Consider the following 72,089-nt stretch of genomic DNA (forward strand, 5'->3'; position numbering starts at 1 on the left):
TTAATGGAAATGGCCAGATCTTAGCTGCCAAATCGATGCATAAATATATATTTCGTTGGGATGGCATGGGCTAACTTTGGTCTGTCCAGGTGTTTTGGACTTCAACTCCCACCATTCCTAACAGCCTCAGGCCCTTTCCTTTTCCCCCTCAGCCGCTTAAGCGGCTGAGGGGGAAAAGGAAAGGGCCTGAGGCTGTTAGGAATGGTGGGAGTTGAAGTCCAAAACATCTAAAAGGAGGGCCAACGTTTGCCTATGCCTGGTGTAGACCCACTGAACTGCATTATATGGGTTTACATACACTGACCATATAATGCACTAGCTGTGCCCGGCCACGCGTTGCTGTGGCAAAGTGGTGGTGGTATTGGTTAAAAATTGTTGTGTAATTTTTATTTGACGTTATTTGTATTTTTTAATTAATTTTATTGTAAGTTATCTTTTTATTTATTATATTTTTTTATTTTCTTGTATTATTTTTGGTTATTTTCTGTTATTATAGTATTTTATTGTATTAATCTTTTAGTGTTTTTAATTATTTTTTAGTGTTTTTTATTTTTTTTATTGGGTTGCTAGGAGACCAAGTTGGAGGAGCTTAGCCTTCTAACTGGCAGCAATTGGATAAAAGCAATTATTCCTCTCCCTCTAATTAGGACTTTATTTTTCTTTTCTTTTTGTTGTATCAACCTAGAGGCGTGGATGATGGGTTGTGTTGTCAAATTTCGAGGTTGGGGGGCCTGTAGTTTTGTTGTCTTGTCGGTCGCCGTGATGCCATCACTCTTTTATATATATAGATTGCTCCAAAACAACAGGGCAGAAGACATGAGATGTTGGGGCGTTTGGTGTCCAGCAGTAAAAAAAAAAGAATACAATGGCTTCTTCAGCAAAAATTTCTTCCAGCAGATGCAGTACCATTTCCATTGCATGAGAAATCTTTTTGGAAAACACAAAACGGCTCGAGCAGAGACTGGCTTGCAGATGGGCCATTCCCACCAAGGAATCAAAGAAAATAAATTGCCCCATTTACAAATTGCAGATGTAAGCAGTGCTGTTATATAAGCAGACAACATTTGCAGCTTGCAATGGGAAAGAACAGGAGGAAGCCCCATCCAAGGCCAAGCTGCCAATCAAACCAGTGAAGAAGAAAGGAAGAAACAAAGGAAGAAAAGGAAAAGAAAGAAAGTAAAGAAAGAGTAAAAAAGACTGAGAGAGGAGGGAGGGAAGGGTCCCATTGATGGACTGGATGAGGACTAAGAAGCTGAAGCTTAATCCAGACAAGACAGAAGTCCTCCTGGTCAGTCATGGGGCAAATTGGAGTATTAAGTGGCAACCTGTACCTCGAAAAGCCTTACTTGGCCACAGTGGTCCATGCCTTAGTTACATCTAGTTTGGATCGCTGCAATGCACTCTATCTGGGGCTGCCTTTGAAGACAGCTCGGAAACTGCAACTAGTGCAAAAATCGGCAGCCAAGGTACTAAGTGGAGCTAAAATGTCCCGAATAAAGCAGCTCCATTATTATTATTATTTGCACAACAAGATTAGAACACAGCAAACCAGATCACTATGCTGGCTGTTGTATTGGAGCACACGTCGGACACTTCCCATGTGACTAGGACAATGATGGGCAACCTTTTGCATTTGGTGTGTCAAAATTCACCAAAAATCCTAGCATGATTTGGGTGGTGTGTCACTTCGTGAAAAAAACCATAATTTCACAATATATATATTTGAATAACAAAAATATACAATTGTAATATACAACTGTATTTAATAAATCAAAAACTATTTACTACAATTATTTCCATGTACAACAATCTATGGTACCTCTTGCAGTTTCCACGCTGATTTCTCTCTATTGTAGTTTCAATGTAGTCATGAATAATGAATAATATAATAATAATATAATAGTAATAATATAATAATATACTACAATAATAATAGAATAATAGAATGATATTATATATATATATATATATATATATATATATATATATATATATATATTATATGTGTGTGTGTGTGTGTGTGTGTGTTTGTAATGTGCATAATTCCCATGGAGTAAACAACAAAATCACTGGACCAAATCACACCAAATTTGGCCACAAAAGACATTAGTCATCCAATCAATCTGCATGTGGCAGCGTGGCAGCAAAAATGGCTAGGCGTGTCAGTGCTGACACGCGTGTCATAGGTTGGCCATCACTGGTCTAGGACTATGTGATTTATTGGCGAATAATGCGTGCAGATCTGAATAAGGTCGCCTTTTGCAGCTGAGATGGTATTTTTTGTCAGCTCTGATTGTTTTCAAGTGCTGGTCAGGGTTTTTAGGCACTGCACCCAGTGTGCCGATCACCACTGGGACCACCTTGATTGGCTTGTGCCAGACTCTTTGCAGTTCGATATTTAAATCCCCATATCATGTAAGCTTTTCCAGTTGCTTCTTGTTGATTCTGCTGTCACTGGAATTTGAACATCGATGAAACACACTTTCTTTTTTAACACAATCGTGAAGTCAGGAGTCTTGTTCTCCAAAACTTTGTCAGTCTGAATTTGGAAGTCCCAGAGTGTCCTGATGTGCTAGTTTTCTGCAACTTTTTCAGGCTTGTGATCACCACTGTTATTAATTACTATTTATAATAATACATTTATTTATTTATTTATTTATTTATTTATTTATTATAATAATACATCACACAGTCCTAGACACTTGGGAAGTGTTCAACGTGATTTTGTGATACGAAATCCAGCATATCTATCTTGTTTGCTGTGTCATAAAATAATAATAATAATAATAATAATACAACGTCGTTGTGTCAATAATAATAATAAAGTTTGACACAGCAAACAAGACAGATATGCTGGATTTCATATCACAAAATCACAAGTCGAACACTTCCCAAGTGTCTAGGACTGTGTGATGTATTTTCGGATGATGCATGCAGATCCCAGTAGGGTGGCCTTTTGCAGTTGGCAGATCGTGATTTTGTCAATGTCTATTGTTTCCAAATGCCGGCTGAGATCTTTTGGCACGGCACCCAATTCGCCGATCACCACCAGGACCACCTGCACTGGTTTCTGCCAGAGTCTTTGAAGTTCAATCTTGAGGTCCTGATAGCGGCTGAGTTTTTCCTGTTGTTTTTTGTCAATGCGACTGTCACCTGGGATGGCAACATCAATGATCCAAACCTTTTTCTTTTCCACAACTGTGATGTCTGGTGTGTTGTGTTCCAGAACTTTTTCAGTCTGGATTCAGAAGTCCCACAGTATCTTTGCGTGCTCATTTTCCAATACTTTTGCAGGTTTGTGATCCCACCAGTTCTTTACTGCTGGGAGGTGGGACTTGAGGCATAAGTTCCAATGAATCATTTGGGCCACAGAGTTGTGCCTCTGTTTGTAGTCTGTCTGTGCGATTTTCTTACAGTAGCTGAGGATATGATCAATGGTTTCATCAGCTTCCTTGCACAGTCTGCATTTTGGGTCATCAGCTGATTTTTCGATCTTGGCCTTAATTGCCTTTGTCCTGATGGCTTGCTCCTGGGCTGCAAGGATCAGCCTTCTGTCTCCTTCTTCAGGGTCCTATTCGTGAGCCAGAGCCAGGTCTTATTATTATTAGGGAAGGAAGGAAGGACAAAAGAGAGCCAAAGAAAAGAAGAAAGGGAAGTAAGGAAGATAGAGGGAGGGAAGGAGGAATGGAGGAAAAGAATGAAAGAGGCAAGGAAACAAAGAAGGGAGGAAGGAAACAAAATGAAACTCTGGGCAAATATCCTTCTTTGCTTGTGTGAATATGGAGCTGGTTTTGACTATGGGATGTCACTGTAGAAACAGAGAAAGAAAGAGTGATATTCATTCCTCTTGTCTATCAGGATTCACAGACACATTCAAAACAGCTGGAAATATTTTTCTAATTATGTAAAAACAAACCCCTTTCAACAGAACCTATATTAATATCCCCCATACATGTGCGGACTGGAAGAGGTGGGGGAAAACCATTCTTCCAGAGGTTATGATGCGCTGCGGGGTTTGCCTGCATCCAGCTCTGAGGAGAAGATCTGGACCAGCAAGTGATTAAAGTTAAGGCGGAAAGTGCAAAGGCTGAGTATCAAGAGGACAAACAAGAATGGCAACAGATGACGTATATAGCTTCAAGGTGGAGAACAAAGACATTGGGATAGTTAGATGTCGTCTACATTGGCTCAGTTATTAACCAAAATGGGATCTGGAGACACTAAATTCAACAAACACCAGGACACATCTACACTGCACAGTTGATGCAGTTTGACGTCACTTTAACTGCTGTGGCTCAACACTATGGAATCGTAAGTAAAGGTAAATGTTTTCCCCTGATATTAAGTCTAGTTGTGTCGCATTCCATGGGTTGGTGCTCATCTCCATTTCTAAGCCGAAGAGCCAGCATTGTCCATAGACACTTCCAAGGTCGTGTGTCTGGCATGACTACATGGAGCGCCATTACCTTCCCGCCAGAGCAGTACCTATTAACCTACTCACATTTGGATGTTTTCGAACTACTAGATTGCCAGAAGCTGGGGCTAACAGCAAGAGCTCACCCCGCTGCCTGGATTCGAACCGCCGACCTTTCAGACAGCAAGTTCAGCAGCTCAGCAGTTTAATCCGCTGCACCACCGGGGAGATCCCGAATCTTAGGAGAAGACAAAAGACCTTGTGAAAATTATAACTGCCAGGATTGGCGACCTTGATTAGCATTGAATGGTCTTGCTTCTTCAAAACCTGGCTTCTTCCTGCCTGGAGGGAATCCTATGTTGGGAGGTATTAGCTGTCCCTGATTGTTTCCTGTCTGGAATTCCTGAGTGTAATCAAGGTGGCCAATTGCAACAGCCACACTTGCCTCCAACAGACAAGAGTTCTTTCTATTCCACACATATATATACCCCACTTGCCTAGTTTCCAACAGACCTCACAACCTCTGAGGATGCCTGCCATAGATGTGGGTGAAACGCCAGGAGAGAATGCTTCTGGAATATTGCCATACAGCCGAGAAAACTCACAGCAACCCAGTGATTCCAGGGTCTGCTCATCCTTAGGACATCCTTTCACATATTGGATGGTGTTGACCTCCACAAGTACTGGAAGACCCCACCTGAGTTGACTTCACATTTTTTTTTCCGTGTCAGGAGCAACCGGAGTTGCTTCTGGAGTGAGAGAATTGGCCGTCTGCAAGGACGTTGCCCAGGGGACGCCTGGATGTTTTGATGTTTTTACCATCCTTGTGGGAGGCTTCTCTCATGTCCCCGCATGGAGCTGGAGCTGATAGAGGGAGCTCATCCACGCTCTCCCCGGGTGGGATTCGAACCTGGAAGCCTTCAGGTCAGCAACCAACCTTCAAGTCACAAGGCTTTTATCCCCTAGGCCACCGGAGGCTCCTTGACTTCACATTATTACAAAATCAAAGAACCTTATACAGTTAGGAAAGGAACACAAAGGTCATGTAGTCCAACCCCTGGCTTTAAGTCGAGGCAAGACTGCCTCTTGCCAGATGTAACTAAAAGCAAACAGCCCTGCTTTAGATATGAGATTATTTGGTTGCTTAGTGATAAGGAGGCAACGACCACAGCGTTGAGTTCTCCCTAGGTAGCGCCAGCTGTTTGTGCTATTTCACAGCTGCTAAATATGATATAAATCCAAAGAATTTCTCTTTTGGGGGGGAGGAAAGTTTATTTTAAAGCAAGCAAGCAAGGGAAAAAAAGCACCCAGACAGCAAATTTTTTTGACCGCTCTGATACTCTTACCAAAGGACATCTGGTTTCGTACTGCTTATTTAAGCAATCCTCTAACAACGTTTGCCAAGGGGCGTAACTCAAAACGCGCGGTCCTTCCCCCTCTGTAACTATACAGTTTAGATTACAATGCAGTACACCAAATTTATTATAAGCAGAGCGGCCCTCCTCGCTTGCATATTTTTTAGGGGGGAAATATGCTTTAAAGAGTATGGGATAAATATTATGGAATTAGCATAGAGGGAGAGGGTCGGGGGAAGAGCCCGGTTTCCGAGGCAAAGCATGACAATAGGCAAGAATTGATTCCATATGGTAGGAAGGAGTGCTTGGCCATTGTGTGAGCCATAGGCAGGGATACGCAGCAGGGCCATATCTATTCGGGGTTCATTGACACATCGGCGCATGGTTTGGGGCTGCTATGAGCCCAGACTTGGTTCACAAATGGACACGCATCACGTGAAAAGGAGGAAATCACATCCTAGCATATTGGAATCATAGAGCAATGTGTTGCCGAAGGCTTTCATGGCCGGAATCATTGGGTTGTGCATTTTCCGGGCTGTATGGCCATGTTCCAGAAGCATTCTCTCCTGATGTTTCTCCCATATCTATGGCAGGCATCCTCAGAGGTTGTGAGGTGTGTTGGAAAACTAAGCAAGGGAGGTTTATATCATCATTATCATCATCATTTAATTACTTATTAATCGCCCTCCATCCACGATGCTCTAGGCGATTTACAAGATAAAATTGTAAAAGATAAAAATACATACATACAAATATTGATAAAATTAACATAGATTAAAAGCTCTAGTAAAGAGCCATGTCTTGAGTGCTAGGGTAAAAGGCCCGAACTCATGCATGGCTCTCATATAGGGCGGCAAGGCATTCCATAAGGCAGAGACAGAAATAGAAAAAGCTCTGCGCCTGGTCCTTTCCAAGTGCACTTCTCTAGGACCTGGTACATAAAGTAAGTCTCGTTGGGATGGTCGTTGCAACCTCTGATGATGGGAGAAGGAGAGACGGTCCCTAAGGTACGATGGGCCCTGGCCGTAAAGAGTTTTAAAGGTCAGAACTAGCATCTCATATAGACCACGGTAATCAGTTGGAAGCCAATGCAGATGCTGCAGCACTGGTGTTATGTGGCATTTCATGGGTGTTCTTGTGAGTAGCCTGGCTGCTGCATTCTGAACAATACGGAGCTTTCGGGTCGTGGACATCAGAAGGCCAACATACAGGGCGTTGCAATAGTCCAGCCTAGATGTGACCGTGGCATGGATGACTGTTGCCAGCGCCTCATCAGATAGATAGGGTGCCATTTGCCTCGCTTGTCGTAGGTGGAAAAAGGCCTGTTTGCTGGCAGCAGCAACCTGAGCTTCCATTGTCAGCTGCAAATCTAAAACGACACCCAGGCTCTTAACGGTAGGCGAAGGAGATAGGGCAGCACCATCGAAGGTGGGTAGCAAGTGGGTCAGACCAGTCGAGCGGCCATGCCAGAGAATCTCGGTCTTCGCCGGGTTCACCTTCAGTCTACTAGCACGTAGCCAGTTCGACAGAGCCTCCAGACATAAGGTGAAATTGTCTGGTATTGACGTTGCTTATATATCAGTGGAAGGTCCAGGGTGGGAGTAGGAAAAAAGGAATGAAGCTTGCAAGAACATTAATGCTAATCAAGGTGATTAATTACAACATCCACACCTGCCTCCAGCCAGAGTCGGCCCTAGGTATTTTTCAAGTGTAGGCGAACAGAATTTTGCTCCCCCCCCCCAAACCAATCACTGAAAAATAAAAGCATTGGATAAGCGAAAATGTTGGATAATAAGGAGGGATTAAGGAAAAGCCTATTAAACATCAAATTACATTAAGATTTTACAAATTAAGCACCAAAACATCATGTTTTACAAGAAATCAACAGAAAAAACAGTCTCGACTGCGCCCCCGTATGTTTTGCGCCCAAAGCGACCGCTTAATTCGCCTCATTGTTGGACCGGCCCCGCCTCCAGCAGACAAGAGTCCTTTCTCCCAGCTTCTTATTTGTTTCTGGAGGTCTTGGGTTATTGAGTTAATTCTTCAGACGAGCACTGGCGGATGTAGCATATGTCACACCAGTCCTTTGATTCTGTAGCTGTTTTGTCGCCAACTGTTTAGTAACTCGTTGGTTCAACCATGGTGTCCATTTGACAATTGGCTTTTCCATCAGGTTCAGTGATAGGTTGGTGACAGTCCACTATTTCTTGAATAGGAACGGATAATTCGAGAAGAATTGGGAAGTGGTCACTATTGAATTTTGACATGACTTCCAGCTGCTTGGCATGTGGAAATACGAGGCTTGAATGAAAATTAATGCCTCCACCTTCATAACTCATCAACAGATGGCAGTCCTGGTATGCGGCAGGGCCTAGCTTGTTCAGCAGACTCTCCTCTACAGTTCCATTTGGCGGGAAGCCTTAGCATTGAACGGTTGTGTTGTTAAAGTGCAAAGTATGGAACCCTGCACAGATGGTCGGTCAATGCAACTTAAGCAACGTGCAGTCATTGAATTCTTGAGAGCAGAAGGTGTCACCCCAAAGGAGATTCACCAGAGAACGCAAGCTGTTTGTGGTGATTGTGTTGGCGTGAGTCCTGTGCATCATTGGGCGAGGAAGTTTAAAGATGTTGAGGTGGGAACATCTGACTTGCGTGACAAACAAAGAGTTGGACGTCCTGTGATAGCAACCACCAAGTTTCACAAGCAAAAGATTGACAGATTGATTCAGGACGATTGTCATATCACTCAGAGTGAAATTTCAAGCATAATCGGCATTTCACAAGAACGTGTGGGTCACATTATTGCTTTGTATTGTCGAAGGCTTTCATGGCCAGGATCACAGGGTTGTTGTATGTTTTCCAGGTTGTATGTCCATGTTCCAGAAGTATTCCCTCCTGACGTTTCCCCCACAACTATGGCAGGCATCCCCATAGATGTGGGCAAAACATCAGGAGAGAATACTTCTGGAACATGGGCATACAACCCGGAAAACATACAACAACCATTATTGCTTTGCTTGGCTATGGGAAGATCTGTGCACGATGGGTCCTGTGAGACGCTGGTTGCGGAAACCGAGTGTCGACTTCTCCCGTGACGGCTTCAGAAAACTTTTTCATCATTGGCAGAAATGTATCCAAGTGTCTGGTGATTATGTGGAAAAGTGAATAGTGGTAGTTAAAGAGCACATTCTAAGGATTATTTCTGCATTTAATGTATTAAAATATTCCCATCCAAACCCAAGTAAAGAAGGTGGAGGCATTACTTTTCATTCAACCCTCGTACATACATCTCTGCATACTTTGACTTTCTATATATAGAGAAGATGGCTCTATACTGTCCCCTTCCAAACATTTGAAAGGCCCCAAAGATGTAGGTTGCACACTCTCTCAAACTTGTACAACAGACACTTGCACACACACACAGACACTCTCACACACCTGAGCAGCAAAGTTTCTCAGTGACCTCAGTCAGCTGCCTTCACCAGTCTGTATGGCGATCATGCAGAGAGAAAGGAAGGAGTGTGTGCAAGTGTCTAAAGTAAGGATGCTCAATCTTTATGATTTCGGATGTGTGTCCGACCTAATCTTTACCTCCTGGACTCAAGTGTGGAGCTCAGCGTGCCTTCCTTAATCTTTCAATTTTCCACTTCTCTGAGTATTTCAGTGCTCATCTCAGATGGGAAAAATATTTCCACAGAAATCCAGAGTACAAACCTGGACTATAGGACAAAATATGCCGAGGAAAATGGGCATTTGATATTTTATCAGGAAATTATCCAAAGAAGACCTACACTACAACCCACATATCTATGGTGCCCGTACCTGTGGTTTCACCTTCTTACATCTTATAAGGAATTTAAGGAATTTTTGAAGTCCTCAAGGCAATACTCTAGTAAGCTTCCACCAAAAGTTATCATCAAGTCAGTTGGGAGGAAGTAACCAATTTCTATATAGGATAACATCAGAATTCTAGAGCTGAAAGAAACCACCAAGGTAATTAAGTCTTCTAGAGTGGCTTTGAAAACTATTGGAGCAATCCTCAGATTTTACAACACTGCAGGGGGGGTCATCTTGTTGTCCCAGCACTCAAAATATTCCAGAGTAAAGTCATAGCCCAGATTTTGTATGGTGCTGCTGTTTGGGGATGGGATGAGACTCAGACAGTGAAACTAGAGACCCTTCAAAATACATTTCTTAAGAAACTTCTGAGGCTCCCACCAGGCGCCCCAGCAGCCTTAATCCGGGCAGAGGTTGCTCTCCCTTCCATTAGATCACGTACTCACTTCACCCTATTTAATTATTGGAGAAGTGTAAAAGATTCATCAGTTAGGGTCCTCCCCAGGGGATGTTTTGAATAGATAGCAAAATGCAAAGTCTGGAATACAAGATACCAGAAGCTGCTTGAATTTCACCCCACTCTGACCAATACACCCTCCGTCTTGAACTCAAGGGAGAAGCTCAAGGAATATATTTTCAATCACAGTGTTCACCTGGATAGGCAGGCTATTAATAACTCAAAATTTTCTCACTGGTACAGACTGTACAAACTTGACCGTGAGAGGGCTATCTACCTGACTAGGCTCACATTTCCAAAACTTAGGCAAGCCTTCACAGCCCTTCGTTTCCAAAGTATGCCCACAGCTGTGGTTGGTGGTAGATATACAGGCATCCCTCTGGCTCTTCGTTTATGTGTGTGTGGGGCCCCAGAAATTGAGGATTTGCCTCACTATTTGTTCTCCTGCCCTCTGTATTCTGAGCCAAGAACCAAAATTCTGGGACCTATTCTTTATCCCCTCCTAATGAATACGGTGTCAGAAAGGATTTTCTACCTTTTCTACCATTAACCCTGCAGTTACTCATAAGGTGGCCCTTTTTGCCCTGGCAGCTCAGAAAATCCGGGCAAAACGGATCTCCGATGTCGTGGTCAACTGTGCTGGGGATGCTTTTAACTAATAGTGTTTTTTTTTTTAATATCCAAGGTGTTCACTGCTTGGGTTTTAATAATGCTGTACTTACTTGGTTTTATCTTGTTTTTAATTATGTTGGTGCTAATCCATGACATATGTAGTATTTGAAGGGCATATCCTGACATTGATATTTGCAGCATTTTAATGTTTTAATGATTTATATAGGGTTTTAATGGCATGTTTTATATTGTATTTGATGGTCTGGCTTTTGTGTATTTGTTTGTTTGTCTAGCATGCGAAAGACCTATGGTCTAAGCATTAAATAAATTTGGATTTTGGATTTGGACTGCATAGTAACTTCTGGCAGATGCATACCATAGAAATGCTTGAAGAATCTAGAGAATTCACAGACAGACATATTTTGTGGATTTTCTTTTCCCAAGGTAAGTGCAGTGGTGTATCTTCTGTGTGTGCAGGGGTCACACTGCATTTAGACATACATTTATGTAAACATTTATGTGAGCATTGGTACACAAACAAGTTTGGGATGTATCATTACAGAAGTTTTCTCCACATTGTGAAAGGGAAAACTAAATAGTCCTCCATAAGACTTCGATTATACACAGATAAATTAGTCTACGGAGAAAAGCACAATAGATTATTTGCACACTTTATTTATTTATTTATTTACAGTATTTATACCCTGCTTTTCTCCTCCCGAAGGGGACTCGGAGCGGCTTACAGAACACATATATGGCAAATATTTGTATGTATGTATTTTTATCTTTTACATTTTTATCTTGTAAATCGCCTAGATCATCGTGGATGGAGGGCGATTAATAAGTAATTAAATGATGATGATGATGATAATGATGATGATGATCATTATCTACTATTCTATGATTCTATGATTCTATGTGTTCCGTCCCCCAGGACGATGGTTTGCCTTACCTATTGGTCGTTTGTTTGTTTTCCCTCCTTTGCATTTTGTTTCAGCCTCTGGCTGCAAAGCCCAGGAAAAGTGGCTTGGAGTCTGCAAGAGCTGGCTGCAGTTTTCTTTGCAATGATTGGTCAAAGAGTGCAACATCTTAGGACCGCCCTTTTTACCAGGGTCTAGTCTCCATTTTAGAGTTTCATTCTGGCTATAGTCTTCCAACGTGCTGGAGCTGTGCAAGGCTAACTGGGACAAATCATCCTCAAAACCAGGCCAATCTAAGCCTATCCAAATTAGATAAGTATTGAATTATACTGATCTGGAATAGGAAATCTAGTTAGAGGAGCAGGGTTATTCCATCGCTTCTAGAACTAATCTTTGCTGTAAAGATAGGGAAGGAAAGAGTTTCTCCTTCTAATATAGACAGCGTGATTAGGGTATAGTGGTTTTATAATCACCTTTGCCTTCTGGAACCAGGGATAATTCTGCAACTAAAACCTATGGAAATTTGTTTCATTTTCTGCAACTTTAAGATCTGTGCCAGGTTTACAACCTTGTATGAATAAACATCCTTTTTTGAAGTTCTCCAGACTCAGTCGTTCAATATTTTAGGACAGCTTATAGGGATTTGCAGTTCGCCCGGATAAAGGACGGCACGTTTCAGCTTTATAGTTTTTTTTTATTGTCTGGCGGACGGCACACTATGATTCTATGACGATGATGAAATATTCAATGCCAATTACACAATTAACAAGGACAGACAACACAGAGGTAAAGGCAGTTTTTCCCATCTTATTTCTGGCATCTTGAAGGCTGTGCTTGATTTCTGGCATGAGGAGGTGCTGTCATTCCATCTTCCATGTTGAGGAGCTTTCCTCCTAATTGATGCCTTGATTACCTCCCCGCTAAAAGCGGTACCTATTTATCTACTTGCATTTCTGCTTTCAACCTGCTAGGTGGGCAGGTGAGCTGGGGCTGATAGTGCATGATCACCCAAACCCGGGCTTGAATTGCTGACCTTTCAGTTGGCAGGATTTTTCTGCAGCATAGCCGTTTAGCCTGCTGGAGAATAATTCTTCCACAACATTTGGAACCATTTGTACACTAGGAATACATTGCACAGATTTTTTTTCTGCTTGGTTATTCTTCCCAAAAGATTTTTGCAAGTATGAGAAAAGTCATCTTTCATTTTGGGAAATCTTTCAATTCTCATCAATATGAGTATTTTTCCTCCTGAATAACCAAGCATTATTTTTCACGATATGACCCAAATGCAACAACCTCAGCTTAGCCATCTTGGATTCTAATTCTACAGTGTAGTAGATTCACACCACTTAGGAGAGGGGTCCTCAAACTTTTAAAGCAGAGGGCCGGTCCACAATCTTTCAAACTGTTGAGGGGCCGAATTATCATTTGAAAAAGAAAAAAAAACAAGTTCCTATGCACACTGCACATGTCTTATTTGTAGTGCAAAACAACAACAACAATGAAAGAACAATACAATATTTAAAAATGAAAACAATTGTAACCAACATAAACCTTTCAGGATTTCAATGGGAAGTGTGGACCTGCTTCTGGCCAATGAGATAGTTAAGTTAATTAGGATTGTTGTTGTGTCATTTCAGACTTTGGGTGAGCCTAAAATTGGAGCCTCCAGTGGCTCAGTGTGTTAAAGCACTGAGCTGCTGAACTTGCGGGCCGAAAAGTCCCAGGTTCAAACCCGGGGAGCAGAGTGAGCGCCCGCTGTTAGCTCCAGCTTCTGCCAACCTAGCAGTTCAGAAACATGCAAATGTGAGTAGATCAATAGGTACTGCTCTGGCAGGAAAATAACTGCATTCCATGCAGTCATGGCAGCCACATGACCTTGGAGGTGTCTATGGACAACTCCGGCTCTTCGGCTTAGAAATGGAGATGAGCACCAACCCCAGAGTTGGACACAACTGGACTTAACATCAGGGGAAACCTTTACCTTTATCTTTTAAGTCTAAAATTATTTATTTATTCATTTACTACATTTATTTATTACATTTATATCCCGCCCTTCTCACCCCGAAGGGGACTCAGAGCAGCTGTATGTACATACAATATATTATATTGTTAGCATATCACATTAGCATTATATATTACTATATTGAACTATATCACTATACTGTAATATTATATGTAATATATAACATATATTTAATATTATTATATGGCATTATTATTAGTATTATATTGTAGAACATTATAACATTATTATCAATATTATATGCATATACAATATATTATATTATTTAAAATGATATAAAAAATATTATATTATAAAACTCAGGGCGGGGGCCTTGGAGGGCCGCATCCGGCCCCCGGGCCTTAGTTTGGGGACCCCTGACTTAGGACATGGAAGGTAGCTATGAAGGAACTCAACAAGATCCCGAGTTGTAAACATTAGGGGTGTGCAACCATGAAGTTGCCCATCATGAAACTGAGCCACGGAAACGCGCATGTCCCTTGCTCACAGTTTTTGCCATAACAGTGAGATGTGCAGTATTTCTTCAATGGAGACTTATTTTTGATTTTTTCTCTAAGTCTGTGTAAATTAGTAGGATGTAAATATTTTCCTTGTGGGTTTCTTGTAGGCAGCGGGTTGGCCGTTGTATAAACAGAAATCTGAAATAGAGAGGCGTTTGGTCTGATCCAGCTGCGGGGCTCTTCTTAAATTTTATGCAGACCTATTTCCTTTTTATATATCTGTGGATTATATGGTTAGTGTAGACCAGGCATGGGCAAACTTGGGCCCTCCAGGTGTTTTGGACTTCAACTCACACAATTCCTAGCAGCCTTCCGGCTGCTAGGAATTGTGTGAGTTGAAGTCCAAAACACCTGGAGGGCCCAAGTTTGCCCATGCCTGGTGTAGACTCATTGGGTCTATGGGACTTCTCTAACTGGTCCCAGCAATGGCATTGAGGCCCGTGTTTCAGACCGCAGCCGAAATCCCTGTTGCTTTGCATTCTGTCCCAGGCCCTGCGAGGCCCAAGCGGAGGCTGTCAGACCCAGTCAGATGGTTTCTATTTCCTTAGCTAAGAGCTGGAATTGGACCAAAACTCCAAGGTGAAAGGGTGATCTGTAACATACTGTGACATCTGAAATAAAATAATGTAATGTTTTTAATATTTTAAGGAGAGCAAGTTGGCAGTAAAACATTTGTGCGGAGGGAGGCAAACACGGACCCCTATATATTTTAATTTTAAATGTGCGCAGATGTTGGGTTTTTAATCACGGCATGTCAGGATCTGACTTTAACGATGGCAAAAATGTGAGATCTGCTTTTCGGAATTGCTTCCACGTTTCGTACGGCGGATTTTTATTGCGCCGAGCAGCAGACCGTCATATATTTATGTAAAGTGCCATCACCTATTGACTTAAGTGCATGTATGGGGCTTAGCGTATAACACACTTTTACGGAGGAGAGCACATTCTTCCCATCTGCTCACGCAGCGAGTTATTATGCGTGGAGGCACGTGGTTCTGTGCAGCATGTCCAGGCATTGATCTGAAGCTCTGGAGAGAGCTGTTGGGCTTGCATACAGATGAACACATAGTTATGGAAGGTTTTCAGGTGGCCAACTTTATAAAGAACAGTCCTCTTGCAAATAAGCTAGTAAAACGTGGGCTAGATAATGTTACCATCAGATGGATTTGCAAATGGTTGAATGGCCAAACACAGTGAGTACTCAACAATGACTTCTCATCTTCATCCTGTACAGAAGTGACCAGTGGGGTATTTAATGGAGTTCTGTCCTAGGCCCAGTGCTATTCAACACCTTTATCAATGACTTGGATGATGGAACAGAAGGCATACAGTAGAGTCTCACTTATCCAAGCCTTGCTTATCCAAGCTTCTGGAATATCCAACACATTTTTGTAGTCAATGTTTTCAATACATCATGATATTTTGGTGCTAAAGTCGTAAATACAGTAGAGTCTCACTTATCCAAGCCTCGCTTATCCAAGTTTCTGGATTATCCAAGGCATTTTTGTAGTCAATGTTTTCAATATATCATGATATTTTGGTGCTAAATTCGTAAATACAGTAATTACAACATAACATTACTGCGTATTGAACTACTTTTTCTGTCAAATTTGTGGTATAACATGATGTTTTGGTGCTTAATTTGTAAAATCATAACCTAATTTGATGTTTAATAGGCTTTTCCTTAATCCCTCCTTATTATCCAAGATATTCGCTTATCCAAGCTTCTGCCGACCCGTTTAGCTTGGATAAGTGATATTCTACTGTACTTCTTCCTGATTGTGCACGTTCTCTATTCTGATATCGAAAGAGGCAACTCCATGGACTCCATAGTTCTTGTGATCTCTTCCAATCCTACGATTCTATAATTCAGTGGTTCCCAACCTGTGGGTTCCCAGATGTTTTGGCCTTCAACTTCCAGAAATCCTAACAGCTGGGAAACTGGCTGGGGTTTCTGGAAATTGTGGGCCAAAAATACCTGGGGACCCAAGTTTGAGAACCACTGCTATAATAGCATGATTCTATGCTGGTCTTCGAGCCCCCGGTGGCACAGTGTGTTAAAGCGCTGAGCTGCTGAACTTGCAGATCGAAAGGTCGCAGGTTCGAATCCGGGGAGCCAAGTGAGCACTTGCTGTTAGCCCCAGCTTCTGCCAACCTAGCAGTTCGAAAACATGCAAATGTGAGTAGATCAATAGGTACCGCTCCAGCGGGAAGGTAACAGTGCTCCATGCAGTCATGCCGGCCACATGACCTTGGAGGTATCTACGGACAATGCTGGCTCTTCTGCTTAGAAATGGAGATGAGCACCAACCCCCAGAGTCAGACACAAGTAGACTTAACGTCAGGGGAAACCTTTACCTTTACCTTTACCTATGCTGGTCTGATAGAATCATAGAGCTAGAAGAGACCCCAGGGGCCATCCAGTCTGAACATCTGCCATGCAGGAACACACGACACAAGCACTCCCAATAGAATGACATCCAGACTTTGCTGAAAAGCCTCCAGAGAGAGTGATTCCACTGGGCTCCCAGGCAGTAGCATACTCCACTGTCAAATAGACCTTGCCATCAGGATGTTCTTCCTAATTTTTAGGTGGAATCTCTTTTCCTGCAATTTGAATTGTGTCCCAATCTCTTGAGAAGCGTTGTGTCTCAATCTCTTAAGAAGCAGAAAACAAGCTTGTCCCTCCTCAGTGTGTTGTTGTTGTTTATTCTTCCAGTCGCTTCCAGTGTGATGTCTCTACTCTTCACAATTTTATTGAGATTGGTCATTGCTCTCCTCCCAAGAAGGAAACGTCTTCTGATTTCCTGGCTGCAGTCTGCATCTGCAGTAATCTTTGCACCCAGAAATGCAAAGTCTGTCACTCCCTCCATGTTTTCTCCCTCTATTTGCCAGTTATCAATCAGTCTGGTTACCATAATCTCATTTTTTGATGTTGAGCTGCAACCCAGCTTTTGCACTTTCTTCCTTCACCTTGGTTATAAAACTCCTCAGCTCCTCCTCAATTTCATCCATCATAGTATCATCCACATATCTAAGGTTGTTAATGTTTCTTCCAGCAATTTTAACTCCGGCCTTGGGTTCCTCCAGCCCTGCATGTTGCATGACGTGTTCTGCATAGAAGTTGAATAGGTAGGATGAGAGTATGCAGCCCTGCCACACTCCTTTCCCAATCTTGAACCAGTCTGTTGTTCCATGCGTGAAATCCTTTCGAATATAGAAACACAGCTGTCATGTCACCTCTTCATTTTCTCTTCTCCAAGCTAAACATTCCCAGCCCCTTAAGCTATTCCTTATAGGGATTCATGGTCTCCAAACCTTTGACCACTTTGGTTGTCTTCCTCTGGATATCTTCTAGCTTGTTCACATCCTTCTTGAATGGTGGTGTCCTGAACTGGAGACAGAATTCTGATGTCCATAGAGATGGCCTTGGTGGTCAGGAACTCATGTGGAGCTCTGTGGCCAGCTTGGAATGGCAGTGGTGATGGTGACATGGAGGAGAAATGTGCATCTCCATAGGAGAGCAGATGTGCTTCCCACTGTCTGAACAATGGCACAAGATTGTTGTATGTCTTTCAGGTTGTGTGGCCATGTTCCAGAAGTATTCTCTTCTGACGTTTCGCCCACACCTATGGCAGGCATCCTCAGAGGTTGTGAGGTATGGCACAAGATTTGGTACCAATGTGTGGGATCCAAGGCATATTTACACTGAGTTAAGGGCACTAAATGTGCCCTTAACTTTATTAGCTTCCCACCTGAGTTATCCTTCTTTCCCACCATTCTGCATTTCTGAATTGCCTCAGATCTTTCATGAATGATCTTTGATGTCCCTTCAGGCCTTCTCATGGTTGTGTTTGCCTTGGTGTCCAAAACCTTACAAATTTATGAATGAGCCTCTAACAATTAGGCCTGGTTCTATTTACAGGCAGCTCATTTGATCAGCTTTCCCAATGGTTCTTCCCTTTGTCTGCCCAGTCTTCCCCTCTTTAGCATCTGCTGAAGCCCCCATCAATGGAGAGAAGGACATGAAAGTGGTGGCTGAAATCCTGACAGCTATTCCCATTGGGCAGCTCATCTGGCTGAATTTGGAGGAGTTGCTCTCCCCTAGACAATGGCTTGATTGTAGCCTGTCCCGTGCACCCCAAACCCTTTCTTGTTTTTCAGAACGAAGACACGCAATACCATCTCAGGAAGTTCTCCTTTTAAGTGGTGAATGGCTTGAACCTCCCATTGTTCCACCAGGAATGAGCATCACAGGCCGGGAGCCTTTTATCCTTCCCTTTTGTCTTGTTTGAACTTCCCGAGCTGGGCTTTGGAGGGGTCGTGTTTCAGCCTTGTAGGGTCTTCTCAATGTGACATTATTGTCAGAGGCTCCCCTGAAACCGATCGGAGCAAGAAGCAATATGGCCAGCGGGGAAAGGAAAGCCAGGCAACGCCGGCTTCCAGCTATTTATTAGGCGGAACAAAACAATCCCAAAAGTGAGGGCTGGATTCTCTCATGCATGCATGAGATCCGCTATGGTCATGGTTGGACCTTTTGTTGAATGCACGAGTCTGTGTCAAGCTCAAGGACATAGAAGGGGACAATTGTGCCACAGGACACATGGATGCACATGTGGTTGAGCTTTCGCCATGCATTCTGTCGTGCGTTCTGTTTTGCATCTGGTGGCACATCAGGTTGTCAAAGCAAGTCTATGGACTCATATATACTATGGACTCATACATACTATTGCATGTGCGAACTTAACACAGGTATGGGCAAACTTTGTCCCTCCGGGTGTTTTGGACTTCAACTCCTACAATTCCTAACAGCCGGTAGGCTGTTAGGAATTGTAGGAGTTGAAGTCCAAAACACCCGGAGGGACAAAGTTTGCCCATGCCTGACCTACAGAGGTATTTTATCTAGTTCCCCAATGCAAATGTACAGTAACTTCTAGGGCAGGGGTCCCCAAACTAAGGCCCGGGGGCCGGATGCGGCCCTCCAAGGCCATTTACATGCCCCCCCCCCCCCGCCCTCAGTTTTAGACTTAGGCTTGCCCAAAGTCTGAAATGACTTGAAGGCACAACAACAGCAACAATCCTACTTGATTATCTCATTGGCCAGAAGCAGGCCCACACTTCCCACTGAAATCCTGATCAGTTTACAGTATGTTGGTTAAAATTATTTTTATTTTAAAATATTGTGTTGTTCTTTCATTTACCAATACAGTAGAGTCTCGCTTATCCAACGTAAACGGGCCGGCAGAACGTTGGATAAGTGAATATGTTGGATAATAAGGAGAGATTAAGGAAAAGCCTATTAAACATCAAATCAGGTTATGATTTTACAAATTAAGCACCAAAACATCATGTTATACAACAAATTTTACAGAAAAAGTAGTTCAATACACAGTAATGCTATGTAGAAATTATTGTATTTATGAATTTAGCACCGAAATATCATGATATATTGAAAACATTGACTACAAAAATGCGTTGGATAATCCAGAACGTTGGATAAGCGAGTGTTGGATAAGTGAGACTCTACTGTATTGTAAATGAATGATATGGTAATAATATAATATATTGTGTATAAATATAATATTGATAATAATATTATAATGTAATCTATATATATAAATGAGTGATGGCATCACGGCGACCCACAAAACAACAAAACTACAGGCCCCCCAACCTCGAAATTTGACAACACAATCCATCATCCACGCCTCTAGGTTGATACAACAAAAAGAAAAGAAAAATAAAGTCCTAATTAGAGGGAGAGCAATAATTGTTTTTATCCAATTGCTGCCAGTTTAGAGGGCTAAGCTCCACCCACTTGGTCTCCTAGCAACCTACTCAGCCCAGGGGACAGGCAGAGTCAGGCCTCACTTAGGCCTCTTTCACACTGCCTATAAAATACAGATTATCTGATTTCAACTGGATTATATGGCAGTGTAGACTCAAGGTGCTTCCACACAGCTATATAACCCATTTATAATGGACTTAATGTCTGGGGAAAACCTTTACCCTTTACCTTAACTACCACCAGTTCCTCAATACTTTATTTCCCATACCACCATACTTCGCCACAGCAACGCGTGGCCGGGCACAGCTAGTACAATATAATATTTATTTATTTATAACAGTATTTCTACCCTGCCCTTCTCACCCAATAGGGGACTCAGGGTGGCTAATAATAATAATACAATATAATAATATTGTATAATATAATAATATTATTTATATATTATATATTAAATGTAATATTACTAATAATATTACGGTATAATAGTATAGTACAATATAGTAATATATAATGCTAATATTGTGCTATGCTGATAATATAATATATTGTATGTACGTACAACTTGTAAGCCGCTCTGAGTCCCCTTCGGGGTGAGAGATGGTGGGGTATAAATGTAGCAGATAAATAAATAATTGTTGCTGGGTTTTTTTTTGGTTTTTTTGGCACTACAAATAAGACATGCGCAGTGAGCATAGGAATTTGTTCGTTTTTTTCCCCTTCAAATTATAATTCGACCCCTCAACAATCTGAGGGACCATGAATTGGCCCTCCACTTAAAAAGTTTGAGGACCCCTGTTCTAGGGGAAGCACACCATAGTAACACCTGCATGACCTAGCAAAGTTTTATTCAGGCAGGCTTTTAAACAAGGTCGCACCAAGGGATGCGATGAAATATTTTAGCTAGGTGAAGAGGTTTTTTATTGGTTTTAATCGTTTTAGTTGTTGATTTTTAATAGTCTCAATGGTTAATTTGCTTTTAATGGTTGTTGTTGATTCATTCAATCATCTCCTAATCTTCGTGATGCCAGAGCTCCCTGTCAGCCATCACTGCCCCCAGTTCCTTCAAGGTCGAGCCAGTCACTTCAAGGATACCATCCATCCATCTTGCCCTTGGTTGGCCTCTCTTCCTTTTTCCTTCCATTTTCCTCAGCATCGTGATCTTCTCCAAGCTTTCCTGTCTCCTCATGATGTGGCCAAAATACTTCATCTTTGCCTCTAATATCCTTCCTTCCAGTGAGCAGTTGGGCATTATTTCCTGGAGGATGGACTGGTTGGAGCTTCTTGCCAAGGTCCAAGGCTCTCTCAGGATTTTCCTCCAGCACCAGAGTTCAAAAGCCTCTCTTCCTTTGCTCAGACTTCCTTATGGTCCAGCTCTCACATCCATAGGTCACTATGGGGAATACCATTGCTTTGACTTTGTGGGCCTTGGTTGCCAGTGTGATGTCTCTGCTTTTCAGTATTTTATCGAGGTTGGCCATTGCTCTCCTCCCAAGAAGGAAACGTCTTCTGATTTCCTGGCTGTAGTCTGCATCTGCAGTCATCTTCACGCATAGAAATATAAAGTTTGTCACTGCCTCCACGTTTTCTCCCTCTATTTGCCAGTTATCAATAGGTGTAGTTGCCATGATCGTGGTTTTCTTGATGTTTAACTGCAGCCCAGCTTTTGCACTTTCTTCTTCCACCTTGATGATAAGGCTCCTCAGCTCCTCCTCGCTTTCGGCCATCAAAGTGGTATCATCTGCATACCTAAGGTTGTTAATGTTTCTTCCAGAAATTTTAACTCCGGCCTTGGATTCATCAAGCCCCGCATGTCGCATGATGTGTTCTGCGTACAAGTTGAATAGGGAGGGTGAAAGTATGCAGCCCTGCCGCACTCCTTTCCCAATCCCTTGGGACACACCTGCTGCCTTCTTTATCACCTCTGTTTCTTAGGTTGGATTTACACTATCATATAATCTAGATAAAAATAAAATATTCCATATTATTTGCTTTGGACTGGATTATATGAGTCTACACGGCCATATAATCCCATTCAAAGCAGATAATCTGGATTTTATATGACAGTGTAGAAGGGGCCTTAATGGACCGGGCTGTGGCGCAGCTGGTTAGTAGCCAGCTGCAATAAATCACTACTGACCGAAAGATCAGCCCAGGTTGGAGTAAGCTCCCGATCATTAATAGTCTAGCTTGCTGTTAGGTCAACAGCAAGCTAGACTATTAATGATTGGGAGCTGACTGCTGTTGACCTATGCAGCCTGAAAGACAGTTGCATCTGTCGAGTAGGAAATGTAGGTACTGCTTTAGGGGGAAGACTAATTTAACTAATTTACAACACCATAAAAAAACCTTCCAGCAGTGTGTGGAGGAATGAGGAAGTACTCCATCAAGGACTTGGTGTCACAAATGGACGGTGAAGCGGCAGCTCCCCCTGTGGCCAGAATTGAGCATATCCTCATGAAACCGGAAGCTGGAAAATGTTAAATTGCCTCTACTGCCTGTCTGTATATGTCTTATGTCATTGAATGTTTGCCATGTATACATATATTGTGTTCCACCCTGAATCCCCTTTGGGGTGAGAAGGGTGGAATATAAATACTGTAAATAAATTAATTAGATTTATTTGACTTTACAAAAACTGTCCAGACCCTCCTAGAAAACTTCAGCTTCTATGTGGAGTTTCAGGGCCGGAAAAGCAGATGGAGGAGGCAAAAGAATGGTTTACCCCAAGGCAGCGTTCTTGCACCGACCTTATTTAACATCTTCACGAATGATCAGCCACAACCACCACTCACAAAGAGCTTTTTATATGCTGCTGAACTTGGCCTTACAACACAAGCGAAAGATTTTGAAACAGTTGAAAAGCAACTCACCAATGCCTTGAAAGATCTCTCCAGCTACTACAAAGAGAACCACCTGAAGCCTAACCCTGCCAAGACACAAGTGTGTGCTTTCCACCTACGTAACCGCGAAGCCAACAGGAAACTGAAAGTAACTTGGGAAGGCCAAGAGCTCGAACACTGTTTCCATCCTAAATACCTTGGTGTCACCTTAGACCGAACACTAACATATAGAAACACTGCATGAACACCAAGCACAAAGTAGCTGCACGCAATAACATCCTGCAGAAACTGACTGGCAGCGCATGGGATGCAGACCTACAAGTAATAAGAACCTCAGCCCTGGCCTTGTCTTTCTCAACTGCTGAGTATGCCTGTCCTGTTTGGCACAAGTCTGCCCATGCAAAGCAGGTGGACATAGCACTGAATGAAACATGCAGAATCATCACGGGATGCCTTAAACCTACACCTGTTGATAAACTCTACAAGTTAGCTGGCATTGCCCCTCCTGACGTGCGACGGGAAGTTGCTGCTAATGGTGAGAGAAAAAAGGTCGAACATTGCGAAAGCCACCCACTGCATGGCTATCACCCTCCTCCCACCAGACTCAAATCAAGGAAGGGCTTCATGAGAACCACCACTCCTCTTGATGTTCCTCCAGCAACAGCAAGGGTGTCCCTCTGGGCAGCTAAACCTGGCCATTCTAACTGGATGGCCCCCCATGAGGGTCTTCCTCCCGGGGCAAACCAGGAATGGGCAACTTGGAAGTCCCTAAACAGACTCAGAAGTGGAGTGGGCAGATCAAAAGACAACTTGGCAAGGTGGCACAACCTGGAGGAATCCTCCACCTTGTGTGACTGTGGAGCAGAACAAACAACTCAGCATATGTATGCTTGCCCACAATGTCCTGCCTCATGCACAGAGGAGGAGATGCTTAAAGCTACGGACAATGTGGTTGCTGTTGCCTGCTTTTGGTCTAAAACTATTTAGTTGTTTGTGATTTCCTCTATTTTTCTCATCATTTTTAAAATGTATTTGTTATGCAATGCTTTTGACACAAAATAAATAAATTAGATGTATGTAACTTTCGGTGTTTTGCTTCCTACCTGTATGGAGAGGCCGCTTTCCTCTTCTTCCCATATCTCTTTAGTGCTTTATTATCTTTGTTTGAGAAGGAAGCACCATGAGGTTTTTCTCAGCCTCAAGAGGCCTCACACGCACACACATGAGAGTCAGCATTAGGGAATCATCTTGCAAAGTTAGGCAACTTTCTTTAGTTTATATAGTCTTTTATACATGATCTATTACCTGCAAGAACAGAAGTATGTTTTCTAAAACCTTACTAGAGCATCCTAGATATTTTCTCTCCTGTTTCCTTATATTATGCTGGTTCTGCTGCCCTCTGCTCCAGATACCAAATACGCCTACACCCTGCGCTGGGCACTCGGTGGTTTTGAACATCTGCCTCTCGGCCAAGCATCAATCCCTCGCAGGGCCATTGTTTGCATGTGTCCCGAAGATGGAAGCGATTACCATAAAACATGTAAATGGATTATGTCAGAATTCCTCCTCCCCTGCTCGGCGCAGTTAAAGAGGCCTTTCTGGTTCGCATTACGGAATTACAGTATGTTCTCTAATGGCTTGGCACCGGAGCCAGGATTTGAGGTCGCCTTCCTTGGCGTTGGAGATCAAGGCGATGCGGCAGTTCGGGGCTTAAATACGTCCAGCTGCTGGGCTGTCTCCCTTTTCGGGGACGGACTCCCCAACCCAGGTTGCTGGACGGCATTTATTTGTTCCGATAGACCCTTCTTTATTCTCATAGAGGACCCAAAGCGGCTTACATCATACAACATAGCTAAAAAACCCTGACCCTCCATTTTTTTTTTTTTTGCAAATCATTACAAACAATCCACTGAAAAACATTAATTTAAAACAGTTAAACACATGTCAAAATCTCTTTCGCCGTAATAACCACCAGTACGTCAGCTCACCACCCCAAGAAGTTAATAGCTGGAGGCCTGTATGAATAAAATGGTTTGCCTGTTGCCAACAAGAGAACAGAGAAGAGACAGAGAATCACAGAACTGAATCCAACTCTGTTTTGCCATGCAAGAAGACATGATCCAACACCAGACCTGGATTCAAGCTAGATTTACACTGGAGTAGCTTGCCCAGTGAAGATACAGTGCCAATTATACTCCAGGAGCCTCCGGTGGCCTAGGGGATTAAAGCCTTGTGACTTGAAGGTTGGGTTGCTGACCTGAAAGCTGTCAGGTTCGAATCCCACCCGGGGAGAGCGTGGATGAGCTCCCTCTGCCAGCTCCAGCTCCATGTGGGGATATGAGAGAAGCCTCCCACAAGGATGGTAAAACATCAAAATATCCGGGCGTCCCCTGGGCAACGTCCTTGCAGACGGCCAATTCTCTCACTCCAGAAGCAACTGAGGTTGCTCCTGACACACACAAAAAAAATTATACTCCAATGGCCAAAGGAATCTATACTCATAGAGATTGAAGAGACCCTCAGGGTTATCCATTCCAACCCCCCTTCTGTTATGCGGGAACACACAATCCAAGCACTCCTGACAGACGGCCATCCAGCCTCTGCTTAAAGGTAAAGGTAAAGGTTTTCCCCTGATGTTAAGTCCAGTCGTGTCTGACTCTGGGAGTTGGTGCTCATCTCCATGTCTAAGCCGAAGAGCCGGCATTGTCCGTAGACACCTCCTAAGTCATGTGGCCGGCATGACTGCATGGCGCACTTTTACCTTCCCGCCGGAGCGGTACCTATTGATCTACTCACATTGGCATGTTTTCGAACTGCTAGGTTGGCAGAAGCTGGAGCTAACAGTGGGTGCTCACTCCGCTCCCGGGATTTGAACCTGCGACCTTTCAGTCTGCAAGTTCAGCAGCTCAGCGCTTTAACACACTTCACCACTGGGGCTCCTTTTAGCCTCTACTTAGAAACCTCCAAATATGGAGTCTCCTCCAGGTTCCCAGGAAGAAGCCAATTCCACTGTCCAACAATCCTTACCCTGAGAAAGTCCATCTCAATGTATACAGGATTCTGTTCCTGTAGTTTGAATCTATTGCTCCATGTCTTAGGACCCTTCCAGACAGGCCCTTTATCCCAGGATCTAATCTCAGGTTTTGACTGACGTGATTTGAAGGCACACAACAACAGCAACAATCCTAATTAACTTGACTATCTCATTGGCCAGTAGCAGGCCCAGACTTTCCATTGAAATCCTAATAGGTTTATGTTGGTTAACATTGTTTTCATTTTTAAATATTGTATTGTTCTTTCGTTGTTTTTGTTGTTGCACTACAAATAAGACATGTGCAGTATGCATAGGAATTTGTTTGTATTTTTTTTCCAAATGATAATTCGTCCCCTCAACAGTCTGAAGGATTGTGGACCGGCCCTCTGCTTAAAAAGTTTGGGGACCCCTGATCTAAACACTAGACTCCTCTTGATGCAGCCTAGAATCACATTGGATTTTTAAGCTCCTGCATCACACTGTTGATTCACATTCTGGTCTACTTAGACCCCTAGATCCCTCTCATATGGATGGCTTCCAAGTCTGGTGTCACCCATCCGATATCTCAGTATTTCATTTCCCTGCTTAAGTGCAGCACAATACATTTCTCCCTGTTGAAATTCCTTTTCTTAGTTTTGGCCCAGCTCCCTAACCTGTTCAGATCATCCTGGATCCTGATCCTATTAGCTATCCCTCCCAATTCCATGCCATCTGTAAATTTGATCCGCATGTCTTTTATTCTGTCATCCCGTTCTCCCCTTTCTGAACTCAGCTTCAGTCAAAAAGGAGCAGGGGAGCAGAAGGGAAATGTCTGAACACTGAAATAATATCCATGAAAACAGCTTTGAATGGATTGCCGATTGGTCCGTGTTTGGTTTGGGTCTTGTTTTTAAAAATACCAAATATATTTATAATATCTGCATTAAAAAAGAAAGAAGGAAAGACTGTCATGGAAGTGGAAGCTGTCGGGGCTAATGAGACAGATAAGGATCACTTTGGCAGAGAAAGTAGCTGCAAAAGGAAATGTATATTGTTCCAAGCCTCAATTAATTTAATCCAGTCTATTGCCGAACACAAATGATGGTGTCAGGCTCAACAAAAGCCTATGAAGGGAGAAAAAAAGGAGGAGGAGAAAGAAAACAGGGGAGGAGGGAAAGAGTGTGGCGAGAACAAAGCAAATGACTTCCAATCTGGTGTTCAAAGCCAGGCGGTTTATTTAGACGGTTCACAGACGTCCATTTCTTCCTAAACTGTGTATGAATAATTTGATGGCTGTTTCCCCTCGTGCGTTTGATATTGCTCATTGTTGCCAGCTCTTGGTATGGATGGGACAACAATGGGAAGATATCACTCCTGGCTCTTGGCATCTGCAAATAAACCACAAAGAACAAATGATTTTTTAATATCCCTGACTGCTGTTCACAATGGCAAAGAAATTGGAAGCGAGGCAAGGATAATCAGTCCAGGTGAATCTGGCCAGTAGATGACAAGAGTTTCTGGCTCCTAATTGAGGCCAAGGAAAAAGCACTGGATTATCAGGAAAGGCTGCAGACTTAGATGCAAAAAAATGTATCGCCTTCTTCCAAGGATGCCAAAAAAACAAAAACAAAAACAAACCCAATATGAGAGTCACCGTAAGTCAGAATGGAATGGAATAGAAAAAAGTTGTTTGTGTCTCGTGGCAGGGTACAAATGTGGCAAATAAATAAATAAATAAATAAATTTCTCAGAGTCTCAACCTGTCACACCTCAGGCTAGCTTCACCTTGCAAAGACACCAGGCTGAACACAGAACGTAGTCTTTTATAGTTTACTAGCTTGGGGTCCCGGCGGTGCCCGGGTTATTAGTAGATGGCATTGAGTTGTTTGGGGATGTGAGGAAATATCACTTAAGTTTGGTCCAGATCCGTCATCAGCTGGGTTCAGTGCTGTCTGTATAAGGGTGAACTACAACTCCCAGAGTCAAAGATCGATCACCCCAAAACCATGCCTGTATGCACAGTTCGGCATGATAGGGCTGTGTGCCAAGTTTGGTCCAGATCCGAAGTCGGCTGGGTTTAGTGCTAACTATATAAGGGTGAACTACAACTCCCAGAGCCAAAGGAGAATCACCCTGAAACCCTGCCTGTATGCTCAGTTGGACATGAGGCAGTGTGCCAAGTTTGGTCCAGATCCGAAGTTGGCTGGGTTCAGTGCTGTCTATATAAGGGTGAACTACAACTCCCAGAGCCAAAGGACTTAGCAACCCAAAAGATAGTTGCATCTATCAAGTAGGAAATAAGGTACCACTTATAAAATGGGGAGGCAAATTTAACTAATTTACGACATTGGAATGAGGAAGTGCCGTCACAGTGGATGATCTCTCGGTTCTATGTGTATATGTATATAATGTGATCTGCCCTGAGTCCTCTTCGGGGTGAGAAGGGCAGAATATAAATACTGTAAATAAATAAATAATGTTGCCTAAGTACCTGATGTTGCCTGGGTTCATTTGGTAAGGATATATATTAGAAATATGCATTTTTGGATTTTGGATTTTAAGAATAAAGCTATTAGAAAATGCATAACCATATAAACAGAACCATTTATATACAGTAGAGTCTCACTTATCCAACATGAACGGGCCGGCAGAATGTTGGATAAGCAAATATGTTGGATAATAAGGAGGCATTAAGGAAAAGCCTATTAAACATCAAATTAGGTTATGATTTTACAAATGAAGCACCAAAACATCATGTTAGACAACAAATTTGGCAGAAAAAGTAGTTCAATACGCAGTAATGCTATGTAGTTATTACTGTATTTATGAATTTAGCACCAAAATATCACGATATATTGAAAACATTGACTACAAAAATGGCTTGGATAATCCAGAACGTTGGATAAGCGAGTGTTGGATAAGTGAGATTCTACTGTATATATAAAAAGATCACATTATATACATATAGGGCAAACATTCAATGCCCATATACACACAGAACCGAGATAGACACAGACGCAGAGGCAATTTAACCTTCTCCTGAGGGGATGTTCGATTCTGGCCACAGGGGAGAACAGCTGCTTCATCATCCACTGTGACGGCACTTCCTCATTCCAACGTTGTAAATTAGTTAAATTTGCCTCCCCACTTTATAAGTGGTACCTTATTTCCTACTTGATGTGGTGCTACTTCCATCAGCCCAAGATCAACCTATTTACGTACTGCCGCCTGACCTTGTTGAAGGAGAGTGCTGTATCCAAAAGACACAGGCAAAAGCTGCTCTGTTTGGAACAGGGAAGATGGCCGCCTCTTTTGCGGCCTAGCACAATGGAGCCAGGCTGCAAGGCCTGAAACGTGTTAGCAAAATGATCAAAGGAGGCTTGGATTGGGGCTTTGGGGGCTAGAAGTGTTCATAAGCATATCGTTAAAAAGATAATAACAATGTTCTCTGCTGTCTTTTGAGGAAAGTAGGGCCTTACAAAGAAGTTGAAAGCTGAGGTAAGATGGCGCCTTCCTTTTCGGCCTAGCAGCGAGGGGCCAGCCTGGAAGGCCTTAAACATGTCAGCAGAGGGGCCAAAGGGGGCCATCTGTTGTCAGTGGGTTCATGGATCGTAGGGGTCATGTGTGTCAAGTTTGGTCCAGGTCCGGCCTTTCTGGTGGTCCCAGTAGTGTTTTGGATTACCAAAGTGTAGGCCGAAAGCTGTTACCTGTCCCAAAGCTAGCATCGTTCTGAGGAGATAAGTAGGCCGAACGAAGCCAGTTGGTAGTAGTTTTTCCCTCAGCAATCCCAGTGGCCTGTGAAAGTGGCGGCCAATCAGAGCTGGGCCATATTCCGGCCGGCCAATCAGAAAGCTGACCTATATTCCGCCAGGCCAATCAAAACGCGAGCACATACACCGCCCGACCAATCAAAACGCTGACACAAACATACAAACATTCACTTTTATTATATATATAGATATAGATATAGATTAGAGCAGGGGTCCCCAAACTTTTTAAACAGGGGGCCAGTTCACGATCCTTCGGACCGTAGGAGGGCCAAACTATAGTTGGCCACCGAGCAATAATTAATAATAGTATTAATAATAACAACAACAATAATAATAAAAAGAGGGTTGGAAGAGACCCTTTGGGTCATTGAGTCCAACCCCCTTCTGCCTTTGTGCACCGAAAGCACAAGCAAAGCACCCCTGACAGATGGCCACCCAGCCTCAATGTTAATAATAATAAATAATAATTATTATAATAAAGAGGGTTGGAAGAGACCCCTTGGGCCATTTAGTCCAATCACCTTCTGCCCTTGTGCACCGAAAGCACAAGCAAAGCACCCCTGACAGATGGCCACCCAGCCTCAATGTGAATAATAATAATAATAATAATAATAATAATAATAATAATAATAATAATAATAATAATAGGGTTGGAAGAGACCCCTTGGGCCATTGAGTCCAACCCTCTTCTGCCTTTGTGCACTGAAAGCACAAGCAAAACACCCCTGACAGATGGCCACCCAGCCTCAATGTTAATCATAATAATTAATAATAATAATAATAATAATAATAATAGTGGTTGTAAGAGAAGAAGAGACCCCCTTGGGTCATTTAGCCCAACCCCCTTCTGCCCTTGTGCTGTGGGGGCCGGATAAATGGCTTCGATGGGCCGCATCCGGCCCCCGGGCCTTAGTTTGGGGACCCCTGGATTAGAGAATAGAGAAAAAGATAGTTCATAAAAGGTAAAAGTTAAGTTCCAAAAACTAGTTTCAAAAACAAGGCTGTAAGAAACAAATTCATAGAAACATTAGGCATGAAGCAAGGTCCTTTCCAAAGAAGCCAAAGTCCCAGCAACGAAAATACATCCAGGCTATACGTTAATACAGGAAAGCAGACTTGGTTCTTGATTCAAGCGAGGAAATTGCTTTGACAAAGATTTTCCTCTCAGCAGACTATTTTAATAGCATGACATGAAGGCATTTCTTTGCCCTTTGACTTCCCTCTTATTTCCTATTCAGAGGCTTCTGCGCAACCCCTGAAGTTCCAACCAACTAGCCCATCATCAAGGCCACTGAGCTCTTTAGTGTTATCAGGCTGATGCTGGGAACTGCTCTCCCTTTCTGCCTCTTGCACCTGAAAACCATCATCAGAAACAACCTCATTTCTTCCCATGGGAAAAACTCGCTGCTCTTCATCTCCCACAGCAGGAACACTCTGCACCTGAATCCTATAATTCCCATCAGAGTCATCTTGAAACTCATCCTGAATCTGAATCCCATCATTATGCACTTCCATCCCAGAATCCTCATCAGAGTCACACAAAGGCAAAGGCTGAGTCACAACACAATCAATTCAACATAAAATGAAATTTCTGGAGTCAAACAACTACTTTCAAATTAAGGACCACACAATTAAACAGAAAATAACACTTTCAAACCAGGAATATACAATTTTTCAAATTTTTGTTACTTCCAGCAAAAGGAAGTCACATCATAGAGATGTTCAATGTGTTGTCGAAGGCTTTCAGGGCTGGATCCATTGGGTTGCTGTGAGTTTCTGGGCTGTATGGCCATGTTCCAGAAGCATTTTCTTCTGGCATCCTCAGAGGTTTGGGACAATGAGGCAAGTGGAGTGTATATATATTTGTGGAATGTCCAGGGTGGGAGAAAGAACCTTTGTCTGTTGAGTATTCATTCTACATTGTAGATTATTTATTTTTGTTATTATATCCCACTTTTTCTCTCTTAAAAGAGACTCGCCTCCTTGTCACTCATCTGATAATATTATGAAATGTACTCAAGGAACCACATTTTAGATCATGGCTTCCCAAAACAATGAGTTACTTGCTAAAAATTTAGGGGGAATTATCTGATGTGTTCCTATTTCGCCTCCACCCCTGAACATTTCTGAGGAAAGTTCATGAGAACGGTCAAAAGAGTATTTAGAAATGGTTTCCATAATGTCATCAGGATGGTGTTCATTTTCTCTCATCTCTCTGGAATTCCTTCTCTTATAGTTCAAGCATCTCGTGGCATGTAGTCCTTGTTTTCCCTTTTGTTATTAATCTGGGAAGGAATGCTCTCTAATATTGGCGAAGATGTAAACGGAAACGGTCAGCTCGTCCAGCATCAGATACATGAATTCTGCTGCTCGTCTTGGTCAGATTTCAAACAGGAAACAACAGCTTTAGAGATGAAGGGTTCTGAAAAGGCCCCAAACACAACAAGATGAAAAACTTGCAGTTTGATGGATTTTTGTGCCGATGATTAGCAGGAGAGCATTTGAGAGGGTTTTGCTGGGGCAAATGTATGAGTCAGATTTACAAATGCCTAAATGCTCAGAATTCGTGTTTATAAATAGTGCCATCATAATAAAAATAATAGTGGATCATAATAAACTGATCTTGGTGTTCTTGGTGGCCTGGGGATACCAAGTCACCTTGTCTGTCTCCTGAGAAATCTGTATAAAGACCAAGTAGACACAGTCAGAACAGACCACGGAACAGGAGACTGGTTCCAGATTAGGAAAGGAGTGCGGCAGGGCTGTATACTTTCACATTCCCTATTCAACTTGTATGCAGAACACATCATGTGACGTGCGGGGCTTGAGGAATCCAAGGCCGGAGTTAAAATTGCTGGAAGAAACATTAACAACCTTAGGTATGCAGATGATACCACGTTGATGGCTGAAAGTGAGGAAGAGCTGAGGAGCCTTATCACCAAGGTGGAAGAAGAAAGTGCAAAAGCCGGGCTGCAGTTAAACATCAAGAAAACCACGATCATGGCAACCAGACTGATTGATAACTGGCAAATAGAGGGAGAAAACGTGGAGGCAGCGACAGACTTTGTATTTCTAGTCACAAAGATGCAGATGCAGACTGCAGCCAGAAGATCAGAAGATGTTTCCTTCTTGGGAAGAGAGCAATGGCCAACCTCGATAAAATAGTGAAGAGCAGAGACATCACACTTGCAACGAAGTTAAAGCAATGGTATTCCCCGTAGTAACCTATGGATGCGAGAGCTGGACCATAAGGAAGGCTGAGCGAAGGAAGAGAGACGCTTTGGAATTGTAGTGTTGGAGGAAAATCCTGAGAGTGCCTTGGACCACAAGAAGCTCCAACCAGTCCATCCTCCAGAAATAATGCCCAATGGCTGCTCACTGGAGGAAAGGATATTAGAGGCAAAGATGAAGTATTTTGGCCACATCATGTGAAGGCAGGAAAGCTTGGAGAAGAGAATGATGCTGGGGAAAATGGAAGGAAAAAGGAAGAGGGGCCGACCAAGGGCAAAATGGATGGATGGTATCCTTGAAGAGACTGGCTTGAACCTGAAGGAACTGGGGGGCGGTGACGGCCGACTGGGAGCTCTGGCCTGGGCTGGTCCATGAGGTCACAAAGAGTTGGAAATGGCTGAGTGAATGAAGAAAATAGTGCCATTGTTGGAGACTGGCCCGGAGGGGAAGTAAAGGAGAGAATTCCAAGAGAGCAATAAAACAAGCCTTTTATTGTTATCACAGCTAATGATAAGGCAAACAGCCGTAGGCACCCATTCTAATGGATCCGTACCATGCAAATGGCCGTCGCAAAATGTGCGCAGTTAACAAAGAATATATATCTGGCTTATCTAAATTTGACCAATGGCTGAGGGTCTTCCTCACCTTCCACACCCACTTTGGCACAAGTCATACCAATGACCTAACTTGTTTACTCTGAGCTTTCTTCTCTCCTTGGAACTTCCTGGAGAAAGGCACCAGCTCACAGGAAGGGAGGGGCATATGCAGAGGCAAAGCTACATAGGCAAAAGTTTACTGTTTTCTGGCTTATGGTCCCTTCACCATGATGGCAAAACCTTTAGACCCTGCAGCAACCTGGAACAAAGGAGGTTTGCCTCTTCCATCAGCAAACTGTACTCCAAACAGAAGCAGGACCCCAGTTTCAAATGCCTCCTCCAACCAACTCTACACTCTATCAATTAGAGGCAGGACCTTAATTGGAGGTTTTTAAACAGAGCTTGGATGGCCATCTGTCAGGAGTGCTTTGATGGTGCCTTCCTGTGTGGTAGAAAGGGGTTGGATTGGATGGACCTTTTGGTCCCTTCCAACTCTAGGATGCTATATATATATATATGGGCACTGCGGTGGAGAAGCAAAAAGGTGGGTCCAAATCTTCAGTGGAAGCATTCCTGCCCTGAAAATGCTCTCATTTAACGCCCCTGTTTTGTTTTCCTTCAGCCCTGGGATCTTCCACCCCTAATCCATTTGGTCTCCAAAGCCCCAAGTGCATTTGGAGAGCTGCCACTTGGTTCTCAAACCTGCAATTAGTTACTCCGTGTGTCGACCAAGAGATTGGTATGTTTCACCTGAATGTGTTTATGCAGGGCGGCACGGAGGTTTTTACGCACTGCATGGGAGGTTGTCTAAAAATATAGCAGGCTCAGACACATTCATGTGAGGCTTGACAGGGAAGGGAAGGAAGGAAGGAAGGAAATGAATTGTGTCTCAAGGTTGAATGCTGTCTTAAAGAACAATAAAATGTGTTTTAATTAATTTTATTATGTATTTCATTTTACATATTGCGATACTGTATATATCACTGTTCATATTCCCTAAAATTCCCTTCCTCTTCTCCAGACCTACAGTAATATTAAAATATATATTTAATGCTTAAAAATAAAAAAATAAAAAAGAGGAATCTGAGAAATTAAACTTACGATTGCAGCAAGCCTTGTAAAATCCAAACAAATGCCTTTCTCTGAATACACAAATATGACACTAATTTTGGATGTATTTATTAATATTTGGATTTTAACCTGGCATCACTTGTTAGATGATCTTTTATATTTTAATTCATTTTTTGTAAATAGCATATGTATATATATTTAATAATCAGCACAGTATTTGACATAGCAAATATTTTTTCAGACACAAAACTGAACAAATATATATGAAATCATACCATAAAAGGATGATGTACAGTATGTTTATATTTAGTTCAAAAATGTATTTACATACCCTACAGAAATCTTTATATTTTGGAATAAATTCATGAGAATATGCTCCCATAATAAATAAATAAATAAATAAATAAATAAAAGAATATTTAAAACTGAGTTGCTGTGAGTTTTCCAGGCTGTATGGCCATGTTCCAGAAGCATTCTCTCCTGATGTTTCACCCACATCTATACACAGTAACCCAGAGATTCCGGCCATGAAAGCCTTCGACAACACATTTAAAACTAAGTTTCTGCCTTACCCCTCAAAGACATGCTAGGAGAATCATTATATGTTGTCACACTTATCATACTACATATATTCTCTCATTCTATCTTTTGTTTTCTTTCATTTGTTATAAATCTTCAAACTCACAAAGTAACTTCACATTGTCTTTCTTTTTCATATAAGTTATAAAAGTTGTAAAAAGGAGGTGCACGGTCAGATATTTTGTTAACTGGTGGACTCTCCGTCTTTGGAGGTCTAGAAACCGAGGTTGGATGGACATCTTTCAGGGGTGCTTTAGTTGTGCATTCTTGCATAGCAACATGGGGTTGAATAGGTATTGTCTATGATTTTCTGAGGAAAGGTTGTATTTAGTTTACAGTTACATGAGCCAAGTTTCACAAATATGCACCCCAGGAAGTAGGCAAAGAGCGCGTCTACACTGTTGAATGAATGCATTTTGACTCCACTTTAAAATCCAGGATTCAATGACATGGAATAATGGGAGTTGTAGTTTTGAAAGGTCTTTAGCCTTCTCTGCTAAAGAGTGCTGCTACCTCACCAAGCTACCCTGTTTCCCCGAAAATAAGACACCCCCAAAAAATAAGACCTAGCAGAGGTTTTGCTGAATTGCTAAATATAAGGCCTCCCCTGAAAGTAAGACCTAGCAAAGTTTTTGTTTGGAAGCATGCCCAGTGCCCGCCAAACAAAACACCAGAGCATGCAGGATTGGTAAATGTACATACCAGTTGTACATGGAAATAATGGTAATACAGTAGAGTCTCACTTATCCAAGCTAAACGGGCTGGCAGAATGTTGGATAAGCGAATATGTTGGATAATAGGGAGGGATTAAGGAAAAGCCTATTAAACATCAAATTAGGTTATGATTTTACAAATTAAGCACCAAAACATCATGTTATACAACAAATTTGACAGAAAAAGTAGTTCAATAGGCAGTAATGTTATGTTGTACTTACTGTATTTATGAATTTAGCACCAAAATATCATGATATATTGAAAACATTGACTACAAAAATGGCTTGGATAATCCAGAAGCTTGGATAAGCGAAGCTTGGATAAGTGAGACTCTACTATAATAAGAAATTCTTGACAGGAGTCATAGTTTGTCTGGTTTGGTTATGTTGGTTTGTGATGAAAACCACTGTACAGTATATAATAAATGTTCATTTTTTTGTCCAACGATAAATGTGAATTCTTCTTCATGGAAAAATAAGACATCCCCTGAAAATAAGACCTAGCACATCTTTGGGAGCAAAAAATAATATAAGACACTGCCTTATTTTCGGGGACACACGGTAGCATTGAGCCTGGGCAAAGAGGGGTTAAGCTGCATTAATTCTACAAAGTAGATGCACCCAAAGACTGTGTTACAGGTGGATCAGGGAAACCATGGCCCTGTGTCTGCAAGGTCTGGGCAAGATGTTGATAACCTTGGAAGTCTCTCATTGATTATTGGCTAACATGATGACAAATTTATAACAGCAACAACTGATTGGTTGGTTCATTGACTGATTCCTCACATAGGATCCAGAGTAGCTCTGCTGTAGTTATTAGACTTGTGCATAGATTCGGAGTAGTTGGTTCCCTTCGGCCAATCTGGTAAGGGCACAGATGTCAGGTTTTTTCACGGCTCCTCCCCTACTATTTGGCACCATGCGGCACGCAAAGAAGCTGCCACGTGCTGCTCACATGAGGGGAGCCTTGTATGTTCCCCATTGCTGTCAGTTGGCTGGATCTTCCCGGAAACAGATATGGAAAACAAATATTTCCATTAGCCGATTTTCGTGAAGCTCCCAAAAATTGGATCTGGGTACAGAATGAAATTCAGATGCCAAAACCGGATAACCCTCCAGCCGAATTGCACAAGCCTAGTAATTATTGCTAACCATCATTAAGTCAACTTGGCAACCCCAAGAATAGGAGATCTCCAAGTCATCCTATTTTCCAGTCTTGCAGAGTCAGGGCAAGTGTAGTTTCCTTGAAGTCCATCCACTTGGAAGGGAGTCTTCCTCTTTTCTTGTTATCTTCTACCTTTCCATTATTGTACTTTTTAGTTAGCCATGTCATTTCAATATGTGGCTGATGTATGACAGTCACAGTTCTGTGCATTGGTCATTTACTGATGTGATCAAAGCTGGTCTCCAAGCATGAAACCAAGAAAGCGACATAGAGGACATCCGCTATTCAAAATGCTCATCTGGCTAGAAAAAAAGGCCATGTTTATTATTATAATTAATAATAATAATAACCCCAGTTTATCGCCAAACCCTTTGCTGACATCATGTTAGGAGAGGCTACATTTTTTCCATGCGCTCAGACCTCAAAGGGCCTTCTGTTTTCCTTCTCAAAGTTTCCGCTCACCTTGAGTCACATTTCCGCATAGTAAACAAACATCCAATGGGTTCAAAAAATATTCAAAGGCAAACAGGCTTTTAACACCCCCCTCCCCAAATAAATATAGAAAGGAGGCGTGTGGTTCCTGGCTGTTAAAGGAAACCACATGGGCAAAGGTAATGCTCAACATCAGACTCTTATGACTTCAGTTCGTGGCGATGACATCAGAGTAGTTTTCCAACAGCGCAAGGAAGTGTGCTCAGAGCACTTTGCACGGCTCTTTTGCACATTTGGCTTTTTTCCTAGGGAGGGAAAGATTTTCATAAAATGGATAAATTTATTTACTTAACCCTTGTGCATTTAAATATGAATATCCCACCCTATATTTGAGGATCTCAGGTTGGCATACAATAAACTTGTAAATTATTATTATTATTATTATTATTATTATTATTATTATTATTATTATTTTATGACACAGCAAACAAGATAGACATGCTGGATTTCGTTTCACAAAACCACAAGTCGAACACTTCCCAAGTGTCTAGGACTGTGTGATGTATTTTCAGATGATGCGTGCAGATCCCAGTAGGGTGGCCTTTTGCAGTTGGCTGATCGTGATTTTGTCAATGTCTATTGTTTCCAAATGCCGGCTGAGATCTTTTGGAACGGCACCCAATGTGTCAATCACCACCGGGACCACCTGCACTGGTTTCTGCCAGAGTCTTTGAAGTTCAGTCTTGAGGTCCTGATAGCGGCTGAGTTTTTCCTGTGGTTTTTCGTCAATGCGACTGTCACCTGGGTAGGCGACATCAATGATCCAAACCTTTTTCTTTTCCACAACTGTGATGTCTGGTGTGTTGTGTTCTAGAACTTTGTCAGTTTGGATTCGGAAGTCCCACAGTATCTTTGTGTGCTCATTTTCCAATACTTTTGCAGGTTTGTGATCCCACCAGTTCTTTGCTGCTGGAAGGTGGTACTTGAGGCATAAGTTCCAATGAATCATTTGGGCCACATAGTTGTGCCTCTGTTTGTAGTCTGTCTGTGCAATTTTCTTACAGCAGCTGAGGAGATGATCAATGGTTTCGTTGGTTTCCTTGCACAGTCTGCATTATTATTATTATTATTATTATTATTATTATTATTATTATTATCAATAATAATGTTGTACCCTGCTTCAAGGCTTGGGGATAGTTAAATAGGAATAGGAGGAGGAGGACGATGAGGACGAGGAGGAGAGGAAGAGAAGGAAAAGACGAAGAAGACAAAGAAGGAGATGATGGAGAAGGAGATGAAAAACAAGAAGGAGAGGGAGGAGGAGGAGGTGAAGAAGGAGGAAAGAGATGAAGGAGAAGAAGGCGGAGGAGGAGAAGGCAAAGAAAGAGATGAGGGAAAAGAAAGTGAAGGAAGAGACAAAGGAGAAGAAGGTGAAGAAAAAAGAGAAGGCAAAGGAGAATAAGGAGGAGAAGGAGAAGAGAAGAAGGCAAAGAAAAAGATGGAGAGGAAGGAGAAGAAAGAGACAAAGGAGAAGAAGTTGAAAAAGGAGAAGGAGAAGGAGTTGAAGGAGGAGAAGAAGGAGTTGAAGGAGAAGGCAAAGAAGGGAGGAGGAGGAGGTGAAGAAGGAGGAAAGATGAAGGAGAAGAAGGTGGTGGAGGAGGAGGCAAAGAAAGAGATGAGGGAAAGGAAAGTGAAGGAAGAGACAAAGGAGAAGAAGGAGAAGGAGAAGAAGAAGGTGAGGAAGGAGAAGGAGAAGGAGGAGAAAGCAAAGAAAGAGACAAAGGAGAAGAAGAAGGAGACAAAGGAGAAGAAGTTGAAAAGGAGGAGAAGAAGGAGTTGAAGGAGGAGGAGAAGGAGTTGAAGGAGAAGGGGAAGAAGGAGGAGCAGGAGGGGGAGAATAAGGAGAAAAAAGAGGAGGAAGAGAAGGAGAAGGTGAGGAAGGAGAAGGAGAAGGCAGAGAAAGCAAAGAAAGAGACAAAGGAGAAGAAGGAGAAGAAAGAGACAAAGGAGAAGAAGTTGAAAAAGGAGGGGAAGAAGGAGTTGAAGGAGGAGAAGAAGGAGTTGAAGGAGAAGGCAAAGAACGAGGAGCGGGAGGAGGAAAATAAAGAGAAAAAAGAGGAGGAGGAGGAGAAGGAGAAGAAGGAGAAGGAGAAGACAAAGGTGAGGAAGGAGAAGGAGAAGGCGGAAAAAGCAAAGAAAGAGACAAAGGAGAAGAAGGCGGAGAAGTAGAATCATAGAATCATAGAATCACATTCAAAGCACCCACAACAGAAGGAGAAGAAGGCGAAGAAGAAGAAGAAGTAGGAGGAGAAGGAGACAAAAGAGAAGAAAGCAAAGAGCAAAGAGAAACAGAAGAAGAAAAAGAATAATGAGAAGGAGGAGAGGGCAAAGGCTCGAGATGCAGTACAACAGAAGAGATAAAACCCTGTAGGTTAAAACATTAAATAATGATGATGATGATGATGGTGATTATTATTATTATTCAGCCTCACTCATTCAACAGACCATGTGCAAAAAGTCTGCTGATGCACGGATAGGAAGGAGGCCTTTATTACACCAGAGCACAAGGAACAAGCCGTGGTCCTTCCCTTCCTCTTGGTGGCAAGTCTTCCTTTCTGCCAAGGGCTGCACCGTGGCTCTGCTCCAAGAACATTTAGACTTGACCATGCAAAGACGTCTTAATCGGCCTGTTAGGGAGAAAGTATTTCAAGCATTCTTGAGTCTCGCATTCTTCCAAGCGTGCCACCTGCATGAAGCCCGTTCTCCAAATAGCCCCTGAATGAACAATCTTGAATCCCTTTGGAAAAAAATGCACCGTTTCTGCCCTTCTTTTTCCCCCCATGGGAGCTAATGTGGATTTATGGGTTTTAAGGAGGGAGCAAAGTATTTAATGTAGCATACTTCCCATTGTTGACCCAAATTCCCCCGATGCCCCTGGGATAGACATAAGCACATACTTAACACTCTCCCTTTGATATCAGTGGGAATGTAATGTGCTTAACTTGAGCCGCATGGGGAGAATCCGGTGGGTTTAAATGTGTGCCTCAAAATTCATAATTGGGATTTGCAAGAATCGTGGAATCATAGAGTTGGAAGGGACCTCGAGGGTCACCCTGTCCAACCCCCTTCTGCCAGGCAGGAAGACACAATCAAAGCCCTCCTAGCAGATGACAAGACAAAGACAAGAACAAAAACAAGACAAACACGGGGCTCCGAGCTGGCCTCGAACTCAGAGTGATTCATTGCAGCTGGCTGCAGCTGGTTGCTCAACAGCCTGCACCACAGCCTGGCCCCTGAACAATTAAACAGTTCTCACCATTGGGAAGTTCTTCCTAAATGTTTAATCTCTTTTCATGGATTCATAGGACAGAATAATTGAATCCTAGACTTGGAAGAAATCTTAAGGACCATCCAGTCCAACCCCATTCTACCATGCAGGAATACACCATCAAAGCCCTCCTAGCAGATGGCCATCCAGCCTCTGCTAAAAAATTATCCAGGTAAGGCAACTCTACTGGATTCCCAGGAAGCAGCAAATTCCTCTATCAAATAGATCTTGCCATCAGGATCTTCATTCTGATATTTAACTGGATTCTCTTTTCCTGCTGTTTGATTCCATGGCTCCATTGTGTCCTAGATCAACAAAAAGCAAGCTTGCTTCATCTTCAATAATGAGACATCCTTTCAAATATGTAAACCTGGTTCTCATGTCTTCTCTCAGCTTTCTCTTCTCCAGGCTGCTCCTGACAGGACTTGGCTTCTAAACCAATTTTGGCATTTTGTTCTTCCTTCTGTCATCCAACCCGAGGGCGAACACTTGCAGCACTCCCACAGGGAGATAGACACCATCCCGAAATACACTCCAGCATTTCACAGATGAAAACTGGAATGTCTGTGGCCAAACAACACCAGAGTGTGGTCACGATGCCAACAATGTTTAATGAGGAGGAAGATATAAGGTAGGAGAACTTGCAATAGTTAGCTTTTGTCAAAGTGTACGCAAGGGGCCAGATTCTTCCTCTCTCTTCTATCCCTTGCAGAAATAATGGGGGAAAACTACATTTGCAACTGGAACTCATCTTGCAGGAACTGAACAAAAGGCCAATGTGCCGTCACGCCTGGGGCTATAACTCTTAGCGAAAGAGGCATGGACGTGACATCTTTCCCCAGGGGACTGCTTCTTGCCCTCCTTTAGGGAAACTGGAACTCCCAAGGACCAAAACACTGTAGATAACTCAAAACTGTTTTATTGTTCACAAAAGGTTATCCCAATAAGCTGGAGGTTTCAAAGGGGTAAAGGAAAATATCCATTACAGTCTTTGGTTGTCTTAAGTCCAAGGAGCTCTGCAGCTGAGAAGCTTTTCCAGGTCCCTCTTTCTCAATGGCTGTGAATGCCGGAGCAATCCTCAGCCTCAGTCCAAATGGCCTATGTTTGACGACACAGAGTCTTCCTCTGATGCCAAAGAACTGATTTGAAGGCGCTTGAGACTCCTCAGCGTCGTCCAGGTTGGCCTTGAACATGAAGCATAAGTCTCAAGGGTAGGAACCTCAGAATTGGTGCTGAGAGGTAACTTAATCAAGGGCTTTTAGAGCCAAGTCTCTCTCTCACGTCCATCTGATAGAAAGCTTGATGGTGGAATGAAAAAGGAAACACTGACCCACTCCAGGAAAGGGTGGAGTCAAACAATTGAGCTGAGGGAGCAATATAACTGGTGCAAACAACATTGATTGACAGCTATAAATAACCAATCAGTCCAACAGGGTAAAAGCAAAATCAGGCATGATACAACAATTCAAATCTTGCAACTTACAGTTTGACATATAGATGGCGCCACTCGTGCCGTCACGGCCAAAGTAGGTGGGAGGTTAGAAAAACTGAGACTAGCCATCTTATCACATGGAGAAATTTCCTAATCTTCACAACCTCTGAGGATGCCTGCCATAGATGTGGGTGAAACGTCAGTAGAGAATGCTTTTGGAACATGGCCAGACAGCCTGGAAAACTCACAGCAATGCAATTTCCCAGTTGTAGGACACTTCAGCCTCTTTTCAAGCATGGAGCGGTACAGAGATCATCACATGAATTATACTACTTTTGGCTGTCATGCATAGCCCTCCATGGCTGAAAAGAGGCAAAAGTGTCCTGAAAGGAGGGAACTCTGGCAATCGACGTCCTCACATTGGGAAATTTCCCCCTGGTAGGACACTTCGGCCTCTTTTCGAGCATGGAGAGGCACAGAGCTCATCACATGTTCCAGGGTTGAAAAGAAAGGAGGGAACTCTGAACATGGGTCAGCAATCCTGCTCAGAGGTCTTGTCTTTTACTGCACTTTACTCCTATCATTACAACAGGTGGGATGGAAACCATCAAAAATTTCCCATCCTGTTTCATTGCCCAGCCTAAACAGCCCCTTGTATCCTCTGGGGTTTGATGCAGAACAATAGGATTCCATGGAAAGCAATAGTTTTAACTTGGATCATTGTCTCTTGTATCCTCTGGGGAGACATGCAGATCAATAGGACCCTATTATAACCTAGAGCACTGTCTCTTGTATCCTATGGGGTTTGGGACAGAAACATAGGATTCCATGGAAAGAAACAGTTTTAAAGTGGTGCTAGTCTCATTTAATGTAAGGGGCTTTGGGCAGGGCAAGGGGTCTCTTGCTTTTCAGATATTGTTGTTTCTCCTGATAAAAGAGTAAAACTGTGATGAATGTAAAAGATGAATGTATTGACTGCCCTTAAGTTTCCAGAGTGAGTCTGATGGGAAGGCAGAACTCCAAATGATTCTCTTCCTTAAAGGGATGGTCACTACTCACCCATGCTTTCCCCTCTCACTGTGATGAGTAGTTGAAAAAGTGGGAAGACTGAGGATTAGTAGGGATTGTCCCTACCAAACTGTGACAATGGCACAGGAGTCCTCAATGTAGGGACTCAGCCAGTGATGCTTTGATTCAGGAAATATTTCTAGCCTCTCAAAAACTATCTAGTTGAGCTGGGCATGTTTGGCCTGCAGAAGAGAAGGCTGAGAGGAGACATAAAGGCCGTGAGTAAATATGTGAGGAGAAGTCATAGGGAGGAGGGAGCAAGCTTGTTTTCTGCTGCCTTGGAGACGAGGATGAGGAACAATGGCTTCACACTACAAGAAAGGAGATTCCGTCTGAACATTAGGAAGAACTTACTCATTGTGAGACCTGTTCAGCAGTGGAACTCTCTGCCTCAGAGTGTGTTGAGGCTCCTTCTTTGGAGGTTTTAAGTAGAGGCTGGATGGCCATTTGTCGGGGGTGCTTTGAATATGGTTTTCATGCTTCTAGGCAGAATGGGATTGGACTAGATAGTCCATGAGGTCTCTTCCAACTCTATGCTCTATGATTCTATAATATCTGAATGTTGAGTTCAGTTGTAATACATTAGAACCCAATCCATGCCTTTCCCTGAGTGGGTTGTAATGTCAAAAGGAATGCAAATGGTTGCCTTTGCATTGCAAATTGGATACTGCACACAAATAGCTCTGCTGGCAAGACTGGAGAATCCAGGACAGGTAAGAAAATGCCAGAATTTAACTGGAGGAATAAAGATTCAACCTAGCAACTTTTCAACAGAACTAGATGGCCATCAATTAGGACGGCTTTGATTATGTCTTCCTGCAAGGCAGAAAGAGGTTGGACTGGATGGCCCTTGGGGTTCTCTTCCAATTCTCCAGTTCTATGAAGGTGGGCAGATGGAAGTCTGTATCATAAGAGGATGCTACACTGAGCTTCTTATTTATTTATTTACAGTATTTATATTCCGCCCTTCTCACCCCGAAGGGGACTCAGGGCGGATTACAATGAATACATATATGGCAAACATTCAATGCCAATAGACAAACAACATTCAGTTTTAGACAGACACAGAGGCATTTTTTAACATCTTTCCAGCTTCACGATTTCCGGCCACAGGGGGAGCTGTTGCTTCACCGTCCATTGATGGCTGTTCTTCCTCATTCTTTTCCTCGTGAGCAGTTTTATGGTGTTGTAGATTAGTTAAATTAGCCTCCCGCATAAAGCGTCCCTAAATTTTCCCTACTTGACAGATGCAACTGTCTTTCGGGGCTGCTAGGTCAACAGCAAGCCGGGGCTTTTTTTTTTTTTTTTATGGTCAGAGGCTTAACCCGACCCGGGCTTCGAACTCATGACCTCTCGGTCAGTAGTGATTTATAGCAGCTGGTTACTAGCCAGCTGCGCCACAGCCCGGCCCTGCTTCTCTTCTTCTTTCCTTCCAAATCACTCGCACGAGAAGATGAGCACTTTATTATTGTTCCAAAATTTAAAAATGGTTGTAAAAAGACCGCATAGGGAAGCTGATGAAGAAACACAACCTACAAACTAACTACAGGACACACTAAGGAAATGAAACAAATGCTACGTTTAGCGAAGGATAAAAGAGATCCTCTCATCTCTGCAGGAGTCTACTGTATATACCATGAAGCTGTGGACAAGTCTACAGAGGGACCACCACACGCAACAGCAATGCCCAGACACAAATCAAGGCACAGGAAAGGCACTGCATACTCACTCAACCAGAGAAATCAGCCATAGCAGAGCACTTGATGAACCAACCTGGACACAGCATATGATTGGAGAACACAGATATGCTGGACCACTCTGACAACCACCATGCCAGACGACACAGAGAAGCCACTGAAATCCACAAGCAGGTGGACAATTTCAACAGAAGCGAGAAAACCGTGAAAAATCTGGCTACCAGTATTTTAAAAAAAAACCTCTAATAACAGGACAGTAAATAAAGAACAACAAACAGAAAAGAGGGGAAGTCTGTACAAGAAACGATCAGGGCCAGCTAACACCTCCAAACAAAGGATTCCCCCAGGCAGGAAGCAGCCAGGCTTTGAAGCTGCAAGGCTATTCAATGCTAATCAAGATGGTCAATTGAAAGTGGGAGACAAGAGTTCTTTCTCCCACCCTGGACATCATTCCACAGATATAAGTAAGTACAGTAGAGTCTCACTTATCCAACACTCGCTTATCCAACGTTCTGGATTATCCAACACATTTTTGTAGTCAATGTTTTCAATATATCGTGATATTTTGGTGCTAAATTCATAAATACAGTAATTAATACATAGCATTACTGCATATTGAACTACTTTTTTCTGCCAAATTTGTTGTATAACATGATGTTTTGGTTCTTCATTTGTAAAATCATAACCTAATTTGATGTTTAATAGGCTTTTCCTTAATGCCTCCTTATTATCCAACATATTCGCTTATCCAACATTCTGCCGGCCCGTTTATGTTGGATAAGTGAGACTCTAAGTAAGTAAGTAAGTAAACTTTTATTATGGTCAATGACCAGCTCAATCCACAGATATATAAACCCCACTTGCCTGGTTTCCAACAGACCTCACAACCTCTGAGGATGCCTACCATAGATGTGGGCGAAACATCAGGAGAGAATGCTTCTGGAACATGGTCATACAGTGCGGAAAACTCACAGCAACCCAGCTGTAAAAAGATCTTTGGACTTGAACTTTTTTTCCTGATAGCTTTAGCAACTTATCACCCATTTCTTTCTTTCTTTTTTCTTTTTTGCAGCAGTAAAAAACCGACTATTTGTAAATAGGCTAAGTAAACACCGCGAGTGGAATTGCATTTCTATTTTAAACAGGGAGTAGAGCCACTTTGGATGGAAATACGAGACATCCTGTCTACACGGCTGTTTAGCCAATGGGTTTGATGCATGTGGTTTCCGAAGACGGTTGACTTTCATCCAAGGGACACAGCTGGGATAATTTAGTCCCAAATAGCTTTTCCTTGGCTCCGCGCGGCACCGGCTTCAATATACCTGCTGCTGCTTGCTGTCGGGGCTGTAAGCGAATACTTCGGAAATGCTTTTCTGACGAAAGCTAATTTGTGTGCGTCGGCGCTAATAAGTATTACTATGGGCTTTTCCCCTGTTCCTGTGAGCCGCTGGATATATATATGGAAGAGGGGGATGATGAAGGGTTTCAGCAAAAAAATTCTCAAGACTGAAGAACCTTTGACATAAGGCTGTAAGGAAATGCATTAACAAGAAGCAAAAGAGACATGGCCGCCCCAAGACATTTGAATGATATAGTGTTCCATTCTTCACAGGGATGTAATTCTTTCCTAAATTAATGCCCCAAAGAAGCAATGCGAAATTTTAATAATATACACCTCTGGGAGTATTATTATTGTCCATAAATGGAACATGAGCCAGCAGTGCAATGCTGCAGCAAAGAAGGCAAATAATAACATAGAGTCCATTAATACAATTGCTGTTTCCACAAGTACATCTCCGTGGTAGAATTAGCGCAGTGTGACAATACTTAAACTGCCATGGTTCAATGCTTTGCAATCCTGGAAGCTGTAGTTTCTGTTAATGTGGGATTTGTGTATAGATAGTGTTTAAATGAAATTTGTGTCTTGGTTTGTATTGCATACTGACTGCATCATCCAGAGTGTACTATAGTCTGTAAAGAGTTAATTACTGAGGAACTGTGATGACCTTGATGTGTGGCTGGAACTGGGGAGTGTCCAGACACAAGTGTGTATGCTTTACTGATTGCATCAGTTCAGAGTTCAGTTCTGTTCTGTTCTGAGTTGAGTCAAGTCCTGTGTCTATTGTCTGCAAGCCTGTTTGTCTTGATTACTGCTTTCAGTAAAACTTTGTATATAGTTTTACCAACGTCTCTGGGTGTCTTTTCGTTCTGCGTTCCACTGACTTCATCCAACTACTGCTGCGCTGCGAATTACTCTGACAGTTTCATCAGATCTTTAGTTTTCTTTGCCAAACTACAAATCCCAGGTTCCACAGCCCTGATACATGGCAGATCAAGTGATGTCAAGCTGCAGCCATTCTACAGTGTAGATGTACCCTGGTTCTCCAGGAAATTGACTTATTTCCTGCTAAAGAAGTTGAAATTTTATTACAGTAGAGTCTCACTTATCCAAGCCTCGCTTATCCAAAGTTCTGGATTATCCAAGCCATTTTTGTAGTCAATGTTTTCAATATACAGTAGAGTCTCACTTATCCAACGGGCCAGCAGAAGCTTGGATAAGCGAATATCTTGGATAATAAGGAGGGATTAAAGAAAAGCCTATTAAACATCAAATTAGGTTATGATTTTACAAATTAAGCACCAAAACATCATGTTATACAACATTTGACAGAAAAAGTAGTTCAATACGCAGTAATTTTATGTTGTAATTACTGTATTTATGAATTTAGCACCAAAATATCACAATATATTGAAAACATTGACTACAAAAATGGCTTGGATAATACAGAAGCTTGGATAAGCGAGGCTTGGATAAGTGAGACTCTACTGTATCATGATATTTTGCACCTCCTTTGGGCACAGATTAACCTAAAATAAGTCACCAAAGTTATTTTAAATTGACTCAAAATGATCAATTGAGTCTCCCTGATCCCATAACTTGGGATCAGTCTTCTCTGTGTCTCATAAGAACACAGACTAACTGCTTTTTTGAACATTCCCTCCTTTTCTCCAAACGGTGGTTGGCTCCACCCTCGTTATTATGGCAGCCTGCCTTAGAATGTTGAGCTAGCTACCATCCCCCACTCACTGGTAACTCTAATACTTACCCTTTTAAACATAGTTAAACATGACTTTTAAACCACAATTAAACATGACATCTGTAAACTAAAAAATTCACACTTTGTTACAGTGGACAATGAAGATGGAGGAGAACTTACTAAAATGTGCAAATCATATATTTTGGATGACCATCTGTTGGGAGTGCTTTGATTTTGTTTTCCTGCATGCCAGAGGGTTGGACTAGATGGCCTTTGGGTTGTCTTCCAATTAACTTTCTACAGTCAGAGGAATCAGAACTGTCAGATTTCCTTATCTCTTCTTAATTCATCCTCATGTCATCAAAGGAAGCGGAGAAAACTACACTTAAATATATGAGACCTCCGCATGAAGGCTTCTTGCTCTGTGTTGCTGCCATCTTTGAAATCTTTTGATTGAAGACCATCATTCAAGGAGTTATGTGCAGTCTCCACATGATAAGCAAGTCTGGGCCACGGTTTCTTTAGAAATGCAGCTGCCGCAATGGGTTTCTCACCAAAGTAATCTTCAGGAGACCCAATTCTCAGTTCCTCCTGTTGATCTCAGAGGATGTTCCATACACATAGACAACCATGCGGTATTTAGTTTCGCCAACTCTGAAGGAGTTCTATTTTCCTGTTATCCCATCCATGCCCAGTTATTTTAGGCTCCTGCTGATGTGAATAATTATGCTCAATTGTGTTAGACCAACACAGAACCAATGTGGTGCGATGGATCACGTCTGGTTGCTTGGATGTGGGCAAGCCAGCATGCACTCTCTTCCCATCTCTGAAATGTTTGGCATCTGCAAATACCCGGCTCCACCACCACGGCTCTGGTGCTCTTGGGAAGGATTTAATATCGTTGTATGGGTCTGGAACGTTTAAAAGCCCAAAATAGTCTGGGTGGGACTTCTATTTGGAAGAGCACTATCTTGCACATTGGTCCCTCTTTCTGGACACTGAGATGCTCCAATGCACTTTCATTGGTAGTGATCCGATTCTGTGTCATCTGGAGGCAGGACTACCTGAGAGGCAATTAGACTGACCAACGTAGATGTCCCTGGGGCAAAAATGACCAAAAAAAAACCCTTTTTATTCTGCACTTTGTTGGGAATGTTTGCCTTGTGCTTTGAATTGGGATCAGGGAGGGACAAGCTTGGAACAGAATTTCCATTTTGGGAGGTGGGCAAAGTTCAGAGCCTCCCATTTCTAAAGGTATGAAATTCTCTGCTTGTTGGAATGAGCGTGTTATATATTATTATTTTAATTAAATTTTATTAAAAACAGTTGCTCTTCATATTAGTGGGGGAGAGCAGTATCACATTGCATGTGGACTCCCCTGATCAATCAATTTAAGACTGGATGATATTTATGTTCCATTGTGTTTATGATCAATGAGAGCGAGTGAAGTTAGTGTGTGTGTGTGTGTGTGTATACACACACACACACACACACACACATACAGTAGAATCTCACTTATCCAAGCTAAATGGGCCGGCAGAGGCATGGATAAGCGAATATCTTGGATAATAAGGAGGGATTAAGGAAAAGCCTATTAAACATCAAATTAGGTTATGATTTTACAAATTAAGCACCAAAACATCATGTTATACAACAAATTTGACAGAAAAGTAGTTCAATACGCAGTAATGTTATGTTGTAATTACTGTATTTATGAATTTAGCACCAAAATTTCATGATATATTGAAAACATTGACTACAAAAATGGCTTGGATAATCCAGAAACTTGGATAAGCGAGGCTTAGATAAGTGAGACTCTACTGTATACATACACACACACACACACACACACACACCGTATATACTCAAGTATAAGCCGACCCGAATATAAGCCGAGGCACCTAATTTTACCACAAAAAAAAAAAAAACTGGGAAAACATTGACTCCAGTATAAGCTGAGGGTGGTACATTTCAGAAATAAAAATAGATACCACATTAATTGTGGCATCAGTAGGTTAAATGTTTTTGAATATTTACATAAAGCTCGGATTTAGGATAAGACAGTCCAATTCTGATCAAATCATTACTCTCATCTTCTTCAATGTAAATATGCTTATGTATCCTTTTAATAATAATAGAGTAAAATAATACATGTAATAATTATAATAATAATAAATACAGGAAAATAATACATGTAATAATAACTAGAGTAAAATAATAATGCAATAATAATAATAATATCAGAGTGAAATAATAAATGTATTAATAACAATAATAAAAATAGAGTAAAATAAATGTAATAGTAGCAACAATAATAGAGAAAAATAATAAATGTAATACATTACAGTCTCACTTATCCAACATAAACGGGCTGGCAGAATGTTGGATAAGCGAATATGTTGGATAATAAAGAGGGATTAAGGAAAAACCTATTAAACATCAAGTTAGGTTATGATTTTGACAAATTAAGCACCAAAACATCGTATTATACAAGAACTTTGACAGAAAAGGTAGTTCAATGCTCAGTAATGCTATGTAGTAATTACTGTATTTACAAATTTTGCACCAAAATATCATAATATATTGATAATGTTGACTACAAAAATGTGTTGGATAATCCAGAATGTTGGATAAGTGAGACTCTACTGTAATACCAATAATAAAGAAAAATAATAAATGTACATATGTTCTTGAGTATAAGCTGACCCAAATATAAGCCAACTAGGACCCTCACCCGAGTATAAGCTGAAGGGGGCTTTTTCAGTCTTAAAAAAAGGGCTGAAAATCTAGGCTTATACTCAAGTATATACAGTGCATGCCAGAAATACAGCTTAATGGTGTAATGTTAGTAAATGTTGACCATTTTCACTCCCTTGGCAGCCACCTCTCCACAAAAGTCAACACAGATGCTGAAATAAAACACTGCCTGAGCTCTGCGAGTGCAGCTTTTTTCCGAATGAAGCAGAGAGTGTTTGATACCAAGGTGCTTGTTTATAAAACTATTGTCCTCCCAACCCTGTTATACCCTGTGAAACGTGGACTGTCTACAGACGTCACACTCAACTCCTGGAACAATTCTATCAGCTTTATCTCAGAAAAATTCTCCAGCTCTCTTGGGAAGATGGGTGGACAAATGTCAGCATGATGGAAAAAGCAAGGACCACCACGATTGAAGCACTGCTCCTGCGCCATCAACTCGGCTGGACTGGCCACATTGTCCAAATGCCCAATCACCATTTCCCAAAGCAGTTACTCTACTCCCAACTCAAGAACGGAAAGTGGAATGTTGGTGGACAGGAAAAGAGATTAAAAGATCGGCTTAAAGCTAACCTTAAAAACTGTGGCATAGATACTGAGAACTGGGAAGCCCTGGCTCCTGAGCACTCTAACTGGAAGTCAGCTGTGACCAACAGTGCTATGGAATTTGAAGAGGCACAAAGGAGGGTGGAAAGGGAGAAACGTGCCAAGGGGAGGAATCTGCAGAAAGGCAACTCTGACCAGGACCACTTTCCACATGGAAAATGATGTCCTCACTGTGGAAGAACATGCGGGTCAAGAATAGGACTTCACAGTCACCTATGCATCCACCGCCAAGACACTACACTTGGAAGGCCATCATACTCGGACAATGAGGGATTGCCTAAGTAAGCAAGTAATATAACACCCAGCCATTATTGGCATCCTATAACAAAATCATTAGATCACATTGGGCCCTTATACCTGTATCTGTACCTGTTACGAGTCAGACGCCAGCCAATATAAATAACTCAGTTTATTGCAAAACAACACAAAAGAGCCCAGGAAAGAACCAAAAAAGGGCTCAAAACACTTTCTCTACAGTGTGAAGTAACAATGTCCAAAAAGAACTCAAAAAACCCAATCCGGGAAATAATCCGGATTAAAACAAACTAAGCTGAAATGGCTGGAAACTCGCTCCACCTACTCGATGGAGCTTAACAATCACAGGAAAGCTACCAGCAACTACCCACAGTGACCAGCGGCCACACTATGCCCCAAAACGTTGTTGAAGCCAGACCACGTCGTAAAGGAGAAGTCACAGCTGCTACATCCGGTCCACGTCATTAGGGAGAAGTCACAGGCATCGCGTTCCAGTCCGCGTCGTTAGGGAAAAGTCACAGACATCGAGTTCCAGTCCAAGGTAAACACAAAGAGCCAAAGCGACGGAGTAGTTTTCCTGCCTCTTCTAACACAACTAGTAGTATCTCTACTCAAAGACTCCATTGAAGACACAATCACAACAGTACCTGTCACCTGTACCTGTCACCTATACCTGTACCTCTGCTTGGAATTGGATTATATGAGTCTAAACTGCCATATATTCAATTTCAAACTAGATAATCCGAATTTTATATGGCAGTGTAGAAGGGGCCTCGGAGAGAATACCTTTGAGAACGTTTTCTTTTCTCTTCCAATGCAGTCGCTGTGCTTTAAGGTGACATTACTGCCCTGGAGTGGGAGGGGAGGAAGACAAGTGTCCACGGCAGGCTGTTTTGAGGCCAGAGTGTTTGGCAAGCAAGCATCCTCCAGCCCGGACACAACCCTTCAGCCTCCCCTTCCTTTACCAAGCCAGCAGGAGTCTGGGGAATAGCTCTGCAGTGCATGTGGCATAGACACTGAGAACTGGGAAGCCCTGGGCAGAGCTACCAGCAAAAGCCCACGAAGGCTCCTAAATCTTTTGGAAGAGGCCCTTTGTAGGCGCAAGGTGCAGCTCTGATCCAAGAAGAGAGCAGAATCCAGGAGAGACGCTTCAGCGGGCCAGGAGGCCTCCTCCTTCCGGAATCTCGAGCGAGAACCCAAATGCATTTTTCATGTGTTGGTGGCAGCTTTCAGGAGGACGTACTCGAAGTATGAAATCATTCTTTCCACCTGCCTGGAACTGAGGGGGAAGGAAGTCCATGATGCATCCCCCATCAGCACGGCTAGGACCCAAGGCCTGGATTTGCACTTTCCGGACTGCAGCCCCCACAACTGCAGCCCCGGCCAGCATGACCACCAACCAGCTGGTCGGGAGGGATTCCGGACGTTTTAGCTCGATCATGGAATGCCTCTCAATGTCCAGAACTTTTTTGCATCTTCTCAGATATTTTGTCTGATGCGAAATAGCCATATTTAGTTTGGACAAACATGTACATTCTGTAGGGGAATTTATAAATGTGCAAGGCACCAATAGGATTCTAGTTAAGGGTGTTCTTAATGTACAAGGGTTGAATGAAAAGTAATGCCTCCACCTTCGTAACTCCTCAACAGAGTTGAGGACAAACTCATCAGAACAAAGGCTATCAAGGCCAAGATCGAAAAATCAGCTGATCACCCAAAATGCAGACTGTGCAAGGAAACTGACGAAACCATTGATCATATCCTCAGCTGCTGTAAGAAAATTGCACAAACAGACTACAAACAGAGGCACAACTATGTGGCCCAAAGGATTCATTGCAACTTATACCACTTATACCACCAGTAAAGAACTGGTGGGATCACAAACCTGCAAAGGTAATGGAAAATCAACATGCTGACAAAGTTTTGGAACACAACATACCAGACCTCACGGTTGTGGAAAAGAAAAAAGTTTGGATTATTGATGTCGCCATAACAAGTGACAGTCGGATTGACAAAAAACAACAGGAAAAACTTAGCCGTTATCAGGACTTCAAAATCGAACTGCAAAGGCTCTGGCAGAAACCAATACAGGTGGTCCCAGTGGTAATCGGCACACTGAGTGCCTTGCCAAAAGATCTCAGCCGGCATTTGGAAACAATAAACATTGACAAATTTGTGATCTGTCAGCTTCAAAAGGTCACTTTACTTGGATTTGCTCGCATCACTCATGAATACATCACACAGTCCTAAATGCTTGGGAAGTATTTGACTTGTGATTTTGTGATACGAAACCCAGCATATATATCACATTTGCTGTGTCATACTGTGTTTTTGTGTCAGAATAATAATAATAATAATAATAATCATCATCATCATCATCATCCTGTCCTCTGGGGTACTAGCTACCCTGTTTTCCCGAAAATAAGACATCCCCGAAAAATAAGACCTAATGGAAGTTTTGCTGAATTGCTAAATATAAGGCCTCCCCCAAAAGTAAGACCTAGCAAAGTTTTTGTTTGGAAGCATGCCCAGCGCCTGCCAAACAGGACACCAGAGCATGCAGGATTGGTAAATGTACATACCAGTTGTACATGGAAATAATGATAGTAACAATAAATTCTTGATAGGATTCACAGTTTGTCTGGTTATGCTGGTTTGTGATGACAACTACTGCACAGTATATAATAAATGTTCATTTTTTTTGTTCAACATTAAATGTGAATTCTTCTTCATGGAAAAATAAGACATCCCCTGAAAATAAGACCTAGCACATCTTTGGGAGCAAAACTTAATATAAGACACTGTCTTATTTTTGGGGAAACACAGTATCCCTCCCAATTTGGTGCCATTTGCAGATTTGGTCTACATGCTTTGTCTATTTTGTCATCCAAATCATGGATAAAGACACTGGGCCCAGGATTGAATCCTGTGGCACCCAACGGTCACTTCTTTCCGGAGGAAGAGGAGCCATTTGGAAGTATGTTTTGGATTTGGCCGGTTAACCAGTTGCCAATCTACCCAACAGTGGCATCATCCAACCCACATTTTACTAGTTTACCTGCAACAATTCCAACCAATGCTGTTCTGAAGCCATCTGCATTTGAGCAGAGGTAGGACCACGCTCTGGATCCCAAAGCTCTCTCTTATCCCGAGCTGAGAAAGCAGTTCTGAGTTCATGAGACAGGAAGGGCACAGTTGACCACAGTTTCCCCCGTCTTGCAAGCCAAGTGTCTCCGTAAGAACAATCCGCTGCCATTATGAACAGCCAGTGACCCTACTTGACTCAAGACGAAGGCCCCCTGCCACCGCCTATTGTGAGGCACGCTGCTTTCGGCAAGGTTGCTTGGCTGATGTGAGCAGAAATGTGTGGATTAACCCAGTTTGGCGCTGAGTTCAACAGGTGGCCACTGAGGTTCCGGGTGGGAAAACAGGCTTATTGTTCAGGCTTTTAATGAGTTGTTGAGTCACCGGCCAGTGGCGGGCGTTCAAAACCAGAAAGGAAACAATCTCGCAGGCCTGGCCTGCCAAAGTTTTCCTTCTGAAGTATGCGCTTGCCCAGTGGGGGAACTCCGTGGTGTGCACACGGATGTTGCCAAATATAGCGAACAGCAAAGGGGGAGTTTCCCCTTTGGTTGCGAAAGCCAGTGTTGAAAGGCAGGTGATATACTCTAACTCTGCATTTCCAGGATCGAAAAGGACACAAAGAGAACAGGGACCAACTGGAGGAGGACAAAAGGAGAGAGGCTTGTGGTCGGATCAGACCGCACTTCCTTTAGTGTTTCGTTTGCTACACTTCATCAATTTGAAGGTTCCAGAAAGTCCAAGAGATTACCAAGAAAGCAATGTAACAGGTGAAATCTCACTGAGATGCATGTCCATGTTGAATGTATACCCTCACAAAGCCGTGAAGGAACTCTACATTTCATCCAGTTTGAGAAATTAAGACAATTGAACCATTGAGTGGTAAGGAACTCCAAGAGCCACAGAGTCCAACCCTTGGACACGCAAGAAGACACAACTAAAGTTCTCCCAAAAGATCACCATCAAAGAGGGAGACTCTACCACTTTCCAATGCAGCCTACACCACTCATGAACTGTTCTTGCCATCAAGAAGTTCTCCCCAATGTTTAGGTGGAATCTATTATCTTGTAATATCAATTTGTTTGTATTGTGGTTTCTGAAGCAGCAGAAAACAAGCTACCACAGTGGTTCCCAAACTTTGGCCCTCCAGAGCTTTTGGACTTCATCTTCCAGGCTTCCCGGCTGTTGGCCAAGCTGGATGGGGCTTCTGGGAGATGAAGGCCCAATGTTTGGGAACCACTGATCTGCATGAAATCCCTTCAAACATTTAAAGGTGGCTATCATGCAAGAAGATCAAACCAGTCCATATTCCAGAAAATAAAGCTCAACTGCTTCCTAGAGGCAAAGATGAAGTACTTTGGCCACTTAAGAGAAGACAGGAAATCTTGGAGAAGATGATGATGATGGGCAAAATGGAAGGAAAAAGGAAGAGGGGCCGACCAAGGGCAAGATGGATGGATGGTATCCTTGAAGGGACTGGCTTGACCTTGAAGGAGCTGAGAGTGGTCATGGCCGACATGGAGCTCTGGCGTGGGCTGGTCCATGAGGTCACAAAGAGTCAGAAGTAACTGAATGAACAAACAACAAAAACAACATCATGACTTCTCCAAGCCCTCTCCCTAACATATTCAGCTCTTCAAGTTCTTTCTCCTCATACCTAAGTTTCAAGTTCTCGTAATTTTGGTTCCCATTCTCTGGATATTTCCCAGCTTTTCAATATCCTTCTGGATCTGAAGTGTCTAGAAGTGGACACAACATACCAAGTGAGGTCTGGTCAAAGGAGAATGGCTCCACCCTCTCAAGCAATGCCAATTGGAGTGCCTGGAGCAAAAGGTCAGGCAGTGCTCTTCTCTGCTTTAAATACAAGTTTCCGAGCTAATGAGGTCTGCTGGGCTGATGAGTGAGTTAAGTCCTTTCCATTCTGTTGCTGCAGAACAGCAGCATGTGCCTTGTTTGAGATCTCTGACTTCCTTGCTTGAGGAACTTTAATAAAATAATCTTTCTGGCTCTTTCCCTCACAGTTTTGGACTCTGCTCAGGGCTTCTTTCTTTCCTTGAACCTTGGACTTCTGCAATCACTCTTCTTTTGGTAACTTGGTGTCAGCCTTGGGATTGGACTACCTTCTGGACATTTGGAAGGAGAGGAGACACTAATTATTCACAATGCTCCTTCCTTTATGAGGGTTAGCACAGCTGAAAATCCACTTGTCAAAGGGGTGAAGACCTTGGTGATAACCTTGAAAAGCTGTCCAAAGGTGCATCTGCACTGGGAAATTAATGCTGTTTGACACCACTTGAACTGCCATGGCGCACTGCTATGGAATCATGGGAGATGTAGTTTCATAAGGTCCTTTGCTTTCTCTGATGAAGAGTGCTGGTGCTGGTGCTTCCCCAAACTACAATTCTTGAATTATAGCTCCATGACACATCTGGAAATCTCTTTGTAATCATTGCCCCAGGAGGAATGTCATTACGTGAATACATTTGGCCCACCACATTTGCAGGCTGAAGAACTTGTAAAACTAAAAATCCAAGTATTCCGTAGGATTGAGTAATGGTAATTAAAATGGTGTCAAATAGAATTTTAGTTTAACAGTGCAGATACACCCCAAGCTACCGCATCGCCTCTTCTAGCTTTCTACTGTGCTATGGCTCCATCAGTGTAGATGGCCAAAAATGTCACTGCAAGTATTCAGATAGCCAGGGATAGTGTGATGCCATTTTCCCAATGCCAAGAAAATGATTCCGCGTAGAGCTTAGAAAGAATATTGTGAGAGTTGAATAATAGTGGAATAGATTGAGGTCCAGGTGGTGGAACTTCTTTCTTTGGAGGTCTTTAAACAGAGGTTGGCTGAGAATCATGGAATCATAGAACGGGAAGAGACAACCAGGGTCATCCAGTTCAACCTTCTTCTGCCAGGAAAGAAAATAAAATAAAAGCACTCCAGACAGATGGCCATCCAAGGAAGTATATTCTATGGTCAAGCAGCTTTTACCATCAGGAAGTTCTTCTTAATGTTGAAGTGGAATCTCTTTTCCTGAAAATCTTGGACAACTGGTTAGGTTCTAAAGGATTGGAAATAAGCAAATGTTCCTCTTTCCAAAGCAACAAAAACATATCTAAATGATATGCAAGAAACTTGTTCCTTAAAACTGTTCTTCAAACCCAGACTCTGACAGCTCCAGCTCCCCATGTGGGGACATTTGAGAAGACTCCCACAAGGATGGTGAAACATCAAAACATCTGGGCATTCCTGGGCAACATCCTTGCAGATGGCCAATTCTCTCATAGCAGAAGCAGTTTGCAGTTTCTCATGTCGTTCCTAACATGAAAAAAAACCCCCAAATTTAAATTAAAACCAGAAACGTATCTATTAGGATTTACAACTGCAACATTAAATAAAAATGAAGATAGAATACTATTCCACATTAGCTCAGCAGCAAGATTGACTCTACGTAGCAAGAGTGTGGAAAGGGGAAGAAGTTCCAAAGGTTGAAGATTGGTTAATTAAAATACTAGACATTATACAAATGGACATTTTGACACAAAAAATAAGAGAAGGGAAAAATAAAACAGACTGGACAAATGTTGCAAACTTCTTGAGAAAAAGGAAAATGGACTTCATGATAGATCTATCTTGCATATACAGTAGAGTCTCACTTATCCAATATTCTGGATTATCCAAGGCATTTTTGTAGTCAATGTTTTCAATACATCGTGATATTTTGGTGCTAAATTCATAAATACAGTAATTACTACATAGCATTACTGCTTATTGAACTACTTTTTCTGTCAAATTTGTTGTTAAACATGATGTTTTGGTGCTTAATTTGTGAAATCATAACCTAATTTGATGTTTAATAGGCTTTTCCTTAATCACTTCTTATTATCCAACATATTCGCTTATCCAACATTCTGCTGGCCCGTTTATGTTGGATAAGTGAGACTCTACTGTAAAAACAAACAAAAAAGATGGTGGCTAGAAGAAATGAAAGAAAGTATCAGGAAAGACGAGAGAAAAGCATAAGATGGGAAGTCAAATTGCACCATCGTCTTTTTTTCTTTTTTCTTTTCTTTTTTTCTCTCTTTTCTCTTCTGTCTTCCCTTCCTACTATCCTTTACTATTTATTTGTTCTCCCACTTTCGATGTATTGACACTCTTAAGATATATATATATATATATATATATATTGCAAAAAAAAAAAGAAAAGAAAAAAAGTGACACCACAGAAGGTCACTTCACCTAGTAACTGCTTAATAACAAACACAGACACTTTGATACACACTACTGTTTTCTTTATTTGTACTTTTTCTGTTAAAAATGAATTTTGTAAAATGGGGAAAGCAACTTGAAGGTGCACAACACCAACAAGAAAAAAGTCCCTCAAATCAATGGAAAATTGGGAGGTCAATACTGTTTTCTATGGGTTGAATGTGTCTACTCTAGCCTCAGATCTAAGCAGTGGGTTTAGTCTGGGATGTCTCCCTTTTTCTTCCAAACACAAGTGGAGCAACCCAGAGCGCCTTGGAGAGAAGACAGGCCCACAGCTGCAGAGCTGGCGCACGCGGCCATAAATCACGGCGCCGAACCCGTCCCTGGTTCCTTCTGTTCTTCGTGTGTCTCCGAACGTGGTTGCAGCCTGGCGATTATTATGATTCCCAACAATGTCTTTCATGCTAGACATGAAACGCGGAATGCAAGCGCGGTCTATGGGGAGCCCTCCCTTCCTTCGCCAACAGCCGGGAATATCTAGGAACCTGACATTTTGGGGGCCTGCTGGGCAGGTGTGCAATGCGCGGAGGAGCAAGCCCATGGCCGGCTTCGCTTGCCGAGGTCTCAACATCAGGGATGAATTAGCTGGCAAATGTAAAACAGAGGGAAGGATGGGGAAACAGCCCTTGGTCGGGTTTCTTTCTTTCCCTTAGTGGTTGGCTTGGTGAGTCACATGTACATACACAAACACACACACACATGTATCCCGGAGCCAAATGCGAGATTCTTTCCTGTCTATCCTGTAAACAAATGGTCCAGCTGTTTTCTGCTAAGATTCCACTGTTTCCAAACTCGGGCTGTCTTGTATAAACTCCGATGTAAATGGTATTTAAAGTGTCATACACAATAAGCGTTTAATGCCGGTCCATAAATCACAGGTGGGTTGCACGGAGCAGCTGCAGCCTTTCTGGAGACTGGGCCACTGCTTTCTGAAGGGACAGAGCTCCGCAAAGGAAAAGGCTCTGAGAAGGTGCTGTTTTACTGGAATATAACTCCTTTATATTTCTTAAAGGGGCCCCTGGTGGCACAGTGTGTTAAAGCGCTGAGCTGCTGAACTTGCGGACCAAAAGGTCCCAGGTTCAAATCCCGGGAGCGGAATGAGCGCCTGCTGTTAGCCCCAGCTCCTGCCAACGTAGCAGTTCAAAAACATGCAAATGTGAGTAGATCAATAGGTACTGCTCCGGCGGGAAGGTAACGGCACTCCATGCAGTCATGCCAGCCACATGACCTTGGAGGTGTCTACGGACAACGCCAGCTCTTCGGCTTAGAAATGGAGATGAGCACCAACCCCCAGAGTCGGTCACGACTAGACTTAACGTCAGGGGAAAACCTTTACCTTTACCTTTATATTACTTAAAGTTCATCTATCTAAAGAGAATTGAGTTTGCAAGACTTAAGCAATGCAGTTGATGAGCAGGGCACTTGGATGTCTTGTTTTAGGTGATCTCTCATCCAAATATGATGGCCTTCCAAGTATAGTGTCTTGGTGGTGGATACGTAGGTGTCTGTGGAGCCCTATTCTTGACCCGCATGTTCTTCCACAGTGAGGACATCGGTTTCCATGTGAAAGGTGGTCCCAGTCAGGGTTGGCTTGATGCACCTTCCTCTTGGTACGTTTCTCCCTTTTGCCCTCCGTTCATGCCTCTTCAAATTCCACAGTACTGTTGCTCACAGCTGACCTCCAAATACAGTGCTCAAGGGCCAGGGTTTCCCAGTTCTCGGTGTCAATGGAACACTTTGTAAGGTGAGCTTTAAGCCCACCTTTCAGTCTCTTTTCCTGCCCACCAACATTCCATTTTCCGTTCTTGGGTTGGGATTATAGTAACTGCTTTGGGAGACGGTGATCGGGCATTTGGACAACATGGTCAGTCCAGTGGAGTTGATGGCGTAGATTTGCTTCAGTCAGAGGCGGTCCAATAGTGAGGGCACGTAGGCAGCCACCATGGGCACACACCAACACTTGAGGCGCCCCTGTGAAAAAGTGGTGCCATTGAGGCCCTGCTGACGCCCACCATCACTTTTTTTCCGGGGCCGATTCGCTGCACATGCGTAGGGCTTCGCTGCGCAGGGCTTCCATCGTTCGTGTGGACAGGTGGCTTGTGCCGCACAAGCGAGCCACCCTGTGCACATGTGCGGAAGGGTCCCATCGCGCAAAATGGCCGACGGGCCCCTGTTGCGCATGCGCATGGGGTCGCTCACTCGCTCGTGCGGTGACGTAAGGCACACAGTGTGCCTTATGTCACAGCACGAGCGAGCGAGCGACCCCCCCACTCTGGGCCCGCTTCCTGATGTTTCGCCCACATCTGTTGGAAAACTAGGCAAGTGGGGTTTGTATATCTGTGGAATAATGTCCAGGGTGGGAGAAAGAACTCTTGTCTGCTTAAGGCAAGTGTGGATATTGCCACCTTGATTAGCGTTGAATGGCCTTGCAGCTTCAAAGCCTGGCTGCTTCCTGCCTTGGGGGATCCTTTGTTGGGAGGTGTTAGCTGGCCCTGATTGTTTCATGTCTGGAATTCCCCTGTTTTTGAGTGTTTTTTTTTACTGTCCTGATTTTATTTATTTATTTCCCATACTTGTGTACCGCTCTTCTCCCCTGACGGTTGGGGGAGGCGCCAAAATTCTGTTCGCCTACACTTGAAAATTACATTCGGCCGGCTCTGGCTTCAGTACTAGTGGTCTTTGCTTCTTACAGCACACTGATGTTTGTCTGCCGGTCTTCCCAAGAGATTTGCAGGATTTTTCAGAGGCAGCGCTGACAGAATCGTTCCAGGAGTTGAGTGTGACATCTGTAAACAGTGTTGCAGGTGTATAACAGGTTGGGAGGACAATAGCTTTATAAGCAAGCACCTTGGTATCCCTATGGTATTACTAGATTCATTGTTCTAATGAATTCATCTTGTCTCAATGGTATAAATTTATTTTATGGAGGTATAACTGTAGAGCCTTCAGCTTCACTCATCTCTAAACTACTTACCAATCCCATTTTAAGAAAAACCTGATTCAGTACAACTGGTTGGAATTTTTATTTCAGTTCTAGAAGAAAAGAACAAAATTTTCCTGTCCCTCTGACTATGGTTAAAGCATATTTGTGTTAATTGATTTTAATTTTAATGGTTTTTGAAAATCAAGTCAGGGGAGTGTTGTGGTTCCAGATTATTAACCTGTTTTAAAGGATTTTAACCGCTTATTTTTAATACAATTAATATTTCACTTTAATGTGTGTATATTTTTAAGTTTTAAATCGTATTTCATTTGGTTTTATTGTAATCCACTTTGAGTCTCTTTTGTAGAGTTGTGCACGGAACCCATTTTCCTTTGTTACATTCGTTCTTTCGTTACTTTCATTACCTTCGAAACCACACAATGGGAAGCCCGCTCTCTGCATGAAAATCAGCTCAACACAAAAGCAAGCGGAAGCTGGTCCCGGCTCCTCACCTGCTTTTCATGAGCAGCCTCCTTGCCTTGGAGAGTGCGTGTGTGGCATGCAGCTTGCCTGCAGCTGAGCGCCTAGAGTAAAGAAACAGGTAAGAAGCCTCCTTAAAGTGTGTGCCAGTACCTGCAGCTGAGCGCCTCCTCTAGAGTAAGAAACAGAACTTGCCTGTTGCCTCCTGGCCTTGGAAAGTGGGTGTGTGGAGTGCAGGCCCAGAAAGCGTGGACACCTGCCTGCAGCCAAGTGCCTATCCTCTAGAGTAGAGAAAAGGGTAAGAAGCCTCCTTAAAGTGTGTAGCAGTGCCTGCTGCTAAGCACCTCCTCTAGAATAAGAATTGGAACCTGCCTCCTGGCCTTGGAAAGTGGGTGTGTGGAGTGCAGGCCCAGAAAGCGTGGACACCTGCCTGCAGCCTCTCCTCTAGAGTAGAGAAACAGGCAAGGAGCCTCCTTAAAGTGTGTGCCAGTACCTGCAGCTGAGCGCCTCCTCTAGAGTAAGAAACAGAACTTGCCTGTTGCCTTCTGGCCTTGGAAAGTGGGTGTGTGGTATGCAGGCCCAGCAAGAACATACACCTGCTTGCAGCCGAGTGCCTCTCCTCTAGAGTAGAGAAACAGGTAAGAAGCCTCCTTAAAGTGTGTGCCAGTACCTGCAGCTGAGCGCCTCCTCTAGAGTAAGAAATAGAACTTGCCTGTTGCCTCCTGGCCTTGGAAAGTGGGTGTGTGGAGTGCAGGGCCAGAAAGCGTGGACACCTGCCTGCAGCCTCTCCTCTAGAGTAGAGAAACAGGTAAGGAGCCTCCTTAAAGTGTGTGCCAGTACCTGCAGCTGAGCGCCTCCTCTAGAGTAAGAAACAGAACTTGCCTGTTGCCTTCTGGCCTTGGAAAGTGGGTGTGTGGTATGCAGGCCCAGCAAGAACATACACCTGCTTGCAGCCAAGTGCCTCTCCTCTAGAGTAGAGAAACAGGTAAGAAGCCTCCTTAAAGTGTGCGCCAGTGCCTACAGCCGAGCACCGCCTCTAGAATAAGAATCAGAACTTACCTGTTGCCTACTGGCCTTGGAAAATGGGTGTGTGGTATGCAGGCCCACAAAGCGTGTACACCTGCTTGCAGCCGAGTGCCTCTCCTCTAGAGTAGAGAAACAGGTAAGAAGCCTCCTTAAAGTGTGTGCCAGTACCTGCAGCTGAGCGCCTCCTCTAGAGTAAGAAACAGAACTTGCCTGTTGCCTCCTGGCCTTGGAAAGTGGGTGTGTGGGGTGCAGGCCCAGAAAGTGTGAACACCTGCCTGCAGCCAAGTGCCTCTCCTCTAGAGTAGAGAAACAGGTAAGAAGCCTCCTTAAAGTGTGTGCCAGTGCCTGCAGCCGAGCACCACCTCTAGAATAAGAATCAGAACTTACCTGTTGCCTACTGGCCTTGGAATGTGGGTGTGTGGTATGCAGGCCCAGAAAGCGTGTACACCTGCTTGCAGCTGAGTGCCTCTCCTCTAGAGTAGAAAAACAGGTTAAGAAGCCTCCTTAAAGCACATGCCTGCCTGCAGCTGAGCACCTTTCTTCTAGAGTAGAAACAGCTTAAATGCATATGATGGGAAGGGGAGCCTGGGAAGTCCCTCCCTCCCATAATGGGCCAATAGAAAACAGATCTTTCAGCACCCCAGAGCGAATACAGATATCTGCCCTCCCAATTTTGGGAGGCTCCCCAAAAATAGACCCCCCCCCCACTGAAACCTGGGACACGAAACAGGTCAAGTTTAAAGCACAACCCTAGTACAAGAGAGAATCAGGGTATAAAGAAACATAATAATAATAATAATAATAATAATAATAATAATAATAATAACAACAACAACAACAACAACAACAACAAAAATGGGCAAACTTTGGCCCTCCTCCAGGTGTTTTGGTCTTCAACTCCCACAACTCCTAACATCCTAGTTTATAGTTATTATATTTTATTTTTGTTGTATCTTCCCTCAAGCCTTGGAGAGTAGTGGGTAAGAAATAAAATGTTTCAGTATTATATTTTTGCTTTCCAATATACATGCAACTGTATATCTGTGCAACTGACTGAACCTTATTTTACTTCTTTGGAGAAAAAGCTCCTTTCAAATGGGAGATGTTGTGAGCCAAGGATAGTGAAGCTCGGTTCTTTCCAAACTCGCTCTGTTTCTATCCCTGCCCGGTTTCTTCTGCCCTATTTTTGAGCTTCCCTTTGAAGCCGAAGGCCTGACAAGAGTTATCACCCTGACTGGCCGGGAAATGCTCATTTTGAAGCACAGGTCAGCCAAGGCCTGCGTGACAGTCGGGGGGACATCTGCAAGGCATTTGGAAATGTTACATTTGAAAGCCTTTCTCCCGGGGGTCATGGCAAGGTGCAGGGATGAGATGGAGAGCAGGTGGGTCTCTGGTTGGAACTGAGCAAGATGTTCTTTTCATCTCCTCCTCCCCGTTGGCACATCTGACAGTGGCAGAGTCTCTGCAGAGAGTCCAAGTAGTGCAAGGCCATCGCTGGCATAATAAATCCACATATAGCGTCAAATAGAATCCTAGAGCTGAAAGAGACTCCAAGGGCCGTCCAGCCCAATCTCCTTCTGCCTGACAGGAAGACATCTCCGCCTCTCCCTCTCTTTCTGTCTCAGCCAGCAGGTATTACTCATAATTAGGATTTCCTCATCAGCTGGTAACTAATAGTACTTACGAGGGTTGAATGAAAAGTAATGCCTCCACCTTCGTAACTCCTCAACAGATGGCAGTCCTGGTCTGCGGCTTGTTCAGTAGACTCTCTTCTGCAGTTCCATTTGGTGGGAAGCCTTAGCATTGAACGGTTGTGTTGTTAAAGTGTGAAGTATGGAACCCTGCGCAGACAGTCGGCCAATGCGACTTAAGCAACGTGCAGTCACTGAATTCTTGACAGCAGAAGGTGTCACCCCAAAGGAGATTCTGCAGAGAATTCAAGCTGTTTATGGTGATTGTGTTGATGTGAGTCCTGTGCGTCGTTGAGCAAGTGAGTTTAAAGATGTTGAGGTGGGAACATCTGACTTGCATGACTAACAAAGAGTCCTGTGACAGCAACCACCAAGTTTCACAGGCAAAAGTTTGACAGATGGATTCAGGACGATCGTCGTATCACTCAGAGAGAAATTTCAAGCATAATCGGCATTTCACAAGAACGTGTGGGTCACATTATTGCTTTGCTTGGCTATCAGAAGATCTGTGCACTATGATCCTGTGAGACGCTGGTTGCGGAAACAGAGTGTAGACTTCTTCCGTGACAGCTTCAGAATACTTGTTCATCGTTGGCAGAAATGTATCCAATTGTCTAGTGATTATGTGGAAAAGTGAATAGAGGTAGTTAAATAGCACATTCTAAGGATTGTTTCTGTGTTTGATTTATTAAGATATTCCCATCCAAACCGACGTAACGAAGGTGGAGGCATTACTTTTCATTCAACCCTCGTACACAGACAAGAAGGCAACTACATGCACAATGGCAGCACTGATGACACCAAATTAGGAGGGCTAGCTAATACTCCAGAAGGCAGGATCAGAATCCAAAATGATCTTAACACAATCGAGAGATGGGCCAAAACTAATAAAAGGAAACACAACCTACAAACAATCTACAGACCCACTAAGAAAATCCAACAAATGCTATGTCCAGCAAAGGTCAAGAGGGATCCTAACTACTGAAGAAGTCTAACATATGCTGTGGACAAGTAGTTTACATAGGAACCCCCAAACGCAACAGCATTGCCCAGACACAAATCAAAGAACACAAAAGGCACTGCAGACTAATTTAAGGAGAGAAGTCACCCATAGCAGAGCACTTGATGAACCAACCTGGTAGTCGAAACCGGTTGTGGATCAGGGGTCTACTAATCTTTTATGAAGAAACAAGAAAGTAAACAAGAAAGTTTACTCCATTGTGAATGTAACTATCATTCATCATACTGTGAATGCAACAGTTTGAATGTCATTTGTAACCATTTGTCTGAAATGTATATTCATTTATTGTACATAATACAATGTTTAATGATATTTAATACATTGTTATTATTCCATTAGTGGACACTTGTTAGATGGACTAGGTAGCTCTGGGGGTTCCTTCCAACTCTTTGATTATGATTGTGATTCTAACTCAGACAACATCTGTTATAGAACTCCAATATGCTGATGACAACGTAGTCTGTGCGCACTCAGAAGAAGACCGACAAGCCACTCTAAACACCTTCGCAGAAGCATACGAGAAGCTCGGCCTCTCACTGAACATCGAGAAAACCAAAGTGCTCTTCCAACAGGCACCAGCTAATCCCTCTGCAATGCCAGGAATACAGCTTAACGGTGTAACACTAGAAAACGTTGACCATTTCCACTACCTTGGCAGCCACCTCTCCACAAAAGTCAACATCGACACTGAAATACAACACCGCCTGAGCTCTGCGAGTGCAGCATTTTTCCGAATGAAGTAGAGAGTGTTTGAGGATTGGGACGTCCGTAGAGACACCAAGGTGCTTGTTTATAAAGCCATTGTCCTCCCAACCCTGCTCTACGCCTGCGAAACGTGGACTGTCTACAGACGTCACACCAAACTCCTGGAGCGTTTCCATCAGCGTTGACTCAGGAAAATCCTGCAAATCTCTTGGGAAGACAGGCGGACAAATGTCAGCGTGGTGGAAGAAGCAAAGACCACCAGCATTGAAGTGATGCTCCTACGCCATCAACTCCGCTGGACTGGCCACGTTGTCCGAATGCCTGATCACCGTCTCCCAAAGCAGTTGCTCTACTCTGAACTCAAAAACGGGAAACAGAATGTTGGTGGGCAAGAAAAGAGATTTAAAGATGGGCTCAAAGCCAACCTTAAAAACTGTGGCATAGACACTGAGAACTGGGAAGCCCTGGCCCTTGAGCACTCTAATTGGAGGTCAGCTGTGACCAGCAGTGCTGCGGAGTTCGAAGAGGCACGAACGGAGGGCTTAAGGGAGAAACGTGCCAAGAGGAAGGAGCGTCAAGCAAACCCCGACCGGGACCGCCTTCCACCTGGAAACCGATGTCCTCACTGCGGGAGAACATGCAGATCAAGAATAGGTCTCTTCAGCCACCTAAGAACCCACCCCCAAGATGGAAGACAATTGTCCTCGAGCTACGAGGGATCGCCTAAGTAAAGTAAGTAACTCAGACATGGGCAAACCTTGGCCCTCCAGGTGTTTTGGACTTCAACCAGGAGGCTGTTAGGAATTGTGGGAGTTGAAGTCCAAAACATCTGGAGGGCCAAAGTTTGCCCATGCCTATTCTAACTCCATTTTGACAACTTTCGACTAAAGAAGGATGTTTGTATTGATCAGAAATGTCTAACTGTTTCGGTAGCTGCATTGGTGTAAGTCACACATAGGGTGCCAGCCCTTTGTTCCCAGTTCTTGGCAACAGACTCATGACTTTTTCTTGCATTCAGAGTTCTTGCATGCATTTATCTCTCCCCAAAAATTCCATCATCACCCAGAGGTCTCTGGAATGTCCCCTAGACATGTGGGCTGCTGCTTGCAATATTGATTCATCATCCCAAAAGCCATTCATAACCCCCAGCTGCCGGCTCTCCTTATTTATTGGGAATGATTTGCAATTGGAGAGCAAGAGTTGGTGTTGTTTTTCACATGGAATCAGTTTAATTAATCACGTTGTTTGAACAGCTGGTTGGGGATGTATTTATCCGAGAGTTCAGCACTCCGAGAAAACTTGTCAAGCCCAGATCAAAATAATACGACTGGACAATTCATCATAGAGCTCAGCCCTTCCCCTCCCTCGCAAGGCTCTCTGGGTTTTTTTTTTTTTTTTTTGGAAGGGGAGGCAATCATTCACACCTCAATGTCTAGGCATTAACACTCTCTCCCTTGATAATTTACAGCATGTAAGATAAAGCCATTGGGGAGAGGGGAAGATGTGGCTTTTGAGCCAAGGAATGCACACACTGTTTATTAGCCAAAGGCCAGAAGAAATTTGGGGTAATCATAATTGAGGGCAGAAATGGGAAGTATAATTACTACTACTACCCTGTTTCCCCGAAAATAAGACAGGGTCTTATATTAATTTTTGCTCCCAAAGATGCACTAGGTCTTATTTTCAGGGGATGTCTTATTTTTCCATGAAGAAGAGCTCACATTTATTGTTGAACAACAAAATGAACATTTATTATATACTGTAAAGTAGTTGTCATCACAAACCAGCATAACAGACAAACTATGAATCCTATCAAGAATTTCTTGTTACTATCATTATTTACATGTACAACAATCTATGGTACCTCTTGCAATTTAGGTTTCACAAGGTTTCCACGCTGATTTCTCTCTATTCTAGTTTCAATGTAGTCATGAATGATGAATAATATAATATACTATAATAATAATATGATAATATAATAATAATATAATATACAATATATTAATGAGATAATATAATATAGGATATAATAATAACAGAAAATGATAATAATATGGTATTAATAGGATAATATAATAATGGGATATAATAACAGAATAGCATAATAATATAATAATAATAGGATAATATAATAGAATAATAGAATGGAATAGAATGATATAAAATATATTAATAGGATAATATAAAATGGAATATAATAATAATAATAACAGAATATGCTAATAATAATAATAATAATAATAATAATAATAATAACGGTTCCGGCCCAGCTTTTCTGTCCGAACGTGTCTCCCGCTACGACCCACCTCGAAGCTTAAGATCGTCAGATGAGGCCCTGCTCGCGGTCCCGTCAGCCTCACAGGTGCGGATGGTGGGGACGAGAGACAGGGCCTTTTCAGTGGTGGCTCCCCGCCTATGGAATGCCCTCCCCATTGAAGTCAGGCAGGCTCCCTCCCTCCTGTCTTTCCGAAAGAGGACAAAAACGTGGTTATGGGACCAGGCATTTGAGCATGAGTAGCAGCAAAAATGAGATAAGAATATATGACCTACTGACAGACCCCACATGAACATGGAAAGCACCTTAAATGTATATTTAAATGTATAATTATGTATATTTTAATGGATATTCTTAATTTTATTGTAATTTTTAATCTTGATGGATTTTTAAATTTGATGACAACTGTTTTTAATGTGTATGGTTATACTGTAAGCCGCCCTGAGTCCCCTGATGGGTGAGAAGGGCGGGGTAGAAGTGATGTAATAAATAAATAAATAAATATAAATAATAAATAATAAAATAATAAAATGATAATATAATAGAATAATAGTATAGAATATAATGATATAAAATATATTAATAGGGTAATATAAAATGGAATTTAATAATAACAGAATAATAATATAATAATATGAAAATATAATAGAATAATAATAGAATAATAATATAATGATATAATAATAATAATAGAAAAATATAATATAATGATTTAAATATATATTAATAGGATAATATAATAATGGGATATAATAATAGTAACAGAATATGATGATAATAATATGGCAATAGAATAATAGTATAAAATAATCAGTTTCATGGCATAGGATAGGAAGATGAGAGGAGAATCCCAATGCGTCCTGTACCTTTAAGGAGCAAAGCCTTGGGGAGGAGTGGAAAGCCCTCTTCCTTCCTTCCTTCCCTCCCACCCTCCCTTGCCCGGGCTCCAGGAGCCAATCAGAAGCCTCTGGGAAGCAAGGCAGCATGGCCAGGAGGGAGACGGAAGGAAGGAAGGAAGAAACGGCAGCAGCCACGGAAGGTTTTTCAAGCCTCGGCTGGGGGACAGGCAAGGAAAGGCCAGCCAGGGAGGCACAGAAAGCAAGCACTTTCCCTCCCTCCCTCCCTCCGGTGTATGAATGAGTGCTGCTTCTGCCCTGCAGCCATGCTTCCCAATGGAACTCTGCTGCAGCCTTAGTTGCTAGGTCTTACTTTCAGGGGAGGCCTTATATTTGGCAATCCCCCCAAACCCCTGCTAGGTCTTATTCTTTGGGGAGGTCTTATTTTCGGGGAAACACGGTAACACTGATGGTGATGTCTTATCCACAAGAATCATGGCTCAGTATTAGTGAATCCTGTTGAAATGAAAGGTTTCTGCTGGAAATTAGCATAAAATCTCCCTGGAGGACCTAGACATTTTCTAGAGTTGTGATATTACTATCTTGGTGATAATGTCTGGAGGAAGCACGACAAAGAATTGATTGGAAAACCTAGAAAAATACCCTGAGTTGATATGTTTTGTTAGATGCAGGGCAGACGAAACCATGGTCCCAAAGGTTAAGGTATGTGTGTGTATTGGATGTTGAACTGTTTTAGGTCATTGATGGTTTGCTCATTGTTTTTTAATGTTGGTAACATATTTGGTTTTAATTTAATGTTGATCTTATAGTGAAAACCACTATCAGTGTCATATTAGGGAAAAGGCAGGAATGAATTAATTAAAAGTCAACATCATTGATCCAAGAAGTTTTGCTTATCTCAATTTTCATTCCTCCTATCTCTCCATCTCTGCCTTCTCTAGGTTGCTGTGAGTTTTCCGGGCTGCATGGCCATGTTCCAGAAGCATTCTCTCCTGACATTTCACCCACATCTATGGCAGGCAATACTCAGAGGTTGTGAGAGCTGTTGGAAACAAGGCAAGTGGGGTTTATATATCTGTGGAATGATGTCCAGGGTGGGAGAAAGAACTCTTGTCTGTTGGAGGCAAGTGTGAATGTTGCAATTGGCCACCTTGATTAACACTGAATAGCCTTGCTGCTTCAAAGCCTGGCTGCTTCCTGCCTGGGGGAATCCTTTGTTGGAGAGATTAGCTGGCCCTGATTGTTTCCTGTTAGGAATTCCCTTGTTTTCTGAGTTCTGTTCTTTATTTACTGTCCTGTTTCTAGAGGTTTTTTTAATACTGGTAGCCAGATTTTGATCATTTTCATAGTTTCCTCCTTTCTGTTGAATTTGTCCACATGCTTCTCTGCGTCCAATGGCTTCTCTGTGTAGCCTATGACATGGTGGTTGTGCGAGTGGTCCAGCATTTCTATGTTCTCCAATAATATGCTTTGTCCAGGTTGGTTCATCAAGGGCTCTGCTATGGCTGACTTCTCTGGTTGGATTAGTCTGCATAGAACATGTCCATACAGCTTGGAAAACTCACAGCAACCTAATAAAAGGCCATGAAAGCTTTCAACAGCACATTTTGCCTTCTCTCTTTCCCCTTCCTTCCTCCCTCCCTTGCTTCCTTCCTTCCCTCCCTTCCTTCCTTCCTTTACTCTTCATCTCTGCCTTCTCTTTTTCCCCTTCCTTCCTTCACCCCCTCCCTCCTTCTCTTCCTCTCTCTCCATCTCTGCCTTCTCTTTCTCTTCCCTCCCTTCCTTCTCTTCTTCCTTTCCAAACCTTCTTCCCTTCTTCCTTCCTTCCAAGTTTGTTTGTCACCTCATGACCCTTGAACCAATGCAAAATGGATAAAGACTTTTTAAGAACCCCGGTGGCAGAGTGTGTAAAAGCACTGAGCTGGAGACCGAAAGGTCCCAGGTTCAAGCCCCGGGAGCGGCGGGAGCAGCCGCTGTTAGCTCCAGCTCCTGCTAACCTAGCAGTTCGAAAACATGCCAATGTGAGTAGATCAATAGGTACCGCTCTGGCGGGAAGGTAACAGCGCTCCATGCAGTCATGCCAGCCACATGACCTTGGAGGTGTCTACGGACAACGCCGGCTCTTCGGCTTAGAAATGGAGATGAGCACCAACCCCCAGAGTCAGACATGACTGGACTTAACGTCAGGGGAAAACCTTTACCTTTACCTAAGAACTTATAACTCCAAAAAAAAAGCAATGAAAAAATTTCCAAATTA

At 42.8% G+C, this 72,089-nt stretch overlaps 1 long non-coding RNA gene across 1 annotated transcript; it reads right to left on the reverse strand.

Annotated features, from left to right (window-relative positions):
* Window positions 1-26,979: 26,979 nt before the first annotated feature.
* On the reverse strand, window positions 26,980-43,763 carry LOC134295616 (uncharacterized). The gene is made up of 2 exons (XR_010002247.1): window positions 43,139-43,763; window positions 26,980-27,150 (listed from the first exon to the last, which is right to left on the reverse strand). It is a non-coding gene; the product is annotated as an uncharacterized LOC134295616 (long non-coding RNA).
* Between the last annotated feature and the right edge of the window lie 28,326 nt (window positions 43,764-72,089).

The sequence above is a fragment of the Anolis carolinensis genome, chromosome 1, assembly GCF_035594765.1.
Source record: "Anolis carolinensis isolate JA03-04 chromosome 1, rAnoCar3.1.pri, whole genome shotgun sequence".
In the NCBI taxonomy this organism is placed as follows: domain Eukaryota; kingdom Metazoa; phylum Chordata; class Lepidosauria; order Squamata; family Dactyloidae; genus Anolis; species Anolis carolinensis.